Source organism: Parasteatoda tepidariorum, chromosome 4, assembly GCF_043381705.1.
Source record: "Parasteatoda tepidariorum isolate YZ-2023 chromosome 4, CAS_Ptep_4.0, whole genome shotgun sequence".
Taxonomy (NCBI): domain Eukaryota; kingdom Metazoa; phylum Arthropoda; class Arachnida; order Araneae; family Theridiidae; genus Parasteatoda; species Parasteatoda tepidariorum.
Genome location: NC_092207.1, coordinates 74,174,765 through 74,236,585, shown reverse-complemented (window position 1 = coordinate 74,236,585; position 61,821 = coordinate 74,174,765). Strand labels below are relative to the sequence as shown.

At 25.8% G+C, this 61,821-nt stretch overlaps 1 protein-coding gene, 1 long non-coding RNA gene and 1 other non-coding gene across 5 annotated transcripts; all 3 read left to right on the top strand.

Annotated features, from left to right (window-relative positions):
- The first annotated feature begins 21 nt into the window (after window positions 1-21).
- On the top strand, window positions 22-8,902 carry LOC139425389 (uncharacterized). 2 transcript variants are annotated; one of them, XR_011636631.1, is made up of 3 exons: window positions 1,134-1,352; window positions 3,071-3,279; window positions 5,369-8,902. It is a non-coding gene; the product is annotated as an uncharacterized lncRNA (long non-coding RNA). The 2 variants fall into 2 exon arrangements; XR_011636630.1 differs by lacking the exon at window positions 5,369-8,902 and having other exon boundaries at window positions 22-1,352; window positions 3,071-5,289.
- Window positions 8,903-23,524: 14,622 nt separating this feature from the next.
- Window positions 23,525-25,766, top strand: LOC107445096 (uncharacterized). The gene is made up of 2 exons (XR_006225321.2): window positions 23,525-23,748; window positions 25,378-25,766. It is a non-coding gene; the product is annotated as an uncharacterized protein (transcript).
- A 4,646-nt stretch (window positions 25,767-30,412) lies between these two features.
- LOC107445114 (zinc finger protein 684-like) lies at window positions 30,413-52,467 on the top strand. Of its 2 annotated transcripts, none has more exons than XR_011636629.1 (4): window positions 30,413-34,201; window positions 36,404-40,670; window positions 41,158-47,598; window positions 48,097-52,467. XR_011636629.1 is itself a non-coding variant. In XM_071180053.1 (4 exons), the coding sequence occupies exons 1-3, from the start codon at window positions 34,049-34,051 to the stop codon at window positions 38,534-38,536; spliced, it is 309 nt and encodes a 102-aa protein (XP_071036154.1). In that variant the 5' UTR covers window positions 30,413-34,048; the 3' UTR covers window positions 38,537-40,670; window positions 41,158-42,595. The 2 variants fall into 2 exon arrangements, 1 of the variants encoding a protein (XP_071036154.1); XM_071180053.1 differs by lacking the exon at window positions 48,097-52,467 and having other exon boundaries at window positions 30,413-34,178; window positions 36,404-36,525; window positions 38,480-40,670; window positions 41,158-42,595.
- Window positions 52,468-61,821: the final 9,354 nt, after the last annotated feature.

Sequence of the window (61,821 nt, the reverse complement as noted above, 5' to 3'; positions counted from 1 at the left end):
CTTTAAAATGCAGAATATTAGTGAAGCAATATTTGATAATTTATTTTGCTAATATGTTTCTTATTTAGCTAATGTTTTGATTTTTTCACCATGTACAATCTAAATAGCTAATATACTTTTTTAAAAGCCAATAAGAACATTGGTAGAATTCTTCAACATAAGTACAATACTATGTCTTTGATGATAAAATACTATGTCTTTGATGATAATATATTATGTCTTTGTGCTGGAACATTGTGTTCATTGGCGAGCGAGCCATGGTTCACGGCCTGAACCACATAGGATTGCGTAGCAATTCTCGGGGGTTAGCGAGCAGGGGACGGAGCTGCCTAGTATCACTATAAGTTGATTAATATGGATGTGAATGATGTGCTTGTGCTTCCTGGTGTTCATTTTTCAATAATTAAATGATGTTATAATAATTTAAATGTTTATTTTTATATAATTGACTTGAAGGGTAAATTTTTTTCTTGGTTGTTTGGTGTCGTATCCTCTATTGAATCATATTTCATGGTGTGCTTGAATAGTTTTTGTTATTTCTATGTAATTAAAGGAATACAAATCCTTATCTGTGGGGTAGTTAAAGAGGTGAAGGCCTGCAGCGACTGCAGGGCAGTTAAAAAAACATGATATGATGTCAGTTCCACATTAAGACAGTTGCCACAGTTTTGATATTTTCTAGTCCCATCTGTAGAAATTTTCATGTTTTTATGATGTTTTGTTCTTAGTCTGATGAGAGTAGTGGCTGTCTTCCTATCGATGTCAAGATTAGTTATTTGATCATGGGCTTTGATTTTTAAAGGGATGAATAGTCTTGACTTTGCAAAAGCATTTGCATCTGCCAACGTGGTTGGGATTGAATTTTGATTTAGATCTCTAGCATTTTTAGCCAAGGAACTTGTGTTTCACAATTTTAATTTTACATGTTTCTTTTTCCTTGTCAAATGAATTATATTTTAAAGTTACTTTTCTTTTTTCAGCTGTTTTTTTTTTAAATATTCATTATTTTTCTTTTATCATAAAGATGTATTTTTAATGTTGTTTAAAAATTAAAAGGAATATCATTGCCTGATTCAATATTATGACAAATTATCTTTTCAAAAATAAGGAAAATGTTTAAAATTTATTGAATGTTTTCTACTGCTTTTCAAAGAAAGTTAAAGTTTAAATGATTATCAATGTTTTATTAATCACTTTTCTTACATCAGCTTATTTTAAACTGAGCTGTTCAAATGTTTATTTTACCAAATATTTCTCTTTCTAAATTTCTCTTTTCTTTTAAGGAGAACTTTTTCTTGGTGTTCCATTAGAAGTCTGTAACTACTATTACATAAAGGATGAACGTAGCTGGTGTAAATATTGCAATTATTCGACTCCTCACAGTGGAAACATTGCTAAACACATTAGAACTCATACTGGAGAGAAACCCCACAAATGTGCAGAATGTTCAAAAAGTTTTACTGATAGATCTAGTTATAACCGACACTGTAGGCTTCATATATTTCGAAGACATTTCAAGAATTAACTAGCATATATTGAATTTTTATTGTGACCCATAATAGTTTTTCTGACTTAAGCTAAATGTTTTGTGATTTCAGAAATTAAATAGCATATTGATTGAAATTATATAAAAACATTAGGTTTTTTATTTTGGCCCATAAAAATTATTCAAACTTGAGCTAAAGATTTTAAAAGAGCAATTAGATTTTAAGGATTTTTAATATATAATGAATAAATCCCTGATTAAATTTAGTAGAAATTTTTTTACGTTTTTATTGTTTAATTCCATTTTTTAAATATTGTATTTTATCTGAGCAGATTGGAATTGTAAAAACAGAGTATTATTTTTTTTAAATTGTTATCAAATTTTAAATAAATCAAAACCATTTCTAATTGAGGGAGAAGCAAATGCTTAAATTAACTCCCTCAGTACCCCGATGGTCTTGTATAGAAGTCCAGGAAAAAAAACATGCAATACAAATAACAAATGAAGAAAAGAAACTAAAACAAAATCATCAGAAAAATAAAACTCACTCTAAATAAAACTTGCTGAGTTTTATTTTTCTGATGATTTTGTTTTAGTTTCTTTTCTTCATTTGTTATTTGTATTGCATGTTTTTTTTCCTGGACTTCTATACAAGACCATCGGGGTACTGAGGGAGTTAATTTAAGCATTTGCTTCTCCCTCAATTAGAAATGGTTTTGTTTTTATGGCTACCGAGGCTGGTACCCCCTGAAGACGTCGGCTTCGTTGGTCATATTTTTATTTCCTACGTTTTCTTTATTGTTACTTTTTTCTGAAATTTCTGCTGCTTTTTAGCCCGTTTTTTTTTCAAAGAAGTTTTTTCTATTTTGAATTAAAAACATTTGTGTTTTCTTTTATTATTAAAATTTTTTAAATTTTTTTTTTTTGAATTTTAATTTATAAAACTTTTTATTTATTTTTTTTACTTATTTACAATAATGTTATGGACATGTGCTAATCTTGCAGCTTTCTTACAATTCAATTATAATTGTTCATTATTTTGTTTGTTATTTAGCCTTATTAAAGTCAAAATGCTTATTTTACCAACCTACCTCAGGGGCTCTATACTAAGAAATTAATCAATACTAAGCCTTTTCCATTTAATCATTAATGCACATTAACACTAACCATATTTTTAGTGATTAATAATTGTATTTCTATTGTTCAAATGCATGGAGAAAGGCAATTTAAATATCATATTTCATCAATTACAAAATGATACTTAGTGCTTGTGTGCCTTCAAAAGATATAATGTGTGAGAGATTTTATGCAATATTTATAATAAATTATAATTTTTATTATATATGAGATAAAAATAATTTTATGTACTTATAAAATGTAGTGAAATATATTTATCATTTGTTATAATTTTCTTGTTGAACTCTTTTATTCATATTTTATGCTACTTACTATGAATAAGCTTGACTTTGCTTTTCTTATAATTTTTTATTTGTTTCAGGATGTTTTATTTTGTTGTAATATTTATCTGTTGTATGTTATTAAAGTTAATCATAAGTTGTTTTAATTATTAATTTTCTTTTATAGATGTTATTGATGTCTTTGGAAAATTTATACGACACACTTGTAAATATTGTACTTATTCAACTTTCTATAAAGCAGATCTTACAAAACATGTAAGAATTCATACTGGAGAGAAGCCGTATAAATGTGAAAGATGTTTTAAAAGTTTTTCTGATCGTTCCCATTACAAAAGACATCTGCATTCACATTATTTTAAAGACAAAAAAGCTTGAGTAATTAGGATGCTTAATGTATTTAAAAAAAATTAAATATTAGGATTGTACATTTTTAGTAATTTTAATATTTATTGATCTTTAAGTTGAAAATTGCATATTTTTTAAAATTGAAAATAAAGGTTATTCTTTTTGAAAGCACAATTTGTATTTTAAATGTCACTAAACAATTTTAAGCTGCAATGGACTTTGAAGATTTATGTTTATTAAAGTGCCTTGGTACTAATAGTGATGTTTTCTATTTTTTTTTAAGTAAGTTTTTATTAACACACCTCCTGTAGCATACTAAATTCTTAAGAATTAGCTTTTTTTTTCTTAAATTGATACTTTTTTGATGTCTATGGAGTAGACGTGAGAAGTTTATGTCCATAAAACTTTGAGTATTAAAAATTTTCCGCCTTAAATTTTTTTTACTCCTAAATTAATAAAATATTCATTATGTTAGAAGCATTGAATTTGCTAATGTTTACTAGAGGGATATGATATTGAAACTTCAAAATTATTTGAGTGCCGGTAGAAGAAATATTTTATTTCAAAAGGTTGATAACATTCATGGAAATAACACTTAACTCGTAATTACTAAAAAATGAAAGACAAGTATTTATACTTTACACATTAGATGAGTATTCTCAATATATTTAAAACATTTCCAACAAATTTTAATGGTGTATAGCTTCATTAGAATTTGAAGATTTAAATGAAGTTAATAAGAATAATCTATTTCAAAAGTAACTTCAAAAACACATTTTCATGTAAATGAACTGAACTAAAGAAATGAAGTAACTGAAAATTTCATGCTTTTCAAGTATATGATATGACTTATGTTATTTAATATTTATTTTCACCTCTTGCTATATTTCTGTACGAACACTCTTCGTTTTTTGTAATTGTTTTGTAGATTGAAAATTTTAAATTGGTTTTTATGTGGGTTCATGATCGCATGAGCCTTTATAAAACCCAGTTTCAATTGCTCATGATATTCAATATAACAATGTTCAGAAACAAATTTATAAGACAAATGTCATAATCATCTGGTTAAATTTTTTTAGATCTACTGTTTGTTTTTTTTTGAATTAGCGTGTTTTTTTCTTCAATCCAGGTTTTAGGTTTTATTAAATCAAAAATTTCCTCTCTTTCCCTCAAACACTCTTGATTTAAAATATCAGTTTTAATATCTCATCTGTATGTCAACACTTTTATATATTCCTTTCTATAAATGGCAAATGTCCAAGTTAACATACCCTTTTTTAATCTTCTGTACTGAATAAATTGATACTATTGTATAATGTTTTGATAATAAATTCATGTCACTATAATTTAAAATAAGCAAAACATTTGGTTTTAAAAGTTGATGTTATAAATATAAAATGTTTATTTTGTCCAAGTTAAAATTATTGAATGTGCTAATTAAATTAGGTTTTATTTTAAAAATTTATATTGAAAGTATCCTGTACCCTTGTATTTTTTATACTAATTGATAGTGATTTTTTATGATATTGATATAATGAAAAAAATTTATTAGTTTTTCGTTAAAGTGTCTGTAATTTGTTTAAAAAAACACTTTTGTTTTAATGATTTATATTAGCTTTTTACACTGTTTCTTTAAAAATAATTGAACACACCATTATAATAGTTTATATGTAGTTTTTTTTTTTTTTTTTGTGTGTGTGACTAAATTTATATATTCGAAAAATGTTTTCCATCACCAAATCTGTTACTATGATGATGCTTGAAAAAATAAAATATTAGTCATTTCTCTTCTGATTGAAGTCTGTAAATTAAATATTAAACATATTTCTCATATTTTATCTTTATCTGTATCAGTGTAAAACTTAGTTCATAATTATATCATTGATATTATTCAGATTTAAATAATATAGTTCACAAATTTTTTTAAAAGGAAATTTTTTATTTTTGATATTGCGTAACTTGTGCTACCTATGATGTAAAAATGTGTTATCAATCCTTAATTGCTGTTTTTTTTTAAATAAATTTATTTTATAATGTGTAGTTGTAATTGTTTCTTGCAACAATGTGCTGTTTCTTGTTTTATTACTTTTATAATATAAACATTGCATGTACTTTGCAGGATTTATGATTAATATAATGGACGTTTTAGCCACAGATGATGAGTATAATTCTGCAATAATTGAAGAGTCTAATTCTGAAATAATTGCTGGTCGTTGTAAATCTTCTATAATTCACCAGTGCAAATTATGCAGCTACAACTCTTTTAGTAGGGCAAACTTAGCAAGGCACCTCAGAACTCATACTGGTGAAAAACCATTCAAGTGTACATTGTGCCGAAGAAGCTTCTCAGATCCATCTTCTCTTAAAAGACATTCTATAAGGCATATTAAATAATTAAAAATTTATTAATTTGAATCTACTGTTATTTTCTTATTCACTTGTTTATTTATATATGTAGTGAAAGATCTTCTTTACTGAGTTCTTCAAATTTGAAAAAACAAGTTCCTTGGTAATATAAAATTATGTATTATTTTTAAAAAATTTATTCGTTTTTAACTGTCTTATTTATTTATTCTTAAAGTGATATTAAGTTCACTATTTCATTTTAGGTTAAATAATTGTAATAATTTATCTTTTTATTATTATCCTCAGCACTTGTAACATCAAATGACACAGAAGCTGTTGCAGCTTTTTAGCACTAAAAAGAGCATAAAGCTATAAGATATGTTTTGTGCTCCAAAAGTAAAAATTTAAATCTTTATTTTTATTAATAATAATTGTTTTGTAAATAATTTTCTTAATTTCCATATAAATAGTTGCAAAATATAAATTTTAGAAAATGTATTAATTGTTATTGCTTATGAATGAGGTAACTGATTGCAATTCTCTATAAAATTTAGAAACATTGTGCCTGGTTTTTGTACTTAAAAATTTAAAACTATACCATTGAACTACCTGACAATTTCTGCAATTTTAAACATAACTTTTAATAACATTCTGTTGTAACATTTTGTAAACACATGATATGAACACAAATATGAATGAATTTTAAATTTATGATACAATCCTTAAAATCCATGCAAATTGTGCTCTGAAATTTGTGCAAATTTGAAAGTTATTAGCAGAATTCAAAAAATTTGGATATGTAAAATTTTTCTTTTTAAATTCTTTAGAAGATGTATTAAAAATGTGTAAAGGATGGATGATAGTCAAAATCCAATTATTGATTTATGTGGCATTAAAAGCTCTTTATATTTAAAAAAAGCAGGCTTTCTTAGGATCTTAAAAGCTCTTGAAAATAATTGTTTTTGTATTGCTTTTCAAATATAGATCTTGTTGTTTGTTTCAAATGCTTGTACAGTATGACCTCGAAAAACCAGTGTGCTCGGGGATTCGGAAAGTCTCCATTTCTAAAATATCCGAACTTTAGTATATTACTTTTTAGAATTATCAAAGTTTTAATGTTACCAGGTGGTTGTAATTTTTGTCACGGTAAAAAGCGTGTGTGCAAACGCTTAATGTTAATTCTAGTATCTCTCTCTATACATAAACACTAGAATCTCTACCTGTCATGAAAATCGTGAGCTTGTCATAAAGAATGGTTTAAATTTGAAATCTGTGTGTCTTAACTCCATATTGATTCAAAAAGTGTGTATAGAAATGGCTGAAATACAGTAAAAAAAATTTTGTGTATCATTGCAAACCATTCTTCAATGTGAGCGGAAGTGCTAAATGAATATTAATTCAGAAAAAAATTTCTCATCATGAGTCTTGTATTTAGAGATTTCCGGATTTTTGAGGTCGTATTGTATCCATTTTCTGGAAATTTTTTATTTCATATAATCTTAGTACTTGCCGTATGTACTATAGAAATCAAACTAAAATTTTGAATTTAAAAAAATATATTTTTTATTACCAGGCAGAATCAATCATACCTTGAATTATTTTCCTCCAAAACCAAAAACTAATAAATGTTTTCGTTTTTAGAAAATCAAAAAATAAATTCTTGTGTTAAGAATAGTCTTGTCTTAAAAAAATATTTTTATAAAAGTTTTTTCAATTATCACTTAAACTTTATGATTTTGATTGCAAACAAGTTTTAATTTCAAAAACAATGTTATGTCCAGTCATGTATTGTGTGTGAAATTACAATAAACTTAGGATAATTCTATGAGTTGGGTTTTGAAAGGTTTGGTATAAAAAGTTTTAATATTTAAACAATCTTTATGTCCTTAAAAAGTTGAGCGTATTCGAAGAATTATTCTTTATTTATGGAATAAGTCAAGCAACATATTTCCTAAGTAATGTCTTTAAATTCATTTAGTATATAAAAGTTTGCATCCTTGTATAATTAAGCACTTAGGACTAAGTATAATTCTTATGTAATTGAATAAGATGGGCAACATATTTCATTAGTTATGTTAATTATGAATTAATTCATTGTAATGTTGATGCTCTTGATTAAATTTTATGTAACCTTATGTGTTAACATCATTGAGTAATTTTTTAATCATTTTAGTTAAAAACAATTTAAATTAACACTTCAATAAAGACAAATTTGACCAAACGTAAAGTTGAGGGACCTTATAATAATTTACTTATAACAATTGTTTTTTTCCCAAAGTTGTTGAAACTTTTTTTATAACTATTTGTTTAAATAGAGATTAAAATTACTAATTTTGAATCTTATATTATTAAATATTGAATTTTATCTTGGTATTGGAAAAACCTTTTCTGATCATTGTTTTTTCTTCTTAATGAATATTTCAGGCTATGCAATTTTTTTTATTTTATGGTGAATGTGATTGTATCAAGTTAACAAATGAATTGAAAATTTAACAGGGGCCATTCGCTACTTTGCATACATCATGTGATTTTATTTAAGTGTTCGTTTCCTGATCTGTTCACAATGCATCTTTATCATTTTGGTATAATTTATAATAATATAAAAAAGAGAGTGGAGAAAGCTTCTTTTAAAACCTTAAAAAAATTTTCTTTGTTAAAGCTACTTTTTATTTGATGAAAATAGCACAAAAGTTATTCCTCACATTTGGAATTGACTGTATTATTTTATATATCTCTGTATGTTTATGTGCGTGTGTGTGTATATATACACATACACAAAACCTTAAAAAAATTTCTTCATACATGTATATACATTATTCACATAATTTCTATAGCAAATCTTAAATGTGAGTATTATGAAATAAGTTTTGAGAACAAAAATTGCTTTCATTTTATTTTTCTTTAGTGTATAGTTTTACTTTTTTAAAATGTTAAACTTGTTTTAGTTGTAAAAATTTCAACCAAAAGGAAAATTTTAAAAATATTGTGTTCTTTTAAAGTAAATTGCTAAATTAACTAACTAATTTTAAATCAAATTTCAATCTTTTTATAATAAAAAAAAATTTGATAATTTTGTCCTATTTTTTTAATAAATAAATGGTTTAAACTATGAATGTTCTTCTTTTTACTTTGACTAAAATATGTTGAGAGCCCTGAATAGGATTAATTATGTATGATTTTCTTATGACTTAATGCAATGTGTTTTTTATTTTCACACAAGTTGTATTGCCATTTTATGTGCAAGTTATCAATAATAGATTTAATATGTTTATTTTTTTTTAAAATTATTATGAGTGTTTACACTGTTTTCATGTTTATAATTTTCTTGCTCTACATGCAAAGAATTATTTTTAATGTTACAAAAATGTGTTATTTATCATTAAAAAAAACATTTATAAAACCTGCAATAAAAGTTATAAAAAAAATTGCTGAAACTTTAACTTATTATTTTAATAAACTGTAAGTACTTGATGAAAATGTTGCATGCACATAAATTGAACACCTAAAAGTTCTAAAAATCAAGTATTGAATTTCCTGAATTCTAGCAAGCGATATTACCGCCGCCAATGACGTAATAATGCATTGTTGAAACAAGTGTAAGTTTATTTGATAGTAGTAAATAATTTATTAATCACTATTTACATATTATCTCTTTAAGTATACTTTACAATAGTTATCATTGTTACCTCTATTTTTATAAAAATAGTCACTTAACTTTTTAGAGTATAAAAGTTTATTTTTTATGCTACATGTCTAAAACATGTTTGAAAAGTGCACTTTTTATTAAATAGATTTTGAAGCATTAATTATTTATACTGTTGGATCTTTGTGTCAGGGTTGGCAGGTTTTTGACATGTGACAGTTTTTGTCGCTTTAAACTGTCACGTCAAAAACCTCACTGTCGAAAATGTCAAAAACCTATATTCATATGTGAAATTTAATTAATACATAAAATTTATATATATTTTTATAAAGGATAGTGTTTCTAAATATGTTCTAGAAAAAATAAATTTAAAATTTTGAAGAAACACTTATATTTTGAATAGTAACCAAAATCTTGTACTTTTGAAAGCTCACATCTTTTGTAATATTATGTATTCATTTTCATGTGTTATTGAAAATCTGCAGTGATATTATTAAGAAATTTATTTATAACCAAATTTAGTGTATAGTATAGATTATACTAAAAATTAGACATTTTTAAAGATAAACATTAGCAGTTTTGTACATTAGACATCTTTTAAAGAAAAATCTTTTTAATATTCTTTTAAATCTTCTTAATAATCTTTTTAACATAAGACAATACAAATTTAAGTGCTTTCTGTTAAATACACAGAGTAGTTAGTGTCGATTTACAGTATATTCAGCCTATTCATTTACTATGCTGAAAATTTAGTTTATCCAAATACTTGTGAATTTCATTTTGCTGAATACTATATAGTTTTGTTGAATATCTAAATATTCAGCTGTTGAATAATTACTTCTTGCTTTCAAGATATGCATTATTTGTATTCTTAATACAAGTGGGGAAAAAAAATTAAGAGGTAAAAATTGTTTTAAAATGATAAGTGTAATAATTATAAATAAATATAATAAACAATATGAATTATATTTATCATTATTCACAAATATAACTACTTTTAAATTCAAATTAACATACTGGATAATAAAGATATTCGGTATAACATTAAAAATTTTTTTTATACACTTGTATCAAGTTTGTATTTATACAACATAACTTGTAAGTTCCTTATAAATATTAGTTATATGTTCCTTATATGTCAAAAATGCATAGTAATAAACTTTTAATTTTCTTAAGTATCAAAAAAAAAAAGTTTTTTTTTTTTAAATATAAATATTTAAAAAAAATTTCTGCACATGCATTTGAATATAAATTTCTGAGATTTTAAATCTGTTATTTTACCTTAATTTTATTTAAAAAATATTTTAAAACCTGCTGATTACCTATAGTATAATTAAATTTCAATATAATGCAAGGAAACTGTTGGTACTTTTGAAGTTTATATATTTTTTTTGGCAAACTCATTATATATGTTTTTGACATTTTTGACGGTTTAAACCAGTATTATACCCTTGTCATGTCAAAACCACTTTTTGACGTCAAAAACCCAACCCTGCTTTGTGTCATCATCTGTTTGTTTAAACCACAGATTTTATTGATACTTAATCTAAGTATCTAACATTTAATTACATTTATAAATTTTATTTAGTCTTTACAGCATTGATTTTTCATCACTGTTTTCATTTCTAGTTTCTTCCACTGCTTTGAACAATATATCTTTAAAAATATCAATTGATAAGGCCTCATAATTAAAACAATTTTATAGTAAAAACTCCTCAGCATTTAATAGTTTCTTCTATTTCCCTTCCCCGTATTATTAAAATCGAAAATTGTGTTTCAATACATAATGAAAACATCTGTTTAGTGTTTCCATTATGTTACAAAATTTCATTTTTAGTCTGATAAAGATTTTATATTTATCTTATTAAAAAATATACAATGACTGTCTAATTCTTTTCCCCGTAATTTATTAATATTCTAATGTTCATGTAATTTATTAATATTAATATTCTTAGATATATTAATGTATTAATATATCTAAGAAAATAGGTTTTGTTCCACTACTTGAAGAAAACATTTGCATTATGTTTTCCTTATCTAGTGGAATTTCTTTTTTATTTTGTTATTTAGGTATAATATTTTCAAATTATGCAAAAACAGTTTATAATTTTTTCTTCTATTATATGATATTTCAACGACAAAATTTGATTTATTGCATGATAAAAACATTATTTGCATAGTAATTATTTCGATAGTGATTTAAAATAATGTATTTTGTTAAACGTATGTAGCAGTAGTTTCATTTTTAAAATATTTTGATAAATTAATTTACACGTCCATACCATTTTTTTCAAAAGGTAAATAAATGCTTTTATAAACATATTTAGAAGCATATTGCTCCTTTTTCTAATAATCATTTCATATTTTTAATTCTTTTAAATATATGTGTCATAAATATTCACTTGTTCTTTGTTCTAAGCCATTTTTTTTTCCTCTTGGAATTTCAGATGAAATTGAATCTTTGGCTCATATTATTCCTAAAATTTCAAATAAACTGAAGAAGACTGTATGCTCTTTCACAATTCCTGTGCATCGTTGTGAGAATTGTCCATTCAGTTCTCAGGATTTGGTGCAAGTGAAAAATCATATTTGTACATATTCTGTAAAGAGACCTTTCACATGTTATGATTGTGGAAAAGCCTTTACACAAAAAGCTAATCTTCAGAGACATATGCTGATTCATACTGGTGAACTACCATATTCTTGTGAAGTGTGCAATAAAAGGTTTAGGCAACAAAGTAATTTACGGACGCACAAACGAAATCATGGGCATTATTCCTCTTAAGATTTGAAAGAAGCAGCTTAGAGTTATAACAAAAACATTCCAAAGATTAATTCTTGTTAGACATAATGAAAAAAAATGTCTTAAAATTCTCTGTGATAAGTTTTATTTTAGTTCAAAATTTCGAGTGAGGATTTTTATTTTTGTTAATTTATTTTTTAGTTTAAATATATTGTGTATATATTTAATGTAGCTCTAAAAATTTGTTAGAACTGCAGAATTTATTTTTATATTTAATTAAAAATTATGGTTGTACCAATATCAATTTCAAATTTTTATTTATTCATTTCATTTAGTGTTTTCCCAAGATATTTTTCAAATTATAAATTGAGGTTCATTTTTCACCAAAACTTTTTTTTTTATGCAAATGATTTGAAAACTAAATCTCCAATTAATAAGTATTATTGCAGCATCTCTATCTTTTTTTTCTACAAATTTTATTCCCTTGTGTTTTTTGACCTTTTTGTAGAAAATTTTTTTTTAGTGGCATTTTATTTTTTGAAATAGAATTAAGAAAACGTCTTTGTAGTATTAAAAAAATATAGAATTTGAAATAATTTAAATTCCAAAATTTTATTAAATAAGATTTTTACATTATGTACAACTTATATGCATAACTGTATATATGTATAACTTAGGTTACTTTAGATAATGTTGGAATTGCATTTGTACTTTCATTTTAATATTTATGTTTTTTCATATGCATAGATTAATTGATATTTTCTATTAAAAAAAATAGAGCTTTGAATTAGGATTTGCATAATGAAAACCTTTTCTTTGGTTCAATTATGAGAAGTATTTGAACTAAGAGTTTGAGGAATTACCTCACTTTTGTACCTCTTCATATAATTACAATGAGTCATTTTCTACACTTACTCTTCAAGGCAAAAATAGAATGTATTTTATGTTTTACCTTACTGTTTTTACATGTGTCGTATGGCTGACATTTTCATCGTTACCCGACATTCTACCATACTTTACGTTAATTACAACAGTTCTCTTACAGATATTTTAATAGTTTGATATTTATCTTGTTCCTTGGCTTAAAAACAAAACTGATAGAGGTAAAAGTTTGTCTAAGAAATAACTACTGTTTGGGTATTAAAATTTTTTTTTTCAATGTGTTTTTATTTGTATTTTTTTTCACAGAAAATTTTACATTGTTTGAATTACTTTTCGGCATATTTACCATGAGAATTGAAGCATGACTTGGTTACAATTGCAACATAGTCAATTGCCTGCACCCTAAGCTAGTTCTAGATATTTAACTTGATCTTGCTAAGTTTTTGCCAGCAAGGTAATTCTTGAGAATAGTAGAAACTAATGGAAGTAAGATTAAGCGAAGTCCAAAGTAAAACAAGAATATTAGAATTGATGTCGAAATGAATCGCACAAACAAATGTTTTTTATATAAATGCTGGAGTAAGACTCATATTTTACAGCTAGTTAGACATTACAAACATTTACATAATCAAACAATGTGATTAGGCTAATTGATAAAAGAGTTAAAGAACCTCACTTTGCATACTGTCAGACGTGCAAGGAGATTTTTTAAAACAGTATTTTTTTTCTAGACCAGCTTTAGTGGATAAGAGTATAATTCTCAGTCACCCAAACTTGTTATTTTTAAATAACCTTTTACACAGTCATTTCTATCCTTTAATTCTATAAATCATTGTGTTTATTGTGGACTATATTAATTATGGTAATGATTCATAGTTTATTGTAAATATTCTCTATATGCATTCTGCCAAGATGTTACTATAAAAAATTTATAACTCTTATGACTGACAAACATGTGAATTTCGAATTGTGCAGTTAGATACAAAATAATATGAAAGAGGGTGCATTATTTCTTATCTAAAAAACTGATATTGATGTTGCAGAAGTATTTTATTTGGTACTATTTACATTAATATCTTTCCTGAATTACACAAATTCAACTATAAATTTGTTTGTTTGCGGCTGAAGACAATGGTCTAAGGAAAAAATAAATGGCCAGATTTTTTTTTAATGTTTCCATTTTTTTTTAACCATGTGTAGAGGACCTCCTTTGTTTCTCTCTTTTTATAAAAGTAAATGTTAAGTTTTTCGCTTGCATCTAAGTATTCAATTTATATCTCCAAAATGTTATTTCTTTATTTTATTTTGAAAAAATATTATTTCATTATATATTCAAAAACTGTTCACCCTTTATTAGTTCATTTTATGTCTATATTTGATTGTGTTTACCGTTTTTTTTTTTTAAGTGCTGCAGTTGTGCTTGATAGTTTCTAAATTATTATATTTCAACTCATAATGCAATGTGAAGTTATGTTTGTGATATATTTACTAGTCATTTAACTTTACATTTATATAGGGATAACTGTATAGAACTAAATGCTGGTGAATTTAATGGAAAAAATATCAGATCAGGAGACTTTCATGTTACTTTTTTTAATTTATTTCTGAATTGAAACGTAGAAATTAAACAATCATACCAGTTTTCAGAAGTTGACTACTATTTTTCTAAATGTTTAATTGCTTAAAAAAGAGTTAAGTACAAAATTTCCTTTCTTAAATATGTTTATATTTAAACATAAAGATTTGTTTTTAAACAAAGAGCCAAAATTGGCGATAGCTCACAAAATGATATTCACTCATTGGTTTTATTTATTATTTCTGTTATCTTTTATTTAATTTGTATTTTGCCACTTGATTGAAATTGGAAAAAAAACATAAATAACAATATTGAGTAAAACTGAAGTCCTTATCTCAATTATAAAACTTTAAATATTGCACCTGTTCATGCATTGCCTTGTAAACATAACATAAACAGAGGAATACTACATAAGTTTTTTGTTTAAAAAAAACCTACTGGTTTTAGGAATTTGTTATTGTTTATGCTTCACTTACCGTCTATATGTTCTGTAAGTGTGTAACTATTGTGTTGTCTATTACATTTTCTAAACAGTATTTATTTTTCTATAATCAAACAAAAATCAATATTTAACAAAATTATTTTTAACTATCCAAACTTAATTTTAATTATTAATTTGTTGAATCCTTTTTTTTTTTCTCTTTAAATTCATTATAATTGAAACAAGTCTTTGTGAAATTACATTGATTTAGTTTTAATAAAACTTGGAGTGGTTTGTGTAAAAGAAAATATTTTCTTTCCTTGTCTCATATATTTTATTAGCTAAGCTTTGCATTGACAAAGAAAAAAAAAAATGTGTGAATGTATTCTTTTAATTCTCATATGTAACTAAAATTTGATTCTTGCTTTATAACATGCTTCATAACATTTTATTTGATAATTAACTAAAGAACTGTTTAACTTCCAAGTCTACTAAGTTTATTCAATAATTCCCCAAAAAATATTTAAAGGAGGGGGGGGGGAGAAAAACATATGTTGAAAGTTGTTGTTGGTGGATAAAAATACCTAGTTTGTTTATGCAGGCATCAGATTCTTCAAATCTTTTGTTACTTTATTATTTTCCTTTTTTTTTCTTCTTTTTTTTTTCCTGACCATTTACCAATTTTATGTTATTTTTAAAATGATGTTGAATGTAATCACAGTTCAATCTATCAATTTTCTATCAAGCCTTTTTCAGAATCTATTAAAACTTATCAAAACTAACTTTAAATACATAGATTGATAAAGATTGATTTTAGAAGTTTAAATTTTTCAATGTTGCTTGTGTCCATGTAGTCATTTACTTATTTATTGTTATACATTGTATCAAATAAACTGAGTTTTCTTTGATCAGTTTTGCTATTTTAGTGTTTCATGTTTATCAAGTATTTTGTCTTGTTTAATTAAATTACTTCGAGAATAATTTGATCCCTTTTGTTTCGTTTTACCTGTTCATATGTTTGTTAATACTCGACTTTGTTATTAAAAGTTGAGAATTCCTTAAAATCATAGTCTGAACAATGAGATTCTTCAAAGTATTTTTTTTAAATCATAAAAAACTGTTTATATTTTAGTTATGTAACTATAAAAATAATCTTTTCTATTTATATATCTAAACAGCATAGTGTTTTTAGTTTTTGTGTGTGAAAATCTTTTCAGAATGTTGCATTTTTTTTTCCAAAAGTATTTTTTTTAACATAATATGCATTAATAATCTTTATCTTTGACAATCTTTATCTTGGTGTTATTTTCTTTAAAAAAAAATTTTTCCAATAAAGACCTGCAAGAATGTTCCCAAACTCATTTGCACATGCATGAGCGATTCCTCATATATGAAGTTTTTCTTAAGTCAAATGAAGAGAAATTGGATGAAAGTAGAAAAATTCCTAAGTTTCTGAAAATGATGCAATATTTGTTAACATTTAAATCATTTTGGTTTTAGACTGTTTCACTCAAAGAATTATTTGAAATATTGAACAAGAAATTTTTAAGTTAAATAAAAAATAATTTGTTGTGGAAACTATAAATTACCTTATTTTAAAAGTTGACAGATAAGCAATTTTTTACATTTTCAGAGTGTGTTCCATTGCCTACTTTGCGCAGAACTCGGCCACTGTTTAATGTAGAGATTTTTTATATCATAATTACCAATATTGTTTTCCTGTTATAAAAATAATTATAAATGATATACATTTTTTATGTAATTATATATTTCCATAGATGAGAAGAAAAAAAGCTACTGCAGTACTTTCCAGATTCTTCGACATTCAGTCAGGTTTCATTGTTAGGATAAAAAAAACTTTACTTATGTAAATAGTATTGTTTTTGCAATGACTTATGGAGTTTTCATTACTTACAGTTATTTTAAATCTATTGTTAAAGTTGAAATTTTTTCTATTCTAAATAACTTTGATTAAAATTGAATTAAATTTTATTAAATTTCTGAATAACATGGAATTTTATTACATAATTATCGAAACATGGAATTTTATTTTTATTAAGAACAATATTTACTTCATCTTAAACAGTAAAAGATAATTTTAATGTTCATATTAAACAATATAATTATTGTTTTCCAAAAAAATTGTGATGAGGAAGCTGTTTTCCTTCATCTTAATGAGGTTAAACCTTAAATTTGAATTCTTTTTGTATAATCTGTCTTCTGTTGAAAAAGCATGTATACTGTAAAAATTATTTTTACCTTAATTATTTTAAAAATTCTGTTACTCTTTAATGTTAGTTTTATTTTTTCTGTTTTTTGTTAGATTCCTTTTACCAACAGCAGATAATTGATGAAACTACAACTTATCATGTTGCTTTTGTGAATAACAGCGGTCGGAAGACAAAAGAATATTTTTGCAAGTTTTGCTCCTACTCCACAAAATCTAAGCAGCATATGCTTTATCATGAAGTAAAGCATACTGGCGCTAAACCATTTCAGTGCCCTGTTTGTTTCAAGTCATTTTCTAGAAACAATTATATGAAGGTTCATCTGCAGATAGTTCATGCAATGTGAAAAAAAATATAACATATTTTGTCTGTTTACATTTTTCCAATGAACATTTCTCTCTTTTTTTTCTAAAAAATTTTAATTATTTTGCATTGAGTGTAATAAAATCAGTTATTAAAAAAAATCTTTAAGTGTTCCTTTTTAAGAGCATAATTGTAAATATTAGAAGAATCTTTCTTTTCCTGAACGTTATTTATTTTCAATATTTCTTGTGTTCAATTTTGCATTAAGAATTATTGTACCAAATTTAGTTTTTGCATTATAAGACTTGCCACACTTTCCTCAGCTTTTGTTTTAATAATTTAAACTTTTGTTTTTAATTGACAATTTAGTTGGCTCAACTAAAGCCTATGAAGACCGCTCTTATTTGAGTAATTTTTTTATTTATATCATATATATTTTTTTAGTTATTTTAGAGCATTTGATTAAACACTGAAAATTAAAAATATTTGCAAATATTACAAACAGTTTTAATTTTCAGTGTCTTATTTTTATTATATGTTTTTTTTTTTTAATTTCTCTTTCCCATTTGTTATTTTTTTATACGCATCTAATTCATAGATTAATGTAATTACATACATTTTTTATCGGAATAATAAAATCATATTCTTTTATTAAATTATATTTTATTGTATATTAATTCACTCAAGATATTTTATTTTTATGATGTATTTACATTAAATGATGTGTGTACATTATATTTGTTTTCTGACATAGTACGTTTAGTGCTGTTAAATGTGTATTCTCTTGACTTCTAATGAATCGTGAGAAAATTTCAAACTGACATTCCCATATGCTTAATGCTCTAAGATATTAAAGTTTTATTATATTTTTAATTATTACTTTTTGTATTTCTTTGATTATGCATATTTTATTAAATCTTTTTGTTTTCAGTGAGACTAGATGAAGATTATTTCTATTCTGCTTTTATTTTTGTGGCTGGCTATCCGGACCGTATAAGAAAATATTATTGCAAACTCTGTTCTCATTCTACTATGCAAAAACAACACATGATTAACCATATTGTTACACATACTGGTGATCGCAATTTCAAATGCAATCGATGTGAGAAAACGTTTACTCGAAAAAGCAGTTTACTAAGGCATTGTGCTAAAAGTTGTTCTCAAGAGAGTAAATAAAATATCAAAAGCACTTTTCTTTCTGTAAGAATTAAATGGACAATTTTTTTTTTTTGTATACAGTAGTATATATCTAACTTTGTTTATTTTTATTTCTGTACGAAAAGTAAAAATAAAGGGTTGTTGAATGGACAAGGTTGTATAGAGCTGAAAGCTTTGTGCATACACAAATATATAAGACCAAAGAATTTTTGCAACGCAGTCAAAAAGTAGTATAAAAAAAAATTTTCATTAATACAATAACATTATTCCAAAAATGGTTTAAAAATTCTTTAAAAAATGTGGAAGTGAGTTTGTTTTTTATAAATAAACTATAATTCTTATTAAAAAACTGAAAATTGTATATTTTTTTATTAAAATAAATTTTTTATTTAATTTAAATTTTTATTAAAAGAATTTCTTTTTAATAATTTAAATTAGTTTTTTTTTTTTTGCGTTTAAATGTTGTATGGTTATTAAACATGGAATGTCACTTATAATCTTTATTAGATTAGCTGTTTTTGTAAGTATAATTTATTAAATTATGTGTATAATAAGGACTAGACTTTCAACTGAAAATTCAATCTTTTATCACTGTTTAATACCTGCTCTACATTATGTTCAAAGATTATATTGGATTATATAAATTGCTCTCAAGGTGTTATTTAGGAATTTAATGCTCAAAATATCTTTATAAATAGATAGCTTCTAAGTTCTAAAATGCGACATTTTTATCTATACAGATATGTAAAAATTTTGTACAAATGCACTCTGAATATAAATAAAATTCTAAGATTTATTGAAAATATCTAATATCTGTCAGTTCAATTGCATGTTTTTATCATTCATTCTTTTGTTGCTTTCATCATTATTCATTCTTGTCAAGTTTTTATCATTATTTATTCATCTGAATTTAATTTACATTTTTGATATGTTTTTCTCCTAATTAACAACTTCTCCTTATTAATCTTCTGTAATTTCTGCTAAAATTATGCAAACAGTTTATACTTTAAGAATTATGTATGGGTATTTCATTTCTTCTTTTAAAAAATAATTTAATGCTATTAGTCCTATGTCATGACACTCAATCATGACACTTCAATTAAATATTTTCAGCAATTATTTCACTTTTAATTTTTACTTAATTTTGTTTCTTGAAACACTTTTCATTTTGTAGCATAACATATTGGAAGTAAGTAAATACTGTTTAGACATTTTGCTTCTATTCTCAGTAGATCTAGTTGTTGCTAATTTTTAACTTTTTTATTCATTTTGATGTATGTAAGAAAGATGACTTTCTATTGATCTCCACACTTGTTGCATTATTGAGGATTAATTAATATTACTTCTATTTATTTATTATTATTTATTTATCTTTTTTTTATTTTATTTTTTTATGTTTACATCCATTTTAGGAATTGCAGAAATTTATAATATTATTTAAAATAGTTTTGATCTTTTATTTATGAAATTTGTTTTTAATTTTATTAAATTTACTTTCTTTCATATTTAGTTGTTGTAAAAAAAATATTTATCTTGAAAATTAATGTCTTGTCATCTATATGTGGGTAGTTATTTGATTGTTTGACATTAATTTGGATACTATCCCATTATGTATTTGTCCATAAGCTGAGAAATGATTCATTTGTGTAATTTATTTTCAGTATTAAATTGTGATCAATAAATAAATCACATGTGCCTTTTGTTAACTTTTTATAAGAATTATACAAAATTCATTTTTCCGCATAATATTTTAATTTGTTGCTATGTGTTATAATGTCTTCTTTATTTCTCTATTTTTTTTAATTGCCAGTAGTGGTTAAATACTCCTTGTTTAAATATTTATAATTTTAGTTATATTTTATGAGTCCCATTTTTCCCATGCATAATAAATTATTATTTTGATAAGTATTCTGGTATTTTGGTTTGCAATTTATTTATTTTTTGTTGGTTTATTTAAAATATACTTATTTGCAAATTTTCAAGAATTAATGGAAGCAATTCCAGAACTTAAAGCTTTGCAACTAATTAGTATATGCCTTTTATAAAAACTAGAGCTTATTAAATTTGAAATTTTTAACATTTTTTAAATGATCACATTATTTTTTATTTAAAATACATTTTCGCTTCATAGTTATCTCTTTTAGATTATTTCTTTGTTTATTTCCTCTTCTTTTGCCGTTTGAATTAAACTGACAAACTAGTTTTGGGGCAATGAGGGGGGGGGATGCAAGTAAAATTTAGCTGCATTTAGTAGGAAACATTTGTTATTTATTCTATCTAGATGTTTTTGTTTCATAATTTTGTTACTACAACTTAATAATCTCAAATAATTGTACCAGTTCACTGTTTGAAGTTGTGATTAACTTATGTTTGCTGCAGATTATATGTTTTTCATAAAAAATTATACAACTTCTTCATCAATATTTTTGATAGATTTTTAAAAGGAAGGAAAGTTATCATTATATTAAATATGTTTTTTTCTCTTCTTCAGTTTATTGTGTTTCAAACTTCATATTTTCTCATTTTTAAAATTATTTTTTATTTAGCATGCTCATTGAAACAAAATTATGTTAAAGTTATTTTATTTAGTTTAAAAATATTTCATTATCTCCTGAAATATATAATTTATAATATTTATTATTTTTAATTTATACTTTTTATTTATGATTATACTATTTAAATTTTTTATTTTGAAGTTTTTTTTTTATGAAAGGCTTTAAGGCAATATAATGAAAAACCATCACACTTTAAATGTAAGGTGATATTTTTATATTAAATTGTTTTTTAGCATTGTTTTTTGTTATTTTGATAAGTATTGTAGTTAGTTTGTAGGATTTCCTCCAGTTGGCAGCCTTTAGTTTACATGAAAATCATGGCAATTTCACTAAAAATACTTTCCTAAACGATTTGAAAAGTGTCGCTGATCATTCTATTGCCTCAAAACTCTCTTTCAAATATAACTTACTAGAAATATTTTATAAAAAAAATATGCATGTGTTATTTCATGTTCATTTTAATGTTTTTTGTGAATAATATGCTATTTTAATTACTTATGTGAATTTGTAACAGTTATTCATGATTGTTAGGATAAGTTTTGCTGATCTTAAGCCAATGCCCTCTATGCTAATTTTGAAATTGATGCAAAGTGGGACTATGAAAAAAGAACCACATTTTAATGAAAATGAAAAACATTTGCGATTGTATTTTTTAATAATTGATAATTAATTTTTTTATAGTTAAAAAGTTACCGAGAGTCTAATAAATTAAAAGTGGGCTCTTAAAACTTGCAAAAGTATAGAATTATCAATTAATTTTTATAATTCTCATCAATATCTCGCCAAATTTGGATTTTTTTAAAACGTTTAACAGAGTTTTTTTAAACTAATTTAGCTATATATCTGCTTTAAAGCTTAGATATTTCTTTATAGAGAGATGGTTTCTATAGTTTAAAATTATTGGGGCACTTTGAAAAGACGCTTACAGGAAGTGCCCAGATCGTAATGCCACCAAATCAATTAAAAAATGTTCTTTTATTTAATAAAAATATAAAGGTATCAAAATAGTTCTCTCCTGCTTAAATATTTTGCTTCCTGCAAGATTTTCTGACATGTCCTAGATGCCTTTTTGACTTTATCAACTGTGTAAAAATGATGTTCTTTCACAGGAAATTTTAAGTGCAGGAACAAGAAGTTGGTAGAACTACATCAGAATTGTAGAGTAGTTTGAAATCTGTTGACACTTTTGAATTGGTCTGGTTTCAAATCTCAAGGTTAAGAGAAGAGCAAGTTGCATTGTCATGATAGAGCTTTCAAAGGTCAGGCCAAGCACAATGAATCCTTTCTTTGAGTCCTTTGACTAGGTCCACCTAGAATTTGATGTTAGTAGTTATGCAGTCAGATGTTCCTCTTAATTATAAAAGCAGGATAAGCATGGTCTTGATCTTAGATTTGCTCATTCTGGCTTTTGTTCTAGACTTTGTTTCGAGTTCATACTCTAAACTTCAAGACTTGTCTCCATTGTCTAAAGATTGAATTTCAGCCCCAGAGTTACTGACATGTTTTAAATTGGTGTAATTTTTTGTCATCCATAGACACTTCGGGCACTCCGTTGGCGTGCTCGTTTATCATCTGTAGATTATCGGTTACTATTTTGTAAATGATAGTTTTTATCATGTTTGTGCTTTTAAAAGAATACTCAAACGATATTGTTAATGTGCTTCCTGTTTAAATTTCATCATGGACCTCTTTACAGCTTTCAATTTATACCTTCCAATAGACTTGGTGTTTTAATAAATATCAACAAAGGCTTTTTTCGTCACAGGGAAACATTCCATTGTGGACTTGCTAATTTTCAAACAAAAGTTTATATCAAACGTTTGCTCCAGAAAGTGTTGCTTTATGGTTTGCATGCAAGATGAAAATAAGTTTCACAAAAATTTTTGCTACTCCCTGGATGGTTAAAGTTTATTGAGTGACCATATGTGTACAAGCTGACTGCCTTAATTATGGATCAAAACTGGTCTTCCTAGTAAAATATATGACATTACTTTCTGGGCTCTCCCTGTAAATTGCGGCATTCTTATATTGCTTTGCGAAAAGGCTTTGATAAATTCCTTTAATATATTCTTCCATAAAGATCTCTTCTTTTTTTTTTTTTTTTTGGATATTAATTTATTTCTCAATTTTCTTTTTTAATTTTTAGTTTCACATAATTTATCTGATAAATTGAAAAAAATTACAAACTTAACTAAACAAAAAAAACTTAAGTTAACTTAATTTTATTAAAAGTTTTTGTTTGCATCTTATATTTTTTACTTTTTAACCCTAGACAGCATTACCTGTGTCATTTTTTAGTAGTTTCAATAAAAAGACTGATTGACAGCTGCTTAAAAAAAAAAACTTGCTCAGTCTAGGGTTGAAAACTATATATTAACTCACTTTTTCTGTAGTCAATTTATTATTAATATCTTAATTCTAGTTGTGTTAGCCTGGTCCACTGCAAATGGTTTAACACGGAAACATCCTATTTATGTGTGCCAACTATGTCCATACTCTACCCCTAGGAGATATAATATGCGTACTCACCAAGTCAAGCATACTGGGGAACGTCCATTTAACTGTTCTGAATGTGGCAAATTTTTCACGCAGAGAAGCAGTTTGAATTCACATCGTCGACGTGCTCATTTGCAATTGACTGAAGGTAATATTTTCTGAAATAATTTGTTTCTATTTCCTCTCAAATAAATTAAAAAATTATTGTGTGGACACTGGTAAGTTAACTCTATATCGGATACATAACTTTTTCTTGTAAGTGGCGACTGAAAATATAGATATTTTGCTTTAAGGGCAATTCAATATTTATATCAATTGATTATTTAGTAGTTATTCCTTTGCATGTTATGAAAAATATTAATTTGTCATGAAAATTGAAAGACAAAGTATGTGCATAATATTACTGAATTGGAAAATCATTTGAAGTTTTTCAAGCTTTTTCTTCTTTCGGGAAATTAGATTATAACTGATTTTTAGCTTTTTTTCTCTTTGTCTTGCATATTTAATTTAAAACTACATTTGTTTTGAACATGTTTTTGTTTTTCTTTAAATATATGTATGTATATATGTATAAAGTCAAAAATATAGAATCGCTAAAAATTTATGAAAAGAGAAGAAACATTGCAAAAATGAAATATTTAAGAATTTTATTTTAAAAAAATTAAAAGTTTTTAAACAAATTAATGACAGATGTAATCTCATCATCAGCTCGTAGGATTATATGCTAAAAAAAAGAGTGTTTTCTAATATTGTATTAATATAGCCAAAGCAAAATATACCAATACAATAGTGTGAGGAGCACACAAAAAATTTGAAATAAAACATATCAAGCGAAAAATAGATTTTTTTTTATTTATTAAGTATTTAGCTAATTAAATATTATTGAACCAATAACCTTTATATGACCTATTAAATCCTATATTTAAAAAAAAAAAAATTGAAAAAACTATCGAACATTAGCTCAGATAAGCTGGAATTTAAAGACTTCAAGCTCAAGCCTCTAATTGTGTACTCTGCAAAATGCATTTTCAATTCAAAGTTCAAACTCATTAAACAATTTTTTAATTGTTATTATACTTGGACTTTAAGTTATATTCATTTTCTAATTTCCTTCAATCTGCAAACTGTCTGATATTTCAAGTACCAATTAATATTGGAAAAACTATTTAGTGATAAAATTGAATAACTATTCATTCAAGTTTAACCTTTTTATCTCATTTCGCTTGTTCCATTTAGTTATCGACTTGCAATCTGGTGCTTAGATAAAATTTCTTTTTAAAAAAAGTCATTTCTGATAAAATTTCTTCATAAAATGCTACCATAATTATGATTTTTAAACACTAATAGTTTTTGGTCCAAAAGAGAAGTTGTTATAATACTTTGCAACAAGTTAATTGGTGTATAACATTCTGTTGCATGATTTTTAGTCTGTTAGAATTCCGTCCTGCAACACTTTGCCTTTGGGAAATTCTCTTAAATGATAGCTTTGTCCATCTAACATTCTCGAGAATGTTGTTCTCCATCAAAATTCATACAATTAAAAGTAACAATTTTTTTTAAACTAAGTTTTATTTATAATAAAAATATTTATCCAGCAAATCTTTTTAAAACCAATCAACTTGCATTTTATTTTAAATTTTGGTTATTATCTTTTTTCTACTTTTATTGAAGCAAATTTTTAATTTGCAGCATTTTTTTTTCTTTTTGTTATTTGAAATTTCAGGTATTTTCATTCTTTTAAATTTTCTAAACTGTCTTATTGTTTTATTTATTGCAGAAGATGCTCTTCGAATGTTACAGGAACACCAAAACAGTTTTGACATTAAAGCATGAAACCTTATTTTTGTCCTATAATATTCCTGCCATTTATATCATTTCTGAAAACAACCATGCTAATTCAGAGCACAAACTACTTCATTTTCTACTCTTCTTTTACTTAACTTTTATATAAAAGACTTTCTTTTTTTTTCTAAATATCTACAATGTATTCTAAAAACAATGGATTGTTTTGAAAATGTATCTAACTGTTTGTGTTAATATTTTATATCTGTTGTATTTTTATGAATTATTTATGTCAACTGAACTGAAAAAAACTCTAATGAGCTTAATGTGTAACATTCTTAAAGTTTATCATAGCATTAAAGATAATCAATATTTTGGTTTTTATTATATTTGACTGTTTATATATATATATTTTTATGTTTATTAAAATGTTTGTATCATTTTCACATCTATGTTAAAAGCAAAATTTTGTCTATTGTAATGGGTTTTTGTTTAAAATATTTTTGTTGAAATTGACAAGAGTGTGTGATTTATATTCTTAGTGTAAATGGAAAATGTGGGAAAATTTTTTAGAGATAAAATTATTAAAGTTACTTTCATTTATTTCGATTGTTTCATCATGTTAAAGAACGGAAAAGTTGTGCAATTGAAAAATAGAAAATTGATGTCATACTTCTATTAACTGAAGTTTGTTTTTTTTATGAAAGTGTTTATAATGTATTTGTGCAATTTATTTTAATCAAAAATATGCTGTGAATTTCTCTTCAAATGTTCTAATTTCACAAATTTTTTTTTTGTTGAGTTTATTTAATTTGATAAAAACACTTAATATTTTTTTTAAAGAAATTTTATAATTAATACAATAATAATAGTGAAAAAGTTTTAGTGCATTCGTATATTTTAGAAGATCTTAATTTATACATATTTTTATGTAAGATATATTTATTTTTTTTTTACCTTAATTTATTTCGTTTTTACGTTCATTTAGAGATTTATTTATTGCTTTTTATATTTCTGTTTAACAAAAAAAAAATTTCCATGACTGTTTAACTATGAGGTTGTTTATCTGTTATGTAAGATTGGGAGATTTTGAGCTGTGCTTTTATAAAAATTAAAACATATAAGAGGGCCAACATTTATTACGTAAGCTTATTTTATTTTGCAAGATTTCCTTTACATGCTTTTTTTTCCCATATTTGTGTTTGAACAAAAAGAAAGAAAGTGAAGGTCACATTTTCTTTATTTTTTTATGTCTTCTCCCCTACAGTGCATAATTCACAATTAAGTTAATTTAGAATAGTTAACCTATAAAAAACATTTATCAGTTTAGATTAATGAATAAAAGTGTATTGCAGATATATATATATATATACAGGGTTCCCGCAGCCTTGAAAAAACCTTGAAAAGTACTTGAATTTCATTTTGATCCCTAGAAGTACTTGAAAATGATATTAAATCCTTGAAAAATTCAAAATGACCTAGAGAAGTATCGAAAACTCAGGAAAACAGCCCTATTTCCAGCATTTCTGTGTTTAACTTTTTGACGCACGTTAGTTTGAGAGAATGACTTTCCTGCCTTTCAGATGACGACGCGTACTGTTTGATTTTAGGATTTTATGTATGTTTGGTTGATTTTAGGAATTTTAAATATTGGGAACTGCGCCAGATTCTAACAAAATCTCAATTCTTATTTAGGTAATTTTAATATCAATCATCGATCTTCGTATTAAACTCATTTAAAAGCTATGTGTTACGATTCGTTTTCGCGTGATTAAAAAATTGTACTTGCAATTCCCATTAAAGCAAGTTAAAAATCTAATATCGCGATTTGTACTTAAGCATTTTTAAACCCCAACATCGCGATTAGTTTTTCCGCAAGTTTAAAATCCAATGTCGCTATTCGCATTTTGCAATATCAAGCATCGATGTTGCAATATCAAACATTGATGTTGCAATATCAAACATCGATTTTCGTATTTATACTCTATTTGAAAACTACTCGTTACGATTCGCGTTCATGTGACCATGTCAAGTGCGTATGATCGATGCTACTGAAAAAAAATTAATTCAAGTATGAGTGGTTAATTAAAACAGTCAAAGTAACCAAAATTATTAGTAAGAATCTATCAGAAGATATTGAGGTAAAAGTTGGCAACTGATTCAATTTAAAATGGTTGGCCCGTAGTAAATTTAAAATGATAATTAAGCCGCAACATCCAATAATTGATTAATTTTCTTTAATAGAACAGTGGTCAAAATTATTAGTAAGAACAATTTAAATTTCACTGTCTAAATGCTTCTGCCACTTTAAATATTAAATAAAATCTCCCAGCAGAGTTGTTTTTAAATATCTAATTGATCTGTCCTGCCCGAATTTTTGCTTATTCAGAGGTTGTATACCTAGCTTAAAATAGGCCTTGTGCAAAATTCAAATCTGACGTTTTTATGAATCATGAATTTTATTCTTGATTTGATGCCAATCACCCTTGCTTTTTTTATACTTAGATCACTTTCCGAAATCAAGAGAGCAATGGAAGTCTTATTTTTCAGTACTGCTATTATCGTCTAACATTTATCGTCAACTAACTATTATCGTCAAAACATTTTAGTTTAAAATGAAAAATTTTAGTCTATCTTTTACTAAAATTTAAGTCCTTGAGAATTTTATAATAAGTCTTAAAAAGTCCTTGAATTTTATTTCTAAAGTAGAGCATGAACCCTGAGTGCAGACCCTTGCCACACATGAATGATAGATTTGCTTGACTATAGTAAGCAGAAGCTTTTGTTGGAGGATTGTGCTTAAGAGAGGGGGGGATATTGTCGCCGCAGTGTCCGCAGGTGGTTATGCCTGGCCTGGACAAAAGCCGTACCGACTGTCATTCTGTGTAAATTGGCGAAATTCTATCAAAGTTATAAGAAAGGCAACCCTACAAGACCCTACACTTTATATTTTCTGCCATCTCTCCGCAGGACTCAAAAGCACGTCTAAAGTAAAAAATAAAAAAACAGCGCCATCTATGTATTGCATTCAAAACAGTTTTTTTTCCTTAATGTATATAAACTATTTTAAAAATAAATTAATGCTGCATGAAAAAATATTTTTGTAATGCAAATAAAAAATAAATATAATTAACGTTTTGAAAGTATAATTTTAATTTTTATTTATATTCTGTATTATAAGTTTTTAGAAAAAATTATTTGCTTAATATTTTGAAGTTTAATTAATAAAAATATCCAAATGTATTTTTATTATTTAAAAACGTATATTTAAGAATAAAATTTCCTAAACAATTATTACTTTCAAGTATGCTTAAAAGTTAAGGGAAAAAAAGTTATTTACTTTATTAGACTAGACATTTGCTATAACCAGTCAGAAAATTTAAACACGATTTTTTTAAAATTCTAAACTCTTAAGACCATTTAAACTATTTTGAATCCAGTTTTTAAGAAGTAAGTGATTAAACTAAGATATTAAATTTGAAATGAACATTAAAATAAAAATAAAATAAAAAACAATTTATATAAATAAAACGTTTACTATTATAAATGGTATACATTCATTATTACAAAACACTTAAATTGTAATAAAAGTTAGTAAATTAATGTAATAAAAAAGCCCATCTCATTAAAAATCCTTGCTCTAAATTCAAGATATTTATAATTTCAAGGAGGATTTAAGCAATTTTTTAAAATTCAAAACTCTTAAGACCATTTAAACTATTTTGAATCCAGTTTTTAAGAAGTAAGTGATTAAACTAAGATATTAAATTTAAAATGAACATTAAAATAAAATAAAAATAAAAAGCAGTTTATATAAATAAAACGTTTACTATTATAAATGGTATACATTCATTATTACAAAATACTTAAATTGTAATAAAAGTTAGTAAATTAATGTAATAAAAAAGCCCATTTCAATAAAAATCCTTGCTCTAAAATCAAGATATTTATAATTTCAAGGAGGATTTAAGCAATTTACAATGTTTTTTTATTTATTTATTTTCTATAAATAGATTTTTTTATTTACATGAATTTTAAACTTACCTATTCATTTTTGTTTTGAAGAAGGTTTAAAAAAAGGAATCATAGTCTGGAAAAAATTTATGTTAATTTCATTTGGGGCTTACAGTAATAATTTTCAAGCGACCAAAACATAAACAATGGGAAAAGTTTTCATATCGCTTCCTCCTAAAATGCCAAAAAACAAACAATAACGGACCTTTAGCCTTTTACTGCTATCATATAAAATTACTACTAGATTTTTTTTTTACCATGAATTATAAAAATTATAAATTTTTTATTAAATCCTTTAACGTTAAAAATAAATGTATCCCTTATTCAATAAAAAAATAATAATAAGTCTTCAATTAGAAAAAGTCTTCAATAAGTATTCAATTCAATAAGTCTTTCTTAAGTACATGTTTAATACAATAAATTTAACAAAATTTTATAATAAACAATCGAAAAAATAAAAACTTTTTCTCAATGAACAAAGGAATTGTTCTAGTTAAAAGTATTAATATTTATTCTTATTTTTAAGGGAATATGTATTAAATTTTTCTAGAAAGAAAGAATATATTATATTTCGAGTTAAAAATTATACTTCAGAAAATGATTTCAAAAAGAAAAAATAAATAATTATATATATTTATTTAAAAATTTTAATAAAATTTAAAATGATTATTTTTTAATAAAATTATTTTTTTAAAAAATATAATAGGTAATACCACATAAAGTATATTTAGATTATAGTAAAATAATAAAATTCAAGTTTTTAATATTCTATGTAAAAAATTAGCAGTTTTCAAAGAATAATAAAAGTTGTTTTTTTCCTCTCAAAAATACGGTTAACGTTTTATGGATTTTTTCCATTCTCTCCTGATTTTTTTCAAATTTTTGAGTTAAAAGCACATTTTTTACCAACTCTGCATCTATTCATTATTAATCTATTGTAACATTACACTTAATTAACGGTATACAATAAAGGTCCTGTAACTAATTAAGTGTAAGAGGCCAAACAACGGTNGAAGATAAGCTAAATATTTGCTTATTTTTGTTGACAAGTAAAGAGAGGAATCAAAAACATACTTACTTAATAATGTGAATTACTTCCAATATACTAATTTTTTAATATCTTCAGTGGAAGATATTTTCTTAATTTCATTTTTATTCCAAATACTCTTTACTTTTATTTAAAATTTGGTCATTTTGTTTTATTATTATTATGTAAGGGTTGCCCAAGTTAATAGTTTATATATGTGTTAACATAAGAAACACAGTAGCAATAGAAATGCCACTTGTCATAGTTATTAAAAATGATAGAAGAAGTGCACTACAGGCTGTTTATAACTGATTAGCAGATTCATGTGAGAGTATGTAAATTGAACGTCAAATCATGCAAAAGACAGATAGTACCAGAATAGAACAACTGACAAAAGTCAGGTTTTTCATAGGAGAAATTAATTGCAATATTCCTTACTTAAGTTAGTGTGTTGCTCAAATATTACTAGAGCAGTTTTTTTAATCATTTCATTAAGAGTACCAATGCATTCATTGGAGAGCACAGTGTTTGGCTTGCTTGCTCTGGTATTGGTTTCATGCTGGATATTGATGACACTCTTTCGTTTGTTTGTTTTTTATTATTATTTAGTCTCATTGCCATTCTTCCTAGACAGTACTAGCCGCAAATAACAATCACTTGATGATAAATGCTCATGTTACTCTAAACTTTTTGTAGTCGCTAAAAATTGTAGTGCTGCATATAGTTCTATTCTAGTCACATCAGTCTTTAGCATAGCTTAACATTATTTTTAAATGTTTTCACGGGAATGCCCTTATAAAACTAGTTGATGCTATAGTATGTCCAATCTGGATTAATCTTTCTTAGCTCAACTTTACATTCTCTTCAAATGCTCTCATTTTATTAGTTTAATCAGTATTGCGGTGCATATTTATTACCCCGAATGGTGGTGCTGTTCTCACTTTTGTATTTCTGATTTTATCACAAATGTCCACTTTTCATTTTGGCAACCCTTATAATTGATTCTTTTCTTAAATTGAAAATATTTATATTATTCTATTAATAAATATCTTATTACTCTTACCACAAAATTGCTTTGTATTTTCGTAAGGCATTAAAAATTTAGTTTATTATTTCAAATGTAAGAAAATGTGTTGCCATTATTTTCTATGAAAGAAATGTTATTAGAATTGAAATTTTTTCAAAAATTTATTGTTATGAAAGTTTAATAAAATGATACTATTATTTGTTTTGATTCTTAGAAGAGTAGACTAATAAAAAAAAATTTATGAAGACTTGATTTTAATGTTGTCTTTATCAAAATAAAAAGTTTTACGAAGCCAATGATGATAATTCTCTGAGGCTAATATTTTTAAATTAAAGGTAATGTATCTGTCCATTTTACAAGTATGTTTAACTTTTGTTATTTTAATTTTTTTAATTAATCAATAACTCTTCTCATTTAATTTTCCTGAAGAGTATTTGTTTATTGCTTTATATTTCTATCATTATTTTATTGTGCATCTTTTAGATTAATAATTTTGAATATATTTAATTTGTTTAAGCCTCTAAAAAAAGCAAAAAAGTTATCTTGTTGCTATTGTTAGTTATTTTGTTTCTAATTCAAGTTTAAATTTTGTATGTTTTTCACTGTTTAATTGGCCACCTATTAAAAAAATGTTTGATTTATACTTTTTTTTCTAAGTCTTCTCAAATAACTCAAACTGTTAGATTTTTTTTAATTAATTTTTTTATTCAAATTCCGATTTTGGAACTGTCTGACCTCCTCTAAGATTCTTAGTTTTTAAATTTTATGTAATTTCAGGTTCTCTCAGTTTTTGATTTCTGGGGCTAAGGCCAAAAAAAAGTTATACCGCACCTCTAACTTTCTCAATATTGAAGGTCTGAATAAAATTTTTGGGAAGTACCCATAGTCTCTTTAAGATTTCTGTCTCTTTAAAACTTGCAAAGCAGCAATTTTGTGCCAAAGGCATTTGGTATTAAATTAACATATTTCTGGATGTTATACCAATTGTTAGAAACTTCACATTTTCAACTGAACATTTTTAAAAACTACTTTTTATATTTGCTCAGTACTCCATAATCTTTAAAACCTGCAATGCATCAAGTTCTTGTTGGTACCAAAGCTTGTCTCCAAAAGCGGTTAGAACTCTTAAAAAAAAATTTTTTTTTTTTTGATGGATATAAATTGTTACTAACTTTTAACAATTTTATGTTTACAATTAATCATTTTTTAAAAATGATATTATTTTTGCTAATGTCATGCAAAAATATGCATAACATATTTCCTATCAGTTAAAAACTAGCATTAATTCAATCCTTTTCTCAATAAATAATTCATAAATATAATTGTAAATCTTTTTATTCAATAACCTTGATTTGATTCGGAATAAAATCTATTTTTACAGATTTCTTCTGCATCTGCCTAACACATTTTATTTTATAACTGTTGCTGAACAGCAGATCCAATTTTTTGGGGGTTTACGACTACTGTTATTTCTCTTTTTAAAAAAATTTGAAAAAAAAATACCATGTTCATTTAACTTCTGTGAAAGCTATTCATCGTTTAAATTTTTATTACAACTTCAGTGTGACTCATAATTTTTGTCAAATTTTTTTATGTTGATTTTATTTAATAATTTTTTTTTTTTAGTAAACACTGTATCTAATTATGACAAAAATGTTTAAAATATGTACTATATTTTTGTTCTTTACATATACACAGTAATTTTTATAGTGCACGGTAAAGTTGGATTAAAATCCTTTAATAGAAAAATATTTCTAGCTTACATGTGGTATTGAAATAGTTTAATAAACTTTAAAATCAATTACCAAAACTGCAATTTCCCAAACACAGTCCTAATTTTTCATTAATTTGATACATTTATTTTCCTATTTGATTAAGGAGGTAATGTATAACAATTTTAAAATTAGTTCACAACTGTATCATAATTGGTGGCTTCATAACAAACAAAAAGTTGAAGATTTTGAAATATTTAAGGAGGGGAAAAAATGCCATTTAAAATTTAATGCACATCATTTAATATTTTCCATCGTTATTTTTTTTTTTGTAGTTTACCAAATGACATTTTATATAAATTCGTAATTAAGTGGATGTATAAATGAAGTGAAGTTAGAAAGGAGCAATGTAGACAAATAAAACAGTTTAAAAATCTTCAATTTGGGATAACTACAGTGAAATAAAAATTTTTATTTGTTTATTTATTTTTTGTAGTTTTCGTAATTTAGAGTCTTTGAAAACAGCAATCGAAATTTTGAAAATTTAATTAGAAATTTGTCTACTTTTGTTGTTTTCCCACATAAATGATTTTTATAAGATTGAAATTTAAATAGTTTTAAATTGCATTTTAATGATTTGTAACATTCTGGAATTTTGTTTTATATTATAAAAGTAATAAATCTTGTATTTTAAAAGTATCCATATTTTAGAAGCATTAAAACATGCACTACATTAATAGTTTTTTTTTAATAAGTTTATTTTATTTATCTTATCAAGTGAACTTTATCTCTTTTTGCACTATTTTATTATTTATTCTTAATATTCATTTTTTTATTTTTAGGTTTACTTGTTCATTCAAATTTAGACTTTTCTCTGCCTTTTAAAATGTATACATGTGAACATTGTGAATACTCTTCTTCTAGAAAAGATAATGTAATCACTCACCAAGCTAAACACAATAAAAGTCGTTCTTTCATCTGTTCTTTCTGCCAAAAGAAATTCTCTTACAAAACAAGTCTGAATCGCCATATTAAAATTGTACATTTTGTCTGATAATCTGTATATTTCAATGTAAATGTTAATCTTAATAATTCATTTAAAACAACTTCTTTTGATTTTCTATTTTAAATTCTTTTGATTGTTTATAATATTTATTTTTGACATGTGTCAAATTTGATTTAAGGTATTATTAACACATGTTTTCATTAAAAAAAATATTGCAGCTAAACTCTAGTTATCCAGATAAATTAAAGAGAACACTCATAGTTTTCACACCTTAAATGGAGGGATCCTTTTTTTAAAATATCCATATCAATAAGTCACTAAATTTGAATTGTTTTTTGTAATATGTCTGTGTATTAATTGTTATTGATTTAATGCTTTTTTATTATTTTACTATTTATAATATTTATTATTAATATTTAACTATTTTTCAAAATGCAAATGTAATTTACTGCACAACTTTTATTTTAATCAAAATAAAATTTTGCTTCTAAACCTGTCTACCAAATAGTATCAAAACTGAAAATAATGTTTGGAAACAAATCTTTATATGTGTAACTGTGTTAAGTTAAAGAAAAAAATTCTATATATTCCTGATATTCCTGATGTATTTTATTTTTACATTGTCCTCTTTTCCTCCATTTGCTTTTACATTAATCTTAGTTTATAACACCGTTTGTCTTCATTACTTTAAGTTTATGTCATTTGAAATAGAATGTAGAAAAGATTGCTTTTGCTACTTTTTTCGAATGTCAACCTTTTTAAAACAAATCATTATAATGAAAAGTGCAATAACTTAATTTGCTTCACTCTTTTTTTTTCTTCTTTTTTTTTACTGAAGAAATCACTATCACTGTATTGTAAAGTTTTGTGACTATGAATGCAACATATCTGGAAATGGTATCATAATTTTCACAAGATAGATCCAAAAATTTAAAATCACCTTTTTGCATTGGAAATCAAAGCATAGTTTGTTTAAAGCCAGCTTTTGATTTTTGGACACAAAGCATTACTCTTATTGTAAGAATGAATACTGAAAAATATACATGCTTCAATAATTTCATGATGAATTTTGAAATTCAGAATGAATTTATTTCTTTCTCTCACAAAAAGATTGATCAGATCCTGTTGTGTTGTAGAATCCCTATAAATGAGATATATTAGATAAGTTGGTCAGAAAAAGAATGTACCCTCCAACAAATCCTTTTTTACGAAGTTTGCTGTAGATATGTTTCTTCAAAGATCAATTAGGCCATGAAAGTTTTGCATGCATCCAACTTGAAAGAAAGATTTAAAGAAAACTTTGGAATTTAAGCATCCTTAATCTTCTGGGCTGCTTAAAGTATTGAGCTTTTTTGATCATGCACAATTAATTGTCTCTCTACTGACCTATTTCGTCAACAGCCATGTTTGTCTCCTATCTTGCGGCAACCTGGGGATGACTGTGGATCACCCCCTTTCTGCCTGACGCGGAAGGGAGGATTTAATGCCTAGCCTCCCAATACTCTGATAATCGGGACACTAGGGAAGTTTTGTCTAGTTTTATCCCTTATTCCTTTCTGATTTTTTTCTTGTATAATTTTGTTTTATATATTTCTTCTTGTTACTAGTTTCTTTATTTGTGTGTATATCTTCGTCTCTTAGGAAAAGATCTGTATTCACTCTCACCTTGTGCATTTGAAGTTTTTTTTAAAAAAAAAGAACACAAAACAAAATATTTCTTTCTTAACTCATCAGCTCCTGTTTGGTACACAGAAATTAATGGGTGCATTTTAAAGGAGTGTGTCTCTTTAAAATTTATGAAATTGTTAAGCTTTAGTTAGTGATTTTTTTTTTTTGCCTTGATAGTCACTTTATTTTTAGAATTGGCAAAAAAAGCAATATTTTTTTATATCCTTGTTCAATAAATGTAAATGTTTCTTCAAAGTGAATGGCAGTTGCTTACACATTATTTGTTTTGTTTTGAATAAATCACAAATATTATTTAATTTTATGACACATAAAACTATATATTGATGATTGATAGATTTCGTAACATAAAATTAGGAGAAAGCATATGTTTTAATTATGTAAGAAATAACACTGTATTTTCCAGTGTAAAGGGAATTTCTTCTTATTTTTAAATATATAACTCTTATATAAAAATATTTAAATTTTGTAAAGTTAGTAACATTGTGTTTCAATTTTCTAAATTTCTTCATTTTTAACTTGTGTTTCATTTATTTTTTAATGTTTCAGGTGCCGCTATTGGTTTCACAAAAAAGTCAGTAAATCATCCTGAGGGTGGCAAAATATCAGTGTTTGTGTGCTCATTTTGCAGCTATACCAGTCTTCAATTGTCTCACATTCGCTCTCACCAAGTAAAGCATTCTGGTGCTCGGGACTATAAGTGTCCTTATTGCAACAAGTTGTTTTCATTCAACAGCAGTCTTCGTAGACATCTTTGTTTAGTGCATTCATTATCAAAAGATGTAGCAGCAAAATATTAGCAAAAACCTTATCATTATTTCTTTACTTCTTCATGATGAATTTCTTATTTATGATATATTTTTGTAACTTTTTTTTTTTAGATTTAGAAGTACAAAATATTCCACAACTCTAATTTTCATTTTTTTTTCTAATATCAAAATTTATACCTTTTGAATAAATCATAATATGCATTTTTTTACATTGGTCTTTTGAAGAATTGAGAAAAAACGTATTACCCTTTGAATTTTATAGAGCATAACTGCTTTTGGTTCTTGAGCCACTAAAATTAATCTGAATGCATGTATAGTATCACTCAATGTACATTCTTTAATGAACATGCTTTCTAATTTGTAACACTTAAAAACTGTTGTAACCTTAGCTGTGTTTCTGATGATTATTTTAATTTACAACAAAATGTATAATGAAAAAGTTTTAGTTGATTTAATGAATCATTGTTTAAATTAAATCTAACAGTGACAACTCTAAATTGTCACTATTTCAAATATATTTATTATGCAGCAAATCTTTGTTTATCCTAATATATACTAGTATTGTAAATTTCAAACATTCTTTGTTTGTTTTTTTTTTATCTCAAAATCTAGTAAAAGTCTGTTATAACAATTATTTACTGCAGCAAACGGCTAAAGTGAGCTTGTCGTAAACAAATACACAATATTTAATGATAACATAGCATTAAAATTGACTAAACAATGAGAAAAAACATTTATCTCTCTCTCTCTCCTACTTTGAACAACTGTTTTGATTTAAAATAGACTGTTTTGCCTACATATTGTAGACTAAATTGGGAGTTATTGCTAAAACTATTTGCAATAGCTGTTGACAACAATAACACTGAATATGAATTTCAATAGTAAGCTGTGAAAAGAGGAAAAAAGAGGGCAGTATATATATATATCTGTATGTAACAAAAAGCTCATTCTTTGAAGCACGCAGTAAGATTTTTGAAAATCTCAGATAAAATTTCCATTTGTTAGAAAAGAAATAACTTATCCCGTGGTTGCCCTCGCCTAACTTTATTTACTTAAAAGGTTAAACATATAGTGAACTTATATTCATGTTACCCTTTTTTGTATCTCCTTTCCATTACAAAGGAGATTATTAATAAAAATGTCCTCCATTTTGTCCTTTTTCACTTAATAGAAAAATGTATCTCCTTTGAAAAGTACTTATTGCAATAGTGAAAGGCTTGTAATTTTCAGCTCTCTATAAACAGCAAAAGCACAATATATATTATACTGCTATATAAATAATGTTTTTGCTGTTTGGCTACCCAATATTCCACTATTTGGCCTAATAACTATGAGTTACATCCCTAATTTTATATGGTTTTTATTTACTTTGTATTAATATACAAAAATTTAAAAACATGCAACGTTATTATCAATTATTCCTTTAGTTTTCTAATATTATGTTAAAACAAATCCTTCTCAAACCAATTCAACTTCTCCTACAAATCTTTGTTGCTATCTCGCTTCTATCAATAACATAAAGTATGTTAAAAAGCAATTACATAATTTATTATTACTATATTTTTTCTTTCATTTCTTATTTAATGTGCTACTAGTTTTGCATATATTTTTGGAGTCAAAAATATTTTTGCTCTTTACTTTGTATCTATATAGTAAAGATTTTTTCTTCTTAATTAATTAAAAGAAGTTGCTTTTACTGTAAGTAGCTTTCAGAAAATACAAGTTTTCACTATAAAAAATACATCTATTGCAAGAACTCTCAGGTTTGTTCTTGTACTGTTATAAATTTCATACAACAAAAAATTATTACATTATGCCATGTGTAATGTCTTTCATGATGAATTTTACATTGCAGATGCCTCTGCCAGCTTCATCAGAAAAGTTTTATGTCGACCTGATGGTGGTCAATTGACTGTTTACTCATGCAATATCTGCAGTTATGTCACATCAAATATATCCCATAGTCGTTATCACCAAGTAACTCATTCTAGAGCTCGTGATTATAAATGCTCTTTTTGTTCCAAGTCTTTTTCCCTCAAAAGCAACAGAAATCGACATATTAATTTAAAGCATTTATGATAGCATCAGTATTTTTTATTTTTCATTGCATTTCGCAAGAGATGAACTTAAATATATTACATATAATTTGTTTTAAAATTGTTTTGGAAGTTCTCCTACAGTATAATCTCAATAAGGTGTTTCTCGTTGAGTTATTCATTCCTTATGTGTATCAAGGTTAAAAATCTGTAGATGTGTAATAATGGGATGCTCATTTTGCTTTCGGAAGTAGAAGTAAAAACTTTATAGCAGAGTATTTTATAAGTTGATTTTTTGAATTCCTTCTTTGCAATGAAAGTTGGGGATAGAATTAGACATCAGTAATGCATTTTGTCATGCAGATTTTTTTTCCTTTCCCAAGTACATTGAATGTGTTTAGCTTAAAACGTTGCCTAATATTTTAAATAATTAACATTTAAAATAAATACAAAAAAAGTAACACATTCATAATGAAAATTAACCTTTTATGTAACCGAAATGGCGAAAAAAAACATTTAAGCTATGTTGCATCTTTTGAGTTGGTAAGATGGATTTGAAAAATTTAAATAATTCATTTGCATCATTTTCAGACACTTTGTATGTCGTGTCAATGTAAGGGACTAATTTTCACATTTTTCAAAGTTATTGTTTTATGAGTTCTTTAGGATTTTCATTTATCTTTTGGACAATGCTAAACAGGTTAGCACCATGGAAGAGTGTTTTTTGTAACCTAGTTTTTTACCACATTTATATTACCCCAACTGAAAATTTAGTGATGGATCTTCATACCAGTTACACACAAAGTTAAAAATAGAGGGTTGATGTGTGACCACATCTAATCTTTTATCCTGAACATGTCAGGAAAAGACTAAATCACCTGTTTTGTCATGATTAGTGAATCAATTTTTCAACAATTGTGACCAAAAAAAAAGGCAACTTGACTAGGTTTTATAGATATTATAAAGATGTCATTTAAATGTAACATTGCATTTGGATATGCTCTGAAGTTCCACTGTACAAAGAATATGTCTATTACAAGATTAGTAGGTGTCACAAATTTGTTTATGTTGTTACTGTTATTTAGTTAAGTATGTGAAAGCTCTTGTTTTAACATTGTGTAAAAATTTTGTCACTGTCAAATTTGTACCAGTCATCACCTGTTACATACAAAAAAAATTTTTATGTTACAGGTGATGTTAAATTAAATAAAATGTTTTGAGCTATTCATGTGGTGGCTAAAATTCTTTAATTTATGTCAACAATACCACCATATATATAGGTCATGCCTGTTTATAGTGTCTGGTGTTAAAGAGAAATCTTTTTCAATACATTTTTCTGTGGAAATACATTATCAAATTCTACTCTTATCTTGCATTTGTACTTAGTGATGTTTAGAGGGAATCTTCTCCAATTTTTATCAAAATCTTCTCTATTTCTAGAAAATAGACGAGTTAGAAATTTTTTTCGATTTTTAGCAGCTATTGCAAGAGTTTTCTAATGTTTTCGTTATTGTTATTAGGCCACAGATTTATCTGCCAAGAAATTTCTTCTAAATGTTATTGTGATTTTTCTTGTAAGTAGCACATTCTGGGTCATGAAACTACAAGTATTTTTATTTTAGTACAAACAATAGAGGGCAAAATTAGAGGTTTCTGTCGGCCTCAGAGTAACTGAATCTAACAAATGGCTATAAAAAAATAATGGTCTGCCTGTCCTCACTATTTTTTTTTTTTGTAGTTAAAAATGCACCCTATGTGCATTTTATTATTTTGTATTTATAAATATGGAAGTATGAATATTTTATGATGTTTTAAACATTCCTTCATTTCACTCTTATTTACATTAGTTTTTCTTCCGTTTAGAAATAAACATTGTACAATTTACCATGTATTAAAAAATGCTCAAAAATTGATGCCTCACATTACTAATATTAACTAATTTTTTTATAGTTTAAAATTTTCAATATTTGAAGAAGTGGCCACTCTTAAAAATGCTACAACTAGTCAATGGTGGGTCGAAACATTTCCTGATTTTGCTCTATAACAAGCGATCTTCCTCATGATCTAAATTGAATATACATTGACATAAAGCATGTTTAAAAATATTAGTCTTCATTTCATTAGTTGTTTTATTTCAAATCGCAGAAGATACTTTCATTATTTATGCTCTGTATTTGGATCTTTTTTTTTTCTTCTATTTTCTTATAGATTGAATTAGGTATAAAAAGTTATGTAAAAATAAAGCACTTATTTATAATGCTTCCCCCGGTTCTTCTGTAAGGATTTTAAAAAGGAATAAAAATGCTTTTATAATGTTTTTTTTTTTCATTTTTGTGTATTCTGAAAACCAGCTTTTACAGTAAGAAAGAAAGAAAAAAACTTATGTGAAGAGTGGAATTTATATATTTTTTATTGTTCTCCAATCACTTTTTCTAAGCATAGAAATTTTCTATTTAATTTTATGCATATTCTCAATATTTTATTTCTTATGTTACAGAAATCTCTTATGGCTTCATTCACACTATTGTGAAAGATCCTAACAGTAAAGAAAAAAACCGTTATTCATGCAATTTCTGTCACTTTTCCACCCCTTCTGCAGCTGCTATCCGTCGTCACCTAGTAACACATGCTGGGCCTGAAGATTATGTGTGCTTGTATTGCAGTCAACCTTTTGAATTCAAAAGCGGCCTTAATCGGCATGTCACTTCAGTGCACAATCGGCGTAAAATTCGCTAGAAAAGACAATTTTATTGTCTTACTTTTCTTATATTTTCTATACAGTTGACACTTTCTATATTCAGAAGTTTTCAGTCTCATTCATTATGCATGGAAAAATGCACTGTATTGCGCAAAACATTTTTCTCAAGCATTGTTTCTAATATTTTAATGGTTATAAACATGTTGCATGTAGTATAAACTGTTATATCATTTTTATTGATTGTTAAATTTAAAATATTGGGAAATGTTTTTGTTATTATTCAATATATATCGAAGGACTTGGGGCAATAAAACTACCACTTTTTCATCTAATTCAGGAAAACATTTTTGGTGAGAAGCATTCCAAACACTTGTTAAGTTTAAATATTGCAATTAAAGAAAGTGTCACTTATCAATATAAAGCCTCAAGCCCTTCAATTGTATATGTAAAAGTTTTTTTAAGCTTTAAACATTTAGCATTTTTTCAAAATTTATTATTTTAATGTTGCAGGTACCTGTATCGGTTTCACTAAAAAGTTTATAACACATCCTTATGGTGGAAAATTATGTATGTATTCATGCATATTTTGCAGCTATACTAGTGGACATTCGACTGACATGCGTCGCCACCAAGTAAAACATTCTGGTGCTCAAAATTATAAATGTTCTTATTGTAATAAATTATTTTCATTTAATAGCAGCCTTCGTCGACATCTCAGTTTGATGCATTCAATTTCAAAAGATATGTTAAAGAGCTATTAGTCAGAATATATATATGCAAATTTTTTTTTTCTGCTCAAACTTTTTAACTAAATTGTTACCAAATGTTTTGCATAATATTTCTTTTATTTATTCATTGAATGTTTAAATCAAATTTATGCTGTTTGAATAAAACATTGGGATTAAAAACTCTTCATTTCTATTCTTAATGTTTTTTTGTTTTTTTTTAATTATAAATTCTTGCCCGTAAATTAACATATTTATATAAAAAAAATAAACTTTACTTCTTTTGTTTTTATATGGTAATTACTGTTACTTAAAGATATATAATATGATGATGTTTATGCTTAAAAACTTTTTCATGAAAGCATTTTTATTTTCTTATTGTCTTTCAAATTTGTGTAATTGTATGATATTAGTTTTCAAGGCCAAGGAAAACAATATGTTGTGCATTTGTGCCAGAATAATCCTTTTATATTAAAAAGTATGTCTATTGCTAAATAAATGCTTTCTGTTTATTTTGTTGTTTACTTTCTTTATCAGTATTGCTCAGTATAATTTAATGTAATTACTATAAACGTTAAACTCCATTTATTGATCTTATGATTTTAATATTAACTATACATGTTACAATAAAAACCTAAACTCTGATAAATCTTACGTTTTATCAGTAAAATCTAGCTTTTACCAAGTCTCTGTGGTAAAATCTGAGAACAACCAAGCCGCTTTGGTAAGTCCTAGGCTTTACCAGTAGAATCAAATTACCTGACTTAGGCTTTTTCCATAGCATATATATATAGAGAGAAAGAGAGAGCAACTTGATATTTAATAGATATTTTTGAGTTTTGAATTTATTCACTTTGAGATTTGTGTGCTCAAAAAGATAATAGTACATCCAAAAAGAGAAGTCATCCAAGAGAAGAAGTTTATATAGATATTCTTAAATAAAATCATCTTACAAAGCTCAAATATGTTTAAGTATTTTATTCTGTGGAAGTTTAAAGTTATTTACTATGTTGTTACAAGTGTTGCTTGAATATTTAACTTATAATCCTGTGTTTCTGCAAAATACGTAGACACTTAAGATTAATTAAATTTTTAATGTAAATTTTTTGTAGTAATAAATTGCTATTGGTATTCATTTTTTAAAAAAGTAGTAGCCTATTTAAACAATTGTGTGTGGTCTTGCGTTGTCGTGATGAAACACTTTTCCTTTACTGTTGACAAGCTCGGAACGTTTCTGGATGACAGCTTTGTTCAAATTGCTTACAGTGTACATCTGAATTTATTGTTCGGTTCCTTGCCTGAAGCTCAAAAGAAGAAGCTCTCATTTTGAAGTTGTTGATGACGAACCAAAACCGTTTGCATCAGTTATCATTCTTTTCAAAACTGGTCAATTTCTCCACATTTTATGTGCATAACGCAGATGCCATCAAATGAGCTTCTTTGAGTTCATGAGGAACCCAAATTTCAACTTTGCTTATGTATCACATTTTCTTTAGATTAACGTGGACACTTTTTTGACTGATCTTCAGTGTCCTTGCAATTTCTTGTGTCATAAAACGTGGTTTTGACTGAATTTATTTTGCTCTCATCGATCTGGGTAAGCCCTCCTGATCGAGGAACATCTTTCATATCAGAATCACTACATCGGAATTCCTTGAACTTGTTTTGGCATTAACATTCTTGCACAGCATGTCCACCTGAAACTTTACGCAATTTTTCCCAAGCTTTACTCACGTTTTTCCCTTTTTGGAAGTAAAATATGGCTGAAATTAACACTTTGATCTTAAATGTTGTGAATTTTCAAGGATGAAAAAGGTAAGTTTTTAAGATTATTTTTGTTTTGTGTTGCTGTACAGGTTAATTGTTTTGAGAGTGCAAAATACTTATGTATGTCAATGAAAAGTAATGAAATTTTATGTTTACGTTCATAAAGATTTAAAATAGCTATGCTATTTTATTTGCCATTAGAAAAAGTAAAGTGAATCAAATTAAATACTAAATGTCATTGGTTTAATTATCAATGGAATTATGTGTTAAATTACTTTTTGAAGTCATAAGTTACATGTAATTATTATTATTTGAATTCTCATGCTGTAAACGGTTCAAAATATTAAATATAGTGGTAATATTGTTAGCCTTTATTGTTGAAACTGATGATGTTTCCCCATATATTTAACACATTTTACAGAGTATCAAAATTTGTTTAGTTTTAAGCATGTGTCATTTTTGGGTACTGAGGGAGTTAATTTAGGCATTTGCTTGTCCCATCAATAGAAATGGTTTTGTTTATGCTGGTACCCCCTGAAGAAATCAACTTCGGTAGTCATATTTTTATTTTATTTTCATTTCCTTTATTGCTACTTTTTTTGAAATTTCTGCTGCTTTTTAGCACGTTTTTTTCCAAGAAGTTTTATCTATTTAGAATTTTTTTAAATTTTTGTTTTCTTTTAGTATTGTAATTTTCAAATTTGGTTTTTGCTGCATTTTGCACTTTTTCTTATTTGAAAAATTATTTGGATTAAGTTTCTAGTTTTAGATGTTTTCTAAATATTTTAAAACGTCAAAAGGGTTTTGTTGGATGTCTAGGTTTTATATGTCTAATTAAGTATTTTCTTTTTAGGTTAATTTTAATTCAATGCAAAGTACAATATATAAATATTTCATGGCGCATGACGAGTCATGCGACCAAACAAGGAGCACTGAAGTTAGTCTTGACTTAGGGATTACTTCGAGCAAAAAGTTACTAAGTTATATATTATGTTTAAATAAATTTAAAAAAATTTAAAACTTGTCCTTTGGCGGATAGTTCTCAGATTGACAGCCATTCTAATGTATTTTTTGTAAAAATTTTAATATTATTTATTTAATTCAGTGCAATTGTTGTAATTTGTGTTATGTTGATCAGACAGGTCTTGAATTTCATAAGCGGATAAATTCCCACAGGTCTGCTATAAAAAATTTTAATAATAGTAATTGTTCCACTGATTATGAAATTTTACATTATCAGTTTCATGATTTGATAATGTCACTCTTTTTATTTTAGATTTTATGGAAAATTTAGATAATAGAGTTGATTTAGAAAACATTTGCATTAGTAGTCTTAAAACTCTTTTTCCATATGGATTAATTTAAAAAAATAAATAAATAAGGAAGAGAACGAAAGAGAGAATAAGGGGTACTGAGGGAGTTAATTTAGGCATTTGCTTCTCCCTCAATAGAAATGGTTTTGTTTTATGGCTACCAGGGCTGGTACCCCCTGAAGACGTCGGCTTCGGTGATCATATTTTTATTTCCTTCGTTTCCTTTATTGCTACTTTTTTAAAATTTCTGCTGCTTTTTAGCGCGTTGTTTTTTTAATTTTTATCTATTTAGAATTTTAAAAAAATTTTGTTTTCTTTTAGTATTGCTAAAGTTTTTTTTTTATCTTATTGCAGATACCTCGAGAGGCTTCATTAAGAAATTTGTAAATCATCCTTGTGGCGGAAAATTACCTCTTTATTCATGCCTATTCTGCAGCTATACTAGTGGACAGTCGCGTGACATGCGACGCCACCAAGTAAAACATACTGGTGCTCAAGATTATAAATGTTCTTATTGTAATAAGATGTTTTCATTCAATAGCAGTCTTCGTAGACATCTTAGTGTTGTGCATTCATTTTCAAAAGACATGTTAGCAAATTATTAGTCATAATTTCCCAATCCGTAATACTTTTATTGTTTCTTCCTTTATGATGAATATAACTCTTTTGTATGTTCTGTATTTCTAAAACAATTTTCTTCTGAATGAGGAAGTGCAAAAATATTTTATCGTACTGTGTATAATCAAATTTAAATAGTTTATTTTTTTTCTTAAACAAAACTTGATTTATTAATGCCTATTTTACAGCTATACTAGTGGACAGTATTTTGATTTGCTTTGCCACTAAGTGAAACATACTGGTTCTCAAGATTATAAATGTTTTTATTGTAATATGATGTTTCTACATTCAATACCAGCCTTTGTTGATTTCTTAGTGTTCTGCCTCCACTGTCAAAAGACATATTAGGAAATTACTATTCAGAATTTGTCAATATATAATATTTTTATTGTTTCTTCCTTCGTGAGGAATGTTACTCTTTTGTATGTTCTGTATTTCTAAAACATTTTTCTTTTGAGCCAGGAAGTTTAAAAGTATTTTATCTTACTGTGTATAATCAAATTTAAATTGTTTATTAATTTATTTATTTTGCTTTACTTTAATTTTTTTATTTATCTACATGCATTTTTAACAAATTATATTGTTCTTCATATACATAAACCCAATAATATTATGAATTTATGATCTAGCGTAACTCTAATTAATAAAGTTTTATTTTACTGGTAATAGTTTTTTCTTTATTATTAATGACACTTTGGCTCAATATTATGTAATTTTAAAAAATTAAATTTTTAAATTTTAGTTATTTCAAATAAACATTATCAAATAAAAAAATATTTTAAAATTCAGTGTCCACCTCTGTGTTCCTTTCCTTGTAATTTCCTGCCGTAGTGGCATCGTTAATCCATCATTGGACAAAAAAGTTTATTTCTCAAAAACCCATGCTGCCTTTGAACCTTGCCAGGCAATGGAAACCTTGGTCGGACCAAAAACAGTGAATTGTTTAACGTTGAGAATACTTTATGTTCTGACCAAGGATCAATAGATTGTAAAAGTTTCTAGTTAAGTTTTTATTCTATTCTAAAGAAATAATCGATATTACATATGTTTATTATTTTTGTTAATATTGTTTTCCTCTTTCAGGTGCCTCTACTTGCTACATAAGAATTATTGTAGTCTATCGTAATGGTACTCAATTGGTCCGGTATAAATGTCGCATCTGCAACTATTCTGCTGCAAGTTCGCTACATATCAAGAATCATCAAGTGACACATACTAGGACTCAAAATTTTAAGTGTTCACTTTGTAACAAGTAATTTTCATTTCTTAATAGTCTTCGTCGACACATCAGTTGGATGCATTGAGCTTACATCAGGGACACTAAAAAGAATAATTATCAAGATTCATCTCATATTTTTTTTCAACTCTTATTAGCAAATGATAAAAATCCTATTCATAAGAATAGAATGAACTACTATAATTTTTTTGTGAAATCTTTCTGTTTAACATAAGTTGGAATTACAGAATACTGAACTAATTTTCTTCATTTATTTCTAAACTAAGAATTCACATTTTATTGTCTGTGTGTATAACTTTCTACTTAAATACCCTAACTGTTTAATTTGATTTAGATATGATATAATCCATTTTTTGCAAAATAATTCTTTTTCTTTTTTAAATCTATTGAAGAAATAGTAAGATCATAAATTAAAGAATTATTTATTATACACACATTCTGTATTTACTTCTTTTCATGATTATTATTAGAATCTTTGTCAAAAATGTAGGCAGATGAAGGGCCACGAATGAATATTTAAACAAAAAAGGAAGACTTTTTAATATCTGAGGATTTAATATTGCAGAAATCTCAGATACAAGTAAGTACTAGATGTACAAGTTTATGATAATTCAATTTACATTCACAAATACCCAATTAATTGCAATGGATGTTTTTCTTTTCACTATTTAATCCATTCAATATGACAACTCAACTTATTGCATTTACTGCCATCAAGCATGTAATAAAATTTTTAATAATTGCATCAAAATAACACTTATTATTTCTGATTAAAAATATGTATAGGTGCAATATTTTTGTGAAATGCCTTTTTGAAGTTATTTTTAAAAATGCTAAAATATTTTTATGTGTGTGCTTTATTTTTTCAAGCAAAAGTTAATAGTCTATTTTATAAATGCTTCTCAAAGGAATAACTGTTTTAATAAATATAAATATCTAATTCATAGTGATTACAGCAGGAAACAAGTCTAATGGATGTAAACCAATAAATATTTTCTTTTAATTGTTAAATTTTCCCTTAATGTGAGCAAATTTTTGTTTATCACTGTTTTTATTATATTATTTTTTTATGTTGCAGGTAAATCTACCAGCTTCATTAAAAAGACTTTAAACCATCCTAAAAGTGGTAAAATGTCTATTTATGCCTGCAATTTTTGCAGTTACACTACCATAAATTCTTGTCACATCCGTGAGCACCAAGCAACACATTCTGGTGCTCGAAATTTCAACTGTTCTTTTTGTCTTAAGTCATTTTCATTTAGTAACAGTCTTCGCCGTCATCTTGTTTCTGTTCATGCAATAACCAAAAACAAGTTCAACAAATTTTAGTGCATGTTCCAGTTAGTGAAAATAAAAATATGTGTTTAATACATGTTCACATTGCTCTTTTGAGCAGGATTTATTCGTATGTATGTTTTCTTTAGATTTTTTTATTTTTAACATTTTCCTAACTATTGTCTTCATTATTTTAAAATGCACTAAAATTCTGTTATTACTATATTTTAATTGGTTGTTAATTTTGCTACAGTTGATGTATGTCTGCATTTTTGTATATAAGTTTTAACTGAATTTTTGACTTTACTATACATTGTTAATGAGTTTAAAATGATTTTTATTTCCCTAGAAAAATTTTATTTTTGAAATATACCACTTATTAAATAAAAACTTGACTTTTATAACTGCAATAATTTTTGTTTTTAATCTTTTATCATATTTAATAGCATATCAACCTCAGAATTTCCTTTGTGTTATAAAGTATAATTTCAAAATAAATGGCATTTCCAAAAAATTTTTATGTGTGTGTGAGTGTTGTTCAATATCTGTAACTGAATAATAATGTATTAAGTTAAAAAGTGTATTTGAAATAGATTTCTGATTATAATGTTGAAAAGTGTATTTTAAATAAATTTCTGATAATAATGTTCTGCCCGATGGATAAGAACATACTTTTAATTTTCTTTATTGTTATGAAGTGTAATTTCGCAATAAGGTGAGAATTAAGCTAATATGAAATTTGTAATGAGTATGATTTCATGGTTTATCTAACTCGTGCAAAAATTGAAATATAGGGCCAATTTTTTTTATATCTAAATCTACTCTATTTGAAGTTAAAGAAGTGTCCTGAAATATTTTTAATAATCATAAATTTGCCAACACTTTATTATTTTCACGTACTGGCCAAACCTGGATTTTTGTTAACAAGTTTGGAAAATTTATTTCACTGTTTTTTAATGAGAAGTTAACGTCATATATGTATTTTACTTTATCACTGTATTTTTTTTTTTTATTGTTACTTAATATTGTATTTTGCTTCATTTTTTTTCAAAAAAATTATATTATCCAAAATATAGGGGATAAAAATAATTTTTTTGTCTAATCATTTTCAGTTCATGTTCCTGCTGTGATGTATAATTACTACATGTGTGAACTACTTGGTACTCAACAAGTATTAGGCATTTGATTTTCGTTTTAAGTTTATTATCTAACTTTTGTAAAGAGTTGCGAAGTATTGTTTAAATCATTGTTTGATTTATTATGAAGGAAAAAAAAGAGAATTAAATAATTTTTTTCTTAAATTCTATTGTAAATACTTGTGTATAATTTGTAATAAATATTTGAAATTTATTATAAACTGTATATTTGGTGTATATTTTCTTAATTCAATTAATAATTTAGTATTATATTTCCTATGAATATTAAAAAAAAATTGTTTTTGCATTTGTTCATAAATTACTAAATGCATTTATTGTACATTTAATTATTTTAGCTACCATAAAATTTTATGATATGCTCATATAAATTTTAAGCACATCTAAGCATCTTGATTGGTTGAATTTAAATAAATAACACTCAAGTTTCTTATTACTGTAAAAATTTTAAATGTTTACCTTTTAATATTCACGTTTTTTTTTTTTTTTTTTTTTTGTTGTTCTAATCTCATTTGCATGAATTTTATAAATTGTCTAAATTTGTTAGTTTAATTCTACTTTCTTTTTTTGCTTGTGACTTGAGGATTAATTTGAGAAGGATTTTCCTTCATTTTTATTAAGAAGCACTTTGATTTTGTGTCACTTTGTCGCTTGGATGATTGTTCTCTTGCTAATAATGTTGTAAATAAACATTGATGTCCTCTTCCCCTGCCTAAGACTTTTATCCTACCTCAATGGAATGGCCAAATTTTTCTACATTTGCTTCTTTATATATATTTGCTTCATTAAAAGCAATGCAGGTTACATAACTGTATTTGAAATTCAACTTACAACTCAGTATACTTGTAAAAATATGTAGCGTGTTTAACCAAATTACCCTTTTTTTCTTTTTTTTTCCATTTTAAAAGGGGGGGGGGATTTTTTCAAAAGAATTTTTTGTTAAGTTTTGTTCTACGAAGTTTTAGGAACTAATAAGTTGAATCTGTATCCTCTTCATGTAGCTCTCAACCTCTGACTGGGCTCAAGGATAGAACTTCTTACACAGCATCCTAGTTTGTGTTATTTTTTTCACTGTAGTGAAAAATTATCTGATGAATATTAATAATAGAAAACCTTTTTTATACATTCAGTTATTCTGTTTTTGTAACATTTAAGCTGTTTTGCTTAATAGAACAATTCTTCCGTTTCTGCCGAACAGATCTAATTCTGAGAAGCAGAATAGCTTCCGTTTCCAGAGAAAAAGTGCAAATTTTCTCAAGGTATTTACAAGGAAATCTGTTAGAATCGATTATATTTTACCTGTTTTATTCTCTTTGCTATATTTTTGTTAATATTTTTTTTTATTGCAGGTAGATCTATCAGTTTCATTAAAAAGTCCATTAAGCAACCCAAGGGAGGTAAAACGACTCTTTATTCCTGTACGCTTTGCAGCTATTCTACTGTAAATTCCAGTCACATCCGTCGCCACCAACTGACACATTCTGGTGCTCGAGATTATCAGTGTTTTCATTGTTATAAGTCTTTTTCTCTTAGGAGTAACTTACAACGACATATCAATACCATACACCCATGTACGTAGAATGACGTGTAATGTAAACAAATTATCAATCAAGATTTACTCTTTTTTTTTTTATTATTAAGAAGTGATTCAACAATTAAGTGGATGAAGGCTCTAAGTGAAATTTCAGTAATTATGCCTTAAAGTTCGTGTACAGTGACTTTAGGAAATTATGATTACCTGTCTTTTCTTGTTCGCAAACATTTTAATTTGTTGTTACCAAAAGACAGGTTTTCTAAGATTGTTGTTGACAAAATGATTGCATTTTATTACATACAGGGTATCCGCGCACCTGAAAAGTCATGAATTTCGGTATTGAACAAAATTTTTCATGATTTTAACAAAAAACCCGCTCACAGTCATATTTTATTAAAATTTAAAATGTTTTTATCATGTTCTTGAACAATTATGGTGTTCTTTCAAAAATCGAAAGAAAAAAACACTATTTCTAGAGCGAATTATCTTTTTAGTTTATGTGATTTCAGAATTTTTATTGTGTCATTTTAAAATTCTAATCGAAGCCAGTTATAGGCTAATTTTTTTTATTCCGAAATGAGAACAGAAAAATCAGCAGTATTTCTTTCCTTTCCAATGAACAAGAAAAGTAGCTTTGGAATATTATTCTACAGAAAAAAAAGAAAAGAAAAATTATTTGCTTTTGTATTTTTTTCAACTATTTTATTGTTTCAACTCTTTCTTTACTCTGTTTTTTAAATTTAAAATCTATAATTATGAAGATGCTGGGTTTATCTGTTTTGTTTTTACCTATCATTTCAATGTTATTACAATGCTTTTTTAAATTCATTGTTGTGCTTTTGTCGGATAAAAAAGTAACTTCATTAAAACACGAAAAATTCTTGGAATTAGTCATGAATTTGAAAAGTGGCAGATACCCTGTGCATATTATATTAGCATTTAAGTTTTAGAATTGACTTTCATGTATTCAAAAATTGGTTTTTTGATTACCTTTTCTTCTAAAGCATTCTTTCGATACAAGATCTTGTACGAAACAAACCTGGATTTTTGCTGTGTAAAAGCTTGCAAAAATTTTTTAACTAAAAATTTGTTGTTTTAAAGAGGAGTTAATACCTTATACGTATTTTACTGCATTTTCTTTTATTGTTTCAAAATATGGTGGGTTTTTTTTTTCAAAACAATTATATTTTATCCAAAAAATAGAAACCTACTTTTGTATCTATATATTTTAAATTCATTTGTCTGGTATAATTTATAAGTGCAGTACTTAATTAAAAACTAAGATTTTTTTCAATGCATATTCCTGTTGTTTATATATTGATACATATAATTACTTTATATGTGAATTGCTTTGTTTTTTACTTAGCATTCCACAAGTACTAGAGATTTATAAGTCTGCTATTTAACATTTGTAAAGAATTACAAAGTATTGTTAAAATAATTGTTTGATTTAGAATTGGATGAATAAAAATAAGGTTGTCTTGAATCTTACTTTATTTGTGTGTAAGATATTTAACATTTGAGTAAAGCTGTTAAATTATTTTTTTTTATTTAAGCTGTAAATGAAATTTATTTTCATAATCCAATTAATAATAATAAAATTTTGTTAATTTCCTTTCAATACAAAAAATTTTTTAACGAATTTGTTGATAAATTACTGAATACATAAAGTGTGCAATGAGGTATTTTTAACTGCCAAAGAATTTTACGATGTGCCCATATAAATTTTAAACATATCTGAATACATTAATGCATAGAATTTAAATATTACTTAACTTTGTGCAATCACTAAATATACCTTCTTTTAATTATCTTGATTTTTTTTTATACTAAACTTTTTACATGAATTCTATAAACCATCTAATTTTATTTGTTTAATTTTGCTATTCGTCATTACAAATGTCAAATACGTTTTTTTTTATTAGCTTTTGTAATTTTTTTTTTAAATCTCAAAAACAATGCTCATTACTGTAACTATATTTGTAAGGTAGCTTAGTATTTAGTACTCTTGTAAAAATGTGTAACATTTGTAAAGAGTTTTTTGTTTTTAATTTTTTAAGTTTTGTCCTATAAAATTTTTAAAAATCAATAAGTTAAAACAGTATTCTTTTTGAATAGCTTTTTAACTCTCAACGCCTAGCTCAGTTCAAGGCTTGATTCATATTTGTCTTTTGTTTCTACATAACAGGCGGACGAACTTCTAACAAGTATAATAGCTTCTATTTAAGAAAAAGTACATTTTTTTCTCAAGTTAATTCAAAGGAAACTGTTAGAATCGAGTATATTGTTTCATCCTGTTTACTATATTTGTAAAAAAAAAATTTTATGTTGCAGGCAAATGTGTTAGTTTCATTAAAAAGTCCATTAAGCATCCCAAGGGAGGTAAAATGTCTCTTTATTCTTGTACGTTTTGCAGCTATTCTACTGTAAATTCGAGGCACATCCGTCGCCATCAAGTAACACATTCTGGTGCTAGAGATTATAAGTGTCGTCATTGTAGCAAGTCTTTTTCAATCAGAAGCAACTTACAACGGCATATCAGCAACATGCACGCATGGATGTAAAACAACTTGTAATGTAAACACATTATCAATCAAGATTTACCTTTTTTCATAGAATTATTCAGAAACAATAGATGAAGATTTAAAGTGGTTTGAGTGATTAAGCCTTAAAGTTTTTGATCATAAACCAGGTACAGTGACCATAGAAAATTAAGTTTATACCATTCTTGCCTTTCCTTATTAGTAAGCATTTTAATTTGATACCAAGTTTTCTAAGATTGTTGTTGAAGAAATGATTTCCCTTTATTAGATTTGAATTTTATTATTAACTTTTTGTACTCAAATGTTTATACTTTAAATAGTTTTCTTTGACAAAGCATTCTTTTCCTTCAGGATGTCCTAAATATGACTGGTGATTTTAATAAATATTACTATCAGCGAAAAGGTTAAGGCTAAAAAAAAAAGTTAATACTTGCAGGCATATTCTTGTGATATGGGATAAATTTTTCATTCAAAATTCCTGGTTTATGATCAAAAATTTTTTAATAGATAATGTTGCAATTAAATAGCATCTAAATGAAAGAAAAATGTAATTTTGAAATCTATTAATGAAGCCCTTTTCCAATCATAAATATTTGAAAATCCTATTTTTACATTAAACATTTGTATTTTGATTACTTTTCTTTATTTAAATCTCTCTTCTCATTTTTGTTGATCTTATGTGTATTTTATTAAAAGTTTTTAAGAGGTGTTCTTTAAAGAATGAGCATTATTTGCTTAAGTAAATTAATTGTATTTTTTGGTTTTTATTTACATTGCTTTACAAACAAATTATTGTTTGTATCATATTTCTTGATAAAAATTACGTAAATTAGTGTATTTTTATTTTGAAACAAGCATGGTTTTAACTTTTTAGAACTGCTGGGGCAAGTTTGTATTTCTACTGTAATTTTGTCCCTTGTAAGTTTCCTTTTAATGAGATTATAAAATAAATTTTATATTTCTCTGTATCATTATTTGGTACTCAAACTTGAGAATTTATTTTACTCTTAATTTTAATGTCTTGAAATACAAGTCGCGCAAATAATTTTTTATCATAATGATGACTCATAATATTTTATCATAATAATGAGGAACAATATTTTAGCATAAGATTTACATTAAAGTGTATATTTTATTTTTTGGAGAAAAAAGTATGTATGTGAAAAATGGAAAATCAGCAAAAAATGCTAAGAAAACAGGAAAAAAAAAACTTATTGTTCAAAAATTTATAACTTCAAAATTTCATCAGCATAAGTAATTATTAATCAGCAAAACTAGAAACATAGTTTTCATTTTCTTTAGTCTTATTAAATATAATTTTTAAAAAAATGGAATTTTAAACATTTTTTTTATGTTTAGTAATTTATTTTTTAATTGAAAAGTTAGTTTTTAATAAATTACAAACCTGGATTTTTGTTGTTATAAAGCTTGAAAAATGTGTTTAACTATTAACTGTTTTTCAACAAGTTAACATCCATCCAATATATATTTTGTTACAAGTTCATAGTCCTTATTCAGTGCATATTCCTGTTATTGCTATATTGATACATAATTACTTTATATGTTATATATTACTCGGTACTCAACAAATACTAGGCATTAATTTTTGGTTATAAGCTTATTATTTTACTTTTGTAAAGAATTGCAAAGTATTGTTGAAATCATTGTTTGATTTAACATTAAATGAATAAAAATAAAGTTGTTGTAAAGCTTAGTTTATTTGTATGCTAGATATTTAAAATTAAATTTTATTAAAGTTGTTAAATATTTTTCTTTCTTAAATTCAACTATAAATGTCATTTTCGTATTCCAATTAATAAATAAACGTTTTTATTTCCCATCAATGCAAAAAAAAATTTTTTCAAACTTGTTGATAAATTTCTAGATACATTTAGAGGGCATTTATTTATTTTAAGTTGCTAAAAATTTTGTAATATGCTCTTATGAATTGTAAACATATCTGAATATCTTGATCCTTAAAATTTAAATAATGCTTAAATATCGTATAAATGCGCAAACACTAAATGTACCTTCTTTTAATTATCTCTTTTTTTTTTCGTTTCTTTTTCTGCCAAGCTTTTTACATGAATTTTATAAACTCTCTAATGTTACTTGTTTGATTCCATTATTTTGTGCATGTTAACCTTTTTTTTTTCACTATTTTTCAAAACAGTTAGAGTAAATTTTCTGTTTGTTTGTTTTTTTAATCTCAAGTAGTATATATATGCCTACATGAAAAACAATGCTTATTACTGTAAAGGTATATTGTAAAGGCAACTTAGAACACTTTTAAAAATATGTAGCATGTATACTTAAATTAATCTATGTTTTTTTGTAAAGATAGTTTTTTTAAGTTTTGGTGTTTAAGATTTTATAAATTAATCAGTTATAACTCTATCCTTTTCATATAGCTTTTTAACTCTCTACCTCTAACTTAATTCTAAGGTAGAAGTTTATCCTGCTTTCTATATGTGAAATATTTCTTATATTGCAGATAGATCTGTCAGTTTTATTAAAAACTCTGCCTTACATCCTGAGGGAGGTAAAATGACTGTTTATTCCTGTACACTTTGCACCTATTCTACTGTAAAATCGAGTAACATCCGGCGCCATCAACTAACACATTCTGGTTCTAGAAATTATAGGTGTTCTCATTGTTGCAAATCTTTTTCAATCAAAAGCAACTTACAACGGCATATCAACAACATGCACCCATAGGTGTAGAACTTTGTGTAACGCAAACAAATGATCAACCAAGATTTACCCTTTTTTTTTACGGAAGATTTAACAACTGATTAGATCAAAATTCTTAATGAGATTTTAGTGGATTTGAGTAATTAAGCCTTAATGTTTATGTACATTGACTAGATGAAATTAAGAATTTCTGATTTTCCTTCTTTGCAAACGTTTTAATTTTGTGCCAAAAGGCAGGTTTTCTAAGATTATTGTTGATGAAATAATTGCATATTATATTACCATTTCAACTTAAAAATTCATTATTTTTGTATTCAAGCATTAGTATTTTGATTTCTCTTCTTTGACAAAGCATTTTTCTGAAACAGAATGTCCTAAATTATACTGGCAGTTTTAATAAATATAAAAGACAACAAGAGGGTTAAAGTTGAAAAAATAATAATAATTCTTGCAGCAAGTTTTTGTGATATGGCATAAATGTTTCGTTCCACAAAATGTATGATAAAAATACATGAAAATTACAAATTTGAAATAAATAAATAAATTCTATTGATGAAATAATTTTCTAATCATAAATGTTTAAAAACCCTAATATTTATATTTTGATTACTTTTTTTTATTTAAATCTTTCTTCTCATATTTGTTGTTCTAATGTGTATATTATCGAAAGTTTTTAAATTTGGTATTATTTGCAAAAGTTTGTGATTTGTATTTTTTGTTTCTTATTTACATTGCTTTACAAGCAAATTATTGTTTGTATGATCAGTCTTGATACAAATTTTTAAAGTGTCTCAAGCATGCCTAAACTATTTAACTCTGAGACAAACATGGTTTTTAGAATTATTAGAGCAATTTAGTATTTTTATTGTAAATTTTGTCTTGTATGTTTTCTTATAATTAGATTTAAAATAAATTTTGCATTTCTCTGTATCTATGTTTATTTTTTAGTTAGTACTCAAACTTATGAGTTTATTTTGCTTTTAATTTTAAAGGTTTATTCAACTGGATGGACTCAAAGTTGCGCAAATAATATTTTATCATTGGATTCACATAGCTGTGTATACTTTATGTTTATAAGGGCTTTTGCCAAAAAAAAAAAATTTTTTTATTTATTTTTTATAGTTTTTTTTACTAGGTCTTAAATTTATTATTTTGTCTGATATGCTTAAAAAGTTGACTATATGTATATTGTTGAATAATAGCCAGTTTATGGAGAGATTCATTGTGAAAAACTCATTTTTAAAAAATTATTTACATAATGGAGAAAAAGTGTTTTCAAATTCAAGATTTCTAATTTACTTTTTTGATATTTCAAATTCTCTGAAAAATATGGGAAAATAAATAATAATAAAAAAATACCTACGTGCATTAGACAGAATTTTAATATGTTTCTTATTTTAGGTCAATCTTTTGAAAATCAAAGTTAGAAAGTTCATAAACGTAAAAAAAATATGGAAATATTAGTTTATTCAGATTCATTATTAATAGAACAAAGAGGAAAAAAAAATAATAAAAATTTTTAAAAAAAGATTACCTGACTTTTTATCAAAATCAGTGTTTCAAGATAAAAATATTTTCATAAACGAACAAAAAAGATTCTTTGAAAGCTGTTTATTTGTTTAATACATTAAGTTGTATGTAGAATGAGTGCTATCTCTTTTATATTTCTTGTTTTTGGTATATTATAATGGCAATAATTGATGAATCAGAAAACTGAAGAAGTGCTTATCATTTACAGCCATGAAGAATCAAACTGTTTGATTTTGTAAATCCTGACTGCGATGATCCATGCTCATTTCAAACATTCATCCCTAGCAGAATTATTTCAGATTGTTAACCATAAACAAATATTTCTTATTCATTTTCAGTAAGGAGGCATCTGTAAATACACTCCTCAAAAGTGAAATTGCAACACCAAGAAATAATGCACGTAGCGACGCTACGTGCTTTATTTCTTGGTGTTGCAATTTCACTTTTGAGGAGTGTATTATACTGTTACTACTCAGCTTCATCTAAAGGTAAATTCTGGTACTATATCCTAGAAAGGAGTTGTTACTATCCATGATTTGTATCAGTACCAAAATCAGTATTTGACAAATCTATATATTTAGCTGTACTAAGCAATTATTACAAAACAAAGATGGTACTTATTTTAATAAAGTTTGTTCTTAATTAAAATATCAGTTCTGGTGACCAACTATGGAAATACACCGAAGTTAAAAATATAAGAACTTTGTGTTGCAAAAAATAAGAACTTTATGGTCCAAAAAGTAAGTTTTATGCAGTCAAATTTCAAAAAAATATTGCACAGAAGCAGCCATGAAAATTTGACTTACGGCAGAAATATGTACTGATTATGCTATTAACTGTTTGATTGCTTTAGTTTTAAATGTGTACTTTTCTTAGTTAATGCTACAGAATTGATTATCACTATATTATCCATCTTCTCAAAGAAATGATGCCTTTTTCAGATCAGTAATTTAATCTGCCACAGATTAGAAGTATGAACAAATGACTATGTCTTAACTTTTTGTCTAAATTCTAATGATTTTAAATTTTTACTCAAAGTTATTAAGACTATTTAAAATTTGTATTTAACTCCTTTTCAAAGATATTAATGTATTGTTAATGTTAATCTGCATTTATATAAATTATTTTTGCCAAATTTTCTTTTATTGTTTGAGTTTTTAAATTATTATGTTTTATGTTGGGCAAATAATTTAATTTAAAGTTACTTTTGACCTACGAAGTAATTTTAAAATTTTCCCTGTGCAAGTGGCATACCGCCCACTAACTTAATGGGGGTGTCCAAATATATATTATATATCTTATATACTGTTTTCATAATTTTTTAATCTTTTCCTTTGCAAATCGCTATCTTTACATAAAGTGAGGAATTTTGTAAATGAAAATCAAGCATAATCATTCTTAAAATCTGTTTTATTCCCCAATGTAATATTATAAACTATTTTTTACTTTATTCAAGTCAAATATTTTCAATTTGTGTTTCATTAAATTTTAACCTGTCTCAATATTTCAAATTTTAATATTTTTTATATTTGTAATAGAATTTCTTCTATTACTTAAAAAAAAAAATTTTTTTTTTAAATGAATATCAAAAGATATATCTATTAACATGAAAAAACTGGTTATGTGATGTGGAAAAGACTGCAAATTAAAATAGGACTTTTTACAAGCACAGCAGTTCTTGGGTTTACACGACAATATTAATGGGCACTCCTAATGCAACACAATATTGCTGTTATCTATTATTCAAATTAATACTGAATTAATAATTCATAATTTTTTTAAGCAATCATTTTCTTTGTTGGAAAAATTTTGCATAACAGTTGCCGATTTAATATCGAAATGCTTAATAAAGTGCATTGTTTTATTTGTTTAAGTAGCATTCATATTTCATGAAATATATATTTGATCTGTATGTTTGTTAAAAATTTATAAATCCAGTTTTATTGTCTTGAAATAGTTATTTTCTTGATTTAAACTATTATGCTTTTTATGTTTAATGCATTTAATCTTAAGTAATTTATTGTTTAGTACTTTCCTAATGTACTTTTTGATTTTTTTTTTTCAGAAATTAACTTCTATTCTCAAGATCAAGCTGTTAATCAGAAGCATTTTAAATCATATCAATGTAAGCACTGTCCATATTCAACACTCAGACGTGACAACATGATAACTCATCAAGTTAAGCACACTGGTGCTTTGCCTTACAAGTGTAGAATATGTGGAAAACTATTTAAATACAAAACAAGTTTGAATTATCATAATAAAACTTCTCATGCTCATTACTTTTGAGAAAAATTTAGTGGATAAAAGTTATAATGGATGAAGATGCCAAATAAAAATCTTGTAGTTTTTCAGAGCGGAAGAAATAGTTGATGAGTAACCTCAGAATAAGTATCTTTTTCCAGTAAATTGAAATGACAGTTTACTTTGATTCATACAATTTAAATTAGTGTCAATGGTATTTATGAATTCAACCAGTTAGAAGCTTGCAAATAAGAAACTAAAGCACAGCATAATCTTTATTTCCTATTGTCATGGAATAAACTTGAAAGCTAATTTTCTGAAATTTATATCACTTATGTTCAATTGTCACTTAAAACTTTTATCAACTAAGCTTTTGATTTGAGTTCTCTATTTAACATGTTGTCTAGAAATGCTTGTGTTTTTATTTTCTTTGTTTTGTAAAATATTTTCTTCTCATTCTATCATTGTCATAATTACATTTATGATGTTTAAATTTGAAATTGCTTGACATTATTATTCAAGTACTGAATTTCATCTTTTAGAAATGTTTAGGATTTCTAGAAATATAAATTTTTTGTTATAATTTTTCTATTATTTGATTAAACTAATGAATGTAAACACTATAAACTTGTTCTGATTTTATTTGGAAGAAATTTCAGTAAATTCACATTTTGAGTACCTAGAAATTATTGCTCTATGTAAGTGGCAAATCTATGTATTAATTTTCATATTATTATTGAGTGTTGCACACTATTTCCTGTCCATGGCAAAAGCACTTTTTATTTTAATTTTATTATTAATGCCATAGTGCCTGCCATTTAAAAGTTATGACATGGCTCACAGCAATGTATGTAGGTTTGCTTATTTTAATCAAACAACTATGTTTTTAGTTGTTCATTCCATACAACTGTTCATTTTATTTAGGCAATACAATGGATTGATAGAAATCCTTAACTTCAATAGTACTCCATAAATTCAAGAGTACTGTTCTTGTCTAATACTTTATGAAAAACTTTAAAGGGGTTAAGTAGAAATATGCTTTAATTATTGATCTAGTTTAGAAAATTACATCTAAACTCAAATAAGTCAAATCTAGTTAAATTCTATTACAGTCATGTATAGTGCGGCTTTTAGGAGAACTCCTCCAGACACCCGTCTTGCGTCGTGGCGAGTACTATGGTTCATGGGTGCAAGTCTTCCGTCCCCAGGACGGATTTCCGTCTTTCGAAAGTGTCCGCGGACGGAAGTAAGACGGAAACAAGACTGACTCGAAGACGGAAAATTTTTTTTCTGTCCTTAAAAATATTTTTTAGGTCTACGTTATTGGTCTACTTTCTTTGTTGTTATTTTACAGGGATGAGACTTCCGCCGAAATCCGCTTTTTTCTCCCAATTTTTAAAATTTCCGACCATGTTCCAAANAACTTTAAAGGGGTTAAGTAGAAATATGCTTTAATTATTGAACTAGTTTAGAAAATTACATCTAAACTCAAATAAGTCAAATCTAGTTAAATTCTATTACAGTCATGTATAGTGCGGCTTTTAGGAGAACTCCTCCAGACACCCGTCTTGCGTCGTGGCGAGTACTATGGTTACGAGGAAAGATCACTTCAAATAGGGGTGTGGGGTGAATAGTTTTGTCTTAATCTTAGCATAGGTCGTAGTGAGTAAACCAATCAACACCTTCTTTCCTCCATTTCACCGCCATTAGAAATATGCTCTTGCTTGTTACCATAGCAGCAGACAGCCCCAGACTTTCAGTCCGAAGGAGTTCCCCTCAAAACCCCACTATATGTAAGTTTTATACTATCTATATTTAATTAAATAAAT

Coding starts and splice junctions, on each gene's coding strand:
- LOC107445114 (XM_071180053.1), top strand. CDS start 34,049: ATGTATACATGTGAACATTGTGAATACTCTTCTTCTAGAAAAGATAAT. Junction 34,179..36,403: donor GAAATTCTCTTACAAAACAA/GTCTGAATCGCC, acceptor TTAATGTTTCAG/GTGCCGCTATTGGTTTCACA. Junction 36,526..38,479: donor CTCACATTCGCTCTCACCAA/GTAAAGCATTCT, acceptor TTTACATTGCAG/ATGCCTCTGCCAGCTTCATC.